General features: G+C 42.3%; 2 long non-coding RNA genes across 5 annotated transcripts; one reads left to right on the top strand and one right to left on the bottom strand.

The window, feature by feature from the left end:
* Positions 1-48,085: 48,085 nt before the first annotated feature.
* On the bottom strand, positions 48,086-50,564 carry LOC310679418. The gene is made up of 2 exons (XR_014512235.1): positions 50,489-50,564; positions 48,086-48,777 (listed from the first exon to the last, which is right to left on the bottom strand). It is a non-coding gene; the product is annotated as an uncharacterized lncRNA (long non-coding RNA).
* Positions 49,472-71,070, top strand: LOC310679423. Of its 4 annotated transcripts, XR_014512244.1 has the most exons (5): positions 49,472-50,570; positions 51,028-51,218; positions 52,317-52,474; positions 64,702-64,754; positions 65,188-65,242. It is a non-coding gene; the product is annotated as an uncharacterized lncRNA (long non-coding RNA). The 4 variants fall into 4 exon arrangements; XR_014512243.1 differs by lacking the exon at positions 51,028-51,218; XR_014512241.1 differs by lacking the exons at positions 51,028-51,218; positions 64,702-64,754; positions 65,188-65,242 and adding an exon at positions 71,044-71,070.
* The last annotated feature ends 1,019 nt before the right edge of the window (positions 71,071-72,089 follow it).

The raw sequence follows: 72,089 nt of genomic DNA, 5'->3' as shown, positions 1-72,089 counted from the left end.
ATGTCTTTCCTTTTGAAGTCACATGAACACTTTCTCCAGACTTGCACCAGAGTTACGTAGAGAATTAATCCTCAGATCCAAAACTCCATGGGCTGGCCTGCACATGAAGATTAATCTTAGCAGTACAGTAGTAATGGCACTTAACCATTTCTTGAGTTAAATCATATTATAATTTCAAAATCCTTTCTGGTGCAGTATTTAGTTGTAGCCTTATATAAATAAAAATACTTATTACATTCCAAGATGGAGACGATTTCCATACTTGACCCTGTAAATCCTGAAAATCACTCCCCCCACGAAGAGCCCTGTTATCTCAATGACCCTCTGCAGGGGCGAGATTTTGTTGCTGATCCCTCAGTTTTCCTGCAGGACACTTTTTCAAAGCTTCAAATGAACATCATGGTTGCTCTGCTAGCGAACTGCTTTTCTGAGCTGCAGATTGGCTTGGAAAATGAAGCAAGTTATTTGTGATTATTTTCCAAAAAAAAGCCAATTTCTGAGTCTGTGCAAGCTGAGCAGTAGCAAGCTTGCCTATCTCTTGCATTAGCTGCAGTATTAGACGCAATAATGTGTAGTTTTACAACATCAAAAGCAATGCAGGATATAAACATCAGTAGGATTTTTCTTTGCTTTTGGAGAAGATATAATGAAATAGGATAGAGCATTCAAGAAACATTAGTCTGCAGTTTTGTATGCACTACAGCAAAACAAAATCCTGCAATGCAGTCTGTTTATATCAGGGGTAGGCAACCTAAGGCCCGTGGGCTGGATGCGGCCCAATCGCCTTCTCAGTCCAGCCCACGGACTGTCCAGGAATCAGCGTGTTTTTACATGAGTAGAATATGTGCTTTTATTTAAAATGCATCTCTGGATTATTTTATGGAGCATAGGAATTCGTTCATTCCCCCCCCCCCACCACCAAAATGTAGTCTGGCCCACCACATGGTTTGAGGGACGGTGGACTGGCCCACAGCTGAAAAAGGTTGCTGACCCCTGGTTTATAGGCATGTGTGTGAGTGTGTTTCTGTGGCTTGATGGAATTTGGAGATGAAAAAGGTTTACTTTTTCAGATCTTGCATCACAATGGGAAATCTACATACATATATACACAAACACACATATCCTTTTCCGAACACACACAAACCAAAGAGTATTTACCTCCAACAAATATACCTATGGCTCAATATCATCAAATATCATGGACAATCTTACAAAAGTTAATAGGACTGTTGTAGATTCCAGTAAATTCTCCCCAAAGTCCCTGGTGAATTCTAGCAAAGGAAAAGAAACACAAGCCTTAGACATACTTTCCCTCTAGGCAAAATTCACTGACCCTTTAATTCACACACCCATCCCCGAGAATAACTGCATGTTCTTAGAGTTTGCTTTACTGCAGCATGTGAAGGGGTGGAGAAGTCACAAAGGCCACCCAGTGACAGCAGCACTGCATTTGCCAGCATGGGGGTGAGATGGGATGATACGGCAGCAAGATTGGGGTAGCTCTGGGTTGGCCATAGTGGTCTTGCAGGTGCCCATGCCACTGCCAACCCAGAACTCCCCCAACCTTGCCGCCACCTCAACCCATTCCATCCTCATGCTCCTGAGTGCAGCAGCATCATCACCAGGCAAGCGCTGCTGCCACTCTGCCTCTTCCTATGCCGCTGCTATTTTACAGTGCACCCTGGCAGAAGTGTCTTAGGTTAGAGCCCAATGTTGCTCTGATTTTTGGTTGCTATTTATTTGCTAATGCACTGTTTGCTTTTAATGGGGACAGTCATTTGTGCAGCCAGAATTTTAAATATGGTCTGGGTTTTTATGCAACTCAGAGCACAATGAGTGGACAAGGAATGTCACCACAGCTCTGTGCACGGGAGAGGATGGATCACGAGTGTTGCCTCGCAAATTTGCGCATTTCAAAATATATTTTCTTAGAAACCAATATGAGTTTTTTCAGTCCAATTGTGCGGCTATTTTTGAACCAGAGTTTAATTATATGCTCCCCCCAAAAGCTTACAAATTGATCAAAATACTAAGCTCAATATGTTCTGTTTGTATTATTAGTTATTTATTTATTATTATTATTAATATTATGGGAGATTCAAATGCACCTGTGTCTTTCTTTGCAAAAATAAAATAAAATTATAGAATTTAAACTGGATATCAAACAAGCCAGAACAAACAAAAAAAAGTGTGGGGATGAATTGTTTTTCCTCAGTTCTCTTAGTGCAAGTGCCAAGCTAACAAGGAAGCTAGAAAAATGAGGACAAGCATAGGATGAGAACCGGTTTCTTGTAATGTAATGAGACAGCAAAACAAAATGAGGGTTTCACAGTTCCTGATCATTCGATTCACATTTTTGACGCCTCATTTGTCAGGCTGAGTATCAGAGAGAGTCAAGACTTAATAACTTACCAAGTAAAGAATTTTATCAAATAAGAGGGAAATAAGAACGGGATCTGCCATTAGAATTATTTGTTCATACTTCCCACTGAAAGAAGAACAGATCCCCGCTGAGTGATACATTTTTATATTTAAAAAACTGAAGATAGCTTGGCTATCAATCTAACTCAGAATAAGGATTTAATTTGCTTTGTTAGCATCTTTATATTCTTCCCTTCCTCCCATAATGTGACTGGAAAGAGGGACAGCTTTTTCCACTTGATGTGGATCACCAGCCAAGTTAGGCATTTTCAAGGAAATAATTGGATAGTTCTCATCTCAAAGGCAGGGTCTGCTTGAAATTGTAAACTTGTGTCTAGAGAGGAATCATTTTGTCGTCAGATACTTTTCCTTATGGCTATTAGAAAAAATAGGAACCAGGTAATGTGCCTGGATAGCCAAACTGAATGTCTTTTTCATGTGGAGGTATCAATTTTTAGAATATTTGTTTTGATACAGACTTAAATAATTGTTATACATGCAGAGGTGGCTATCCTGGCAATGTACATAGGATGATTTGCCTGCATGTGTGCCTTGAGTATGTATTTTGAAATAGAGAACTGAGCTTTCATTGTACATAATTTTGGAACTGGCAGAGCAGCGGACTCCATCCTGTTTCAATCTTGCTGGTATGAAATCACAGGTTCATTCCATCCTACTACATCTAGTTCTGTCCTACTGTGTACCTGTCAGTCCTGTTAGACACATTATGTATGCATTTTGTGCCTGCTTTATTATAAGGTATGTACTTTCATACAGAATACACATTTTTCATTTGTTTTCAATGCATTCACCAGTAAAATGCACAGTTTGTACAGATGTTACATGTCTTTTTTTGTACTGAAAATGCACTGCAAAACCCATAGAAGTGCATAATCTGACAAGGAGTTGCATTCTGATCCCAAAGCAAGTTCAAGAGTGGTGGGTTAATTCATTCCATTGCAAAAAGTGGACCCCAAAAATTCCCACCTTAGGCTCTAATGGGATTCATATGTGTAGGAAATCCACACATAGGAAGGAGTACTACATTGCCTTGGAGAATTATGGACCTCAATCCTTTTTTAAAAAGGAAGAAAGAACATTGGACATCTACTTGTCAGAGTTACTTTGGGACTAGGATATATGTCTTTAAGAAAGAGGTAAGCTAGATGATTCATGTGACTTCCTTGGTGTTATGAGAGTCTGTGAATAGTAAAATATGAATATCAATATAGTCTCTAACCCCAAACCAATCTCATGGGGTGGGCTGACAACTAGGAAAATTTATTGCTAGTTTTAATGCCGCCACCTTGAAGTTGCACTATGTTGCAACTTCATCAAAGCTACTGTTCATAAAATGCACCATGCTCAGAAGGTGCCCTGCACTGTTTCACCTCTTTAATGACAGCTCATCATACACTCGAGGATTCATTTTTGTACTAGGCTACTATTTGTGTGTACAAGCTCAAGGGCAGCTCAATCAATCAGAGAAAGGTAAAGATTTGCCATCCAGTGAAACCTGTGTTAGAATATTCCGTTGCTCTACCAGCATTGACATATGGAGCTTCCAGCTGCAGTATCTGATACACATCTCCTAAAATACACATTGTGTTCATGTTGTGCATCAGACTTTATAGATTTCGCTGCCAAGGAAGCTTCCTTACGTTTGGAATCACCAAGATTTGGTTTGACAATATCCTACTTTTGCACCACCACAAAACAGCACAGCCCTACAGACTGCAATGTCATTAAGCAATCAATTTCAATGAATCTATAAGACCTTTCAAAATTTGCCACAAGCAGAGATGTGACATACAATGCTTATTTTGGTTTGGGTTTCTTTCATGTTTCCGTAAAGTCTGAGAACAGGCTTGCCAGCGTGGAGTTATATTTTCATTTCATTTCTGCTAGTTTTGTGACTGCAACCATGAAATGGAAGCCCGACATTTCCCCCTACAATTACAGCACTTGAAACAGGGTTGAACCACAAGCTGTACGAAATAGTCTGATCCAAAATGACATTCGTTATTTAACAGGTTACAGTAAAAATCTATATAAATCATAGTATGTAGTACAGTAAAATCTATATAAATCATAGTATGTAATATATATATATATATATATATTTGCTTTCGTAGATTTTCACGGGTACAGGAATGCAGGTTTTGGTGTCCTCGGGTGTCTTCCCGTGTAAAAGTTGGGGTGTCTAGGCGACGTTTCGACGAGGTCTCACTCGTCATCTTCAGGCTGGTGCTTTCGGCTTCTTGTTACTGGAACAGAGCAGGATCTCAGTGTTTGAGTTCCTATAAATACTGTTGAGGAGGTGTGGTGTATAGCCTCCAATGTTCTGGGCAGAGAGGAGGTTCCCAGGCTAGTGTGCCTTTTCTTCTTTTGTTCCTTAATTACTTGAGGGATATCTTGAGTGATTTCTTGAGTGATTTCCTGAATCCCACTTAGGTGGGTCATTAGGTGTGGATTAGTTGCTAAAGCCTTCGTGTCTTGAACTCTTGAACTTTGTGAAGAGTTTTTCTGAGAAGATGGCTGTACTGCATTTGGTTGTGCTCTGGCTTGGCTTCGTGTATAGGGGCGAGCTGTGGTTTTGTGGCCTGTGCCAGCCAGATCTGTGTAGGGATTGCAGGGGGGTGCAGCATCCGGAGGTGCCACCTTGGTTTGGCTACTGGATGGTGTCTGTAATTTATCTGTGGAGAGGGTCTGGGTTTGGGTCTGGTGTGGTTGATTGGTGATGGCGTTCTGTGTGCCTCTGGATCTGGTGTCAGATTTTGTGGGGAGGGCTAATTTCCAGATGTCTGGCAAGCGGGATGTGTCGTCACGCTTGTTCATGTTGTGAGGGTGTTTCTCTATCTCGATGGCTTCCATGATTATTCTCTTGTGGTGATGTTCCATGTTAAAGAGCAATTTGGAATCTGCAAAATTAATTTCGTGTCCTGTTTCTTTCATGTGTTGGAAAAGAGAGGAAGTTTTTTCTTCTTTTTTGACGGCATTCTTGTGTTCTGCGATCCGTGCATTTATTCGTCTGTTTGTTTGTCCAATGTACGTGGCTGGGCAGACTTTGCAGGGTATTTCATAGACCCCTTGGTTTTCCAACTGAATTTTATCCTTGGGGTTTCTGAGGATATTGGCTATTTTTTGGTTGGTGCAAAAGGCTGTTTTGATATTGTGTTTATGGAGGATTTTGCTAATTTTATCTGTAGTGCCCTTGATATAAAACAGCCTTTTGCACCAACCAAAAAATAGCCAATATCCTCAGAAACCCCAAGGATAAAATTCAGTTGGAAAACCAAGGGGTCTATGAAATACCCTGCAAAGTCTGCCCAGCCACGTACATTGGACAAACAAACAGACGAATAAATGCACGGATCGCAGAACACAAGAATGCCGTCAAAAAAGAAGAAAAAACTTCCTCTCTTTTCCAACACATGAAAGAAACAGGACACGAAATTAATTTTGCAGATTCCAAATTGCTCTTTAACATGGAACATCACCACAAGAGAATAATCATGGAAGCCATCGAGATAGAGAAACACCCTCACAACATGAACAAGCGTGACGACACATCCCGCTTGCCAGACATCTGGAAATTAGCCCTCCCCACAAAATCTGACACCAGATCCAGAGGCACACAGAACGCCATCACCAATCAACCACACCAGACCCAAACCCAGACCCTCTCCACAGATAAATTACAGACACCATCCAGTAGCCAAACCAAGGTGGCACCTCCGGATGCTGCACCCCCCTGCAATCCCTACACAGATCTGGCTGGCACAGGCCACAAAACCACAGCTCGCCCCTATACACGAAGCCAAGCCAGAGCACAACCAAATGCAGTACAGCCATCTTCTCAGAAAAACTCTTCACAAAGTTCAAGAGTTCAAGACACGAAGGCTTTAGCAACTAATCCACACCTAATGACCCACCTAAGTGGGATTCAGGAAATCACTCAAGAAATCACTCAAGATATCCCTCAAGTAATTAAGGAACAAAAGAAGAAAAGGCACACTAGCCTGGGAACCTCCTCTCTGCCCAGAACATTGGAGGCTATACACCACACCTCCTCAACAGTATTTATAGGAACTCAAACACTGAGATCCTGCTCTGTTCCAGTAACAAGAAGCCGAAAGCACCAGCCTGAAGATGACGAGTGAGACCTCGTCGAAACGTCGCCTAGACACCCCAACTTTTACACGGGAAGACACCCGAGGACACCAAAACCTGCATATATATAGAGAAACACCCTCACAACATGAACAAGCGTGACGACACATCCCGCTTGCCAGACATCTGGAAATTAGCCCTCCCCACAAAATCTGACACCAGATCCAGAGGCACACAGAACGCCATCACCAATCAACCACACCAGACCCAAACCCAGACCCTCTCCACAGATAAATTACAGACACCATCCAGTAGCCAAACCAGGGTGGCACCTCCGGATGCTGCACCCCCCTGCAATCCCTACACAGATCTGGCTGGCACAGGCCACAAAACCACAGCTCGCCCCTATACACGAAGCCAAGCCAGAGCACAACCAAGTGCAGTACAGCCATCTTCTCAGAAAAACTCTTCACAAAGTTCAAGAGTTCAAGACACGAAGGCTTTAACAACTAATCCACACCTAATGACCCACCTAAGTAGGATTCAGGAAATCACTCAAGAAATCACTCAAGATATCCCTCAAGTAATTAAGGAACAAAAGAAGAAAAGGCACACTAGCCTGGGAACCTCCTCTCTGCCCAGAACATTGGAGGCTATACACCACACCTCCTCAACAGTATTTATAGGAACTCAAACACTGAGATCCTGCTCTGTTCCAGTAACAAGAAGCCGAAAGCACCAGCCTGAAGATGACGAGTGAGACCTCGTCGAAACGTCGCCTAGACACCCCAACTTTTACACGGGAAGACACCCGAGGACACCAAAACCTGCATATATATATATATATATACATATGTTTCATTCAATCCACGTGACTCAAGTTCATAAAAAGATTCCTCAGGCAGTAGTCTCCATAATGTATTAAAAGAAGCAGCAGCATTTGTTGTTGTTTTACTGCTTGAGACAGCAGAGTTCATATTATATGTCAATAGGGATTTATTCTAACCTTTTTTGATAATTAAAAAAATGACCATTTATATGGCTTATATCCCAAACATAAACCCATTGATTTGGAAGCATGCCTCATTGATTGCAATAAAACTTGGTTCCATCTATTAAAATCAGGATGCAATCAGGACAATCACACAGACAGTTCAACACTTCATCAGACTAGGATATCTTGTACAAGGAGCTGAATACAATAAGGTTATTTCAAGGATAGCCAACATAGCAACCTCCAGATGTTATTGGAATCCAACTCCTTTCAGCCCCAGCCAGCCTATCAAATGTCAAGGAGGAGGGTGTTGTAATCCAACAACAACTGGGGACTGCAACACTGGCTACCCCTGCACTATTTAATGTCTGAAAATGTCTGTCATGATAGTATCATTATATAATTTCATTCACTGGATGTCACTGAATTTAATTATATTTTAGTGGAGTCAAATGTTTCCCATTCCTGCTTGTTTGTTTATTATCCCAGGGTGGGTTACAATAATTAAAAATACACCGTTTAAAATTACAATAAAATTGTAACACAAGTGACAATTTATGTTCTTCAAGGAAAATAATAACATTTTCATCTAATTTCTTCCTCCATGGTAAGAAATTCCTGATATCCAACTCGTGGCAGAAATTATTCTCACATTTTACATATTTATATATTCTAAAATTCTCGCATTACCAGGCCAGTGCCATCTTCTCATGGCAGCAGAAACATTATTTACTCAAAATATGCATGCCCTCACCTATTCTCTCTCAACATTTCAGGTGTACTGCAACCATTAAATCCATTACAATAAAAGCCAACTCACTTCCTAAAAGTCGGTATAAAAAAATCCTATATTAAAAGGACCGTGGTTAAGAAAAAACCATTGCTAGAAACCAAATGTTAGAGACATGCAACTGTGGGCAGTTACTTCCATCTTGCTCTGCGTATGAATTTCCCAGGGGGATCTGCTGGAACAATTTGAGGGAGAATGCCAGGTTTGATCAATATTTGTCCTGATCCAGCACATTTTTTTTAATCTTCAGAGTCTTATAAATGGTAAAATGTAAAAGTTTCATATCAAATGCAAAGGAAATGCTTCAGCAAAAGCACAAATTAGATTTCAACTCTCTTCTACCTAGATCAGGGGTAGGCAACCTAAGGCCCGGGGTCCGGATGAGGCCCAATCGCCTTCTAAATCCGGCCTGCAGACAATCCGGGAATCAGCGTGGTTTTACATGAATAGAATGTGTCCTTTTATTTAAAATGAATCTCTGGGTTATTTGTGGGGCCTGCCTGGTGTTTTTACATGAGTAGAATGTGTGCTTTTATTTAAAATGCATCTCTGGGTTATTTGTGGGGCATAGGAATTTGTTCATTTTTATTTTTCAAAATATAGTCCAGCCCACCACATGGTCTGAGGGAAAAGGTTTGCTGACCCCTGACCTAGATCATAATACACTGGTACCTCAGGTTACACATGCTTCAGGTTATAGATGCTTCAGGTTACAGACTCCGCTAACCCAGAAATAGTACCTCAGGTTAACAACTTTGTTTCAGGATGAGAACAGAAATCGTGCTCTGGCGACATGGTGGCAGTGGGAGGTCCCATTAGCTAAAGTGGTGCTTCAGGTTAAGAACAGTTTCAGGTTAAGAACAGACCTCCGGAATGAATTAAGTACTTAACCCGAGGTACCACTGTACTATCAGGGTGGATGGATATTGTACTGGTACAAGGGCATGGGGGTTAATGGGGATGCATGCATAAGCATCCTGTTGCTTTCTCTGCAATGGGTCAAACCTTTGCGAGCGTTCCAGTCAAATGCTCACAATGACTTGAGCTTTTAGGGATCATTCAATGCAAACACTCACAAAAGATCTTGATGGAAGCATGCAAACAGCCTTCCACTGCTATCTCCCCCTTTCCCTGCCTTGGAATTTACCTTGAGGCATGAAAAGGGGAAAGTGATGGCAGGCGCTACCCCACAGACTCTAGCAGAGATCTTTCTGTACCAGCAGCACCCAGAGAGTCTGATACATCTGGGCTAGAAAAGAAAGTTCCAGTACTTGCCCTGTGCACCATTTCTCTTCTGGCTGAAGCAGCATCATTGCAACACATGGCACTCAACGCTTAAACTCCCACTGTAAGAGGTAATCTGCAGAAACTGATCAGCATTCTCACACATGAAGGAAAAGACAACAGAAGATGGGAAGGGAATGTGAAATAGATGCCACAACTAATTGCTTCTCTACTGCCTTTTACTGATCACATTAAATTACTATTTTGTCAAATTCCATTAAGCTCTTAGATAAAAGAAGTTGATGCTGAGATTACATGGAAAATACTGAAATAATACAAAAAGGTAATTATCTTCACAATTGGGTGGTGCTTATTTAATTGGATAAGGAATATGCACTAGTTCAGTGGGAAGGTCTAGGCTGTGGCAGATGCAGGTGCCAAAGGTGGTGGTTGTTGTTTAATCATGTAGACTATTAGACCGTTACTAATAAAGCATGGCAAGCGGAGGATCTTTGTTGTCGAGTTTCAACAACTGCTTTGAGCAAGGAGGAGAATGAACTATATTAAAATTAAACATTCAACAAGAGCCGCTGTTAAGGCAGACAAAACAAATGGAACAGGATGATTGCCATAGAAAATACCAATCTAATCCCAGAGTTCATAAAAGTTGGTCTGAGAAATGGTGATATGCTCAATTTCTCAGTGAAAGAGAATGGCTTGACAAGGTGTAATGTATTATGATGTAGAAATAGACAGTGTGGTGGGGCTGCACTTTATACCTGACCTCCCTTTGGCTGACTTGCAACTGCATACCAGGATGGAGAGAAGGAGGAGCGTTGTGGTGGCAAAGTCACTGTGGTGCAAATGACACTGGATTGGCTCCACCAGCATGTCTGAGCCATGCTGACATTGCATCAGCTTTCTCTTCTCTAATCTGGAATCAGGCGGATTTAGGACAGCACGACTGGTTACTCCACACAGGGCTCAGGGGCCAAGGGAGCACCTTCATGCATCCTTCCCAATGTCTAGTAAATGTTAGACTTTGGGAAGGAAGTGTGAGGTTGTGACAGTGCCCAAGACTCCTTCCTTCTCAAAGACTAGTTAGCGCTTGCACAGGGATAGGGGTCATCCAAAGCATTTGGTGCTACTTCGAACTTCTCCCATGCATGTTCAGTCATATCCTTAGAAAAGGAGTGTTGTAAAGCACAGACAAACACCTATGATCCCTCAGTGCAGGGCACTATATATTTTCAGACTGAGGATCTCTTTGGTATCAGAGTTGACTTTCCACCAGCTAATAAAGAGGCAAATCCCAGCTGTGTGCTGTGTCTTCAAGGTGGGAGAGGGTGGCCCCCAGTGCATTGGGCTACCAGACCCTGCTATTTACCGAAAGGTACAACAAAGCAGGTTGAACTTCCCAGAGTTCATAATTTACAAGCTGCAGCAGAAAATTGCAATTCCTATAGCAGTTTTCTAAAAAACACTTTCCACCTGTGATTCTGTTGGTACAAGTAGGAATTTACGATTTGTATGGGCTCATCCCTGGCAGAAGATGAAATGTTCTGCTAATGCATGACTTCCTGATGTCAGGATGCAAATTATATGAGCTGTATTTCCTGAAATCAGCATAAAAAAGTTTATAAAAAAGCGTATTAGGTATGGGAGTAAAGTTGGCTGTCAGGATAATATTTCTACTCCTGTGTCTACCCAATTGGAAAGAAACGACTCTTCCCCACCTATAATAAAAATAAGCATGCAGGTTGCCAGCTCCCCATTCTGAAAGCTTTTGACACTTGCATATATTTACATGTTGCATATGGTTTATTATCAGTCAAAGATAAAAGCTTTTCTTTTTTTTTCTAAATCAAATTTAGAGTCAGTTTTAGTACTCATGAAAATGAAGGATGCTAACACTGATGTGACTCACACAGAGCTAAGGAATAGCCTGCTAAACAACAGCTCTGTAAATGCACCATTCTTGGGCTGATACTTGCATTATGAGATGTATTGGTGCTAGGCCAACTTTTTGTGGAGCTATTTAGCCTGATAAGAAGGGTGGGGTGTTTTCATGAGGGGCGGGTACAAAGATGAAATATATAATTTGGGGAGGAATGTGGAGCTTGCCATTATTAGAACAGATGGCAGATGGTTGCCCAGTTTCTTTCACTACTTTAACCACTTGAAAGAGTGGCAGAACTACACTCAGGAATAGGCTGATGGGAATTGTGCCATTTCATGATCTTGGGGCATTGCTGGAGGAAAAGATGGCTACATCACTGGCTAGCTGTCTTGGTAGCCAATCAGAGAGAGACTTGCTCTTAAGGATCCCCAGGCAGAGGCAGTTTTAGGGTAGCACGAACAGTTCGGCCACACTGGGTACGACGCTGCAGGGGGCATCACAACAATGCTATGGAATAGAGCGCAAGAGGCAGGGGGTGCTGAATTTTAGCATCGCACAGGGCGCCGCTGGCTTACTTGTTAAGTGCTTTGTCATCGCTAACAAGGGGCCCAAGCTTTGATCTCACACTGAGGAAGGCCTGGGGCAGTGGAGGACTTTGGGCTCTCTGGTGGAATTTCTGAGGGAATGCATCACCAGACTGTGGTCTGGCTCTGCTGTCCGTCACAACCCCCAGACAAAAAACACTGGGTGTGTGGCATAAGATTGTAGTGTGTGCATGAAAGAGCAAGGAGAGAGGGAGGGGGAGAGAGAAGTGAGGTGTGTATAGAAATGAATTTAAAAGTAATAGTCCAGAGAGAGAAATACAGAATATATGCATATCTGTGTGAGAGAAAAAGAGAGAGATGAAAGGTATCTAGTCAAATTGTATGGGCTTCCTCTTATAATTCTATGAATATTATAAGCTGTCCGGCATTCACAAGCCGGGATAAATTTGTGGCTGAAGCAAAGTTCATTAGTGATGAATTGGAGGGCATTGAGTTTAACATCTCCTGTAGCTTGATCAGGTTTTAAAGTATTTAATGTTTTTCTCTCTTTTTTGAAACTGGAGGTAGAACTCTTCCACAGGGCATAATATCATTTAGCCTTAATAAGGATCCAAGGGAATATATACTCTTTGATCGAGCCTTTTATGATGTGAGGGATGCTACAAATGCTAAGTAACCTTCTCAGAGCAGGAAATGCTGTTCACCTATAATGCTGCAAAACAGAACTAAACAAAGCAAAACATGCTTCTATGTCAATGTTCTTTTCTTGTGATTGCAGATTAAGGATGATGTGAAGTATCTCAAGCTAGCACCAGAGGGCTAGTTTCTCAGCTGTTTGGGCTGCTCATTACCTTTATGACTGGGTGGCAGTGATTTTCTTGGGGGGGGGGACTTAGTCCATTCATTGCCCTGACAGGGTGCTCTTTTCCCTGCAGAATGGTTCTCATGATATCCTATCATTTGCTCCTCAGCTTCCACTCCCAGTTCCTTTTTGATAATATTCTCAGCAGCAACCCTGGCTACTCAGGCACTTGTGACTTGGGCTGTGACTCCCCCTGGTTCCCCCAGTTCAGAAAGCTTTACTAGCTTCATTGATATGGGCTTTTTTGTGGCAGACTTGCACAACTTGTGATCCACCAAGCCAATGTAGTCTATGCCACCGGGTAGGCGCTTAAGAAGTACCCTGGTTTGTCATTACCAAGGATGGCAAGGCTACAAATGGCTTATTTTTAATATTGTGTTTTAATTGTTGTTCCCCACCCTGAGACCTCGGGGTGAAAACCAGGTAATAAATGTGTCACAATCCTAATCCTAATCCTAATGGATATATACTACCTCCATAATGTTTTCTGTGGAGCACGCCCTAATCCCCCCACATTATTGTTTTAGAAAAAAACATTTTCTTTTATTTCATAAATTTATTTATTTCATAAAATTCATATTCTGCTTGACGTAAAAATAAACCTCCAAGTGGTTTGTTCTTTTGCTAGGGATGGGGGAGAAATGCGATTCAGTTCCCATTTCAAACTGAATCTATCAAGCTCACAGTTTCTGAAACACAACCATCCTTCAAAATTCATGCTTATCTGAATTTTGCAATGCAGTTCTCCAACCAATCAAGGCATACAGAAATGCATATATTAGGGGACAGTGTGCGTAAAAATGAACACAGTGGTACTGACATACAATCAGGAGAAATTGCTTGCAAAAATGTGTACATTAGTCAAAACTGCATACAATCATATTGCTAACATGCTGAAGAATTCTCACGATTTCTTTTTTAAATCACAAGTTGCTGCGGAAATGTGGAGACCTGAATCTAAGATTTAACTAATGAGAAATTGAGAAAACTGAAACTGACACATCCTTCCATCCCTAGTTCCTTCTGTTTTCCTAACAGTTCCTCTGAACCTTCTCTGTAGTAGTACTTCCTGTGGGATCATGACCCCTCCAAGCCGTTGTAATTGCTTCACATAATGGTAAGTGATTTCCTTGGCTCTGTCCTGCTCATCATGCATTTTCAGCCAGACACACCATCACAGTGAGAACAGGCTGTCCAGTGCTTGCTGCCTTTACTCTGAAGTCCTATTTCCGAGATTGCATTGGAGCCACTCTACAGTGATGACAGTTTTACTTACAAACGGACTTCATCATGTGGACAAAGCAGGCTGTCATTATCAAGATGTTAAATGGCTTTCCCATGTCAGACCTGCTCCAAACCTAGGAGTAAACAGTGTGATGAATGGCTTCTCATTTATTTGTTCCTTTGCCAAACAGCGCCCATCATTTCCATGCAGGAATGGCTGCGTCATACTGCAAAGAAATTTAATTTCATGAGTCAGACTGCCAGACTGAGCCAGATGGGCCCAACTGTGCTAGCATAGAAGGCTGGCAAATTATTTAGATCCATCTAACTTATATATTTATCATAACCTCACCATTGAGTTGAACATAGTAAAGTAGCACTGCTGGTCATCTTCAGAGCAGATAGAGATAGGCTCCATGCCATGAAGGTGGCATGCGGAGTCATTCTTAACATCTACTGTAGGTATTTGCTTATGCCTCCATGTTCAGGCCACCTTGCCCAGTTCTGTATTGAAAGAGAGGATGCGAGCCAGTAAATGAAAACAAACTGATATGTTGTTGGTCAGAGTTCAGTTGCAATTGAATCACGTGCTGAAGTGCCTCAGTCTGAACAACGCACTCTCTGTTTCAACAAAGCCATCATTTCAACATAATTAGCTCATGTAAAATCATAGCTCTCACTATGCTTCTTATCTTGCCACTTCCAGAGGGCCAGCTCTATCATGAGGAAAAAAATATTTTTTATTCACTTTACATCCCGACCTGAACTGAAATGGCACATCAGTAGCATTAGCCAAGGGAGAGGGTGCATTTGAACATCACAGGGCACAAATTCTTGGTCACTGGCCCACAAAGCCATCCATCCATTTCTTCACTCACATGGCTTCTGCATAGTTTGATGAGAAGACCCCAATTTAGACCCCAAATTGTACTTTGACTGGGCTGATATGAGCCCTTTGAGGGCAGCAAGATGGGCACTAGCCATGAGAGCTAAGTTAGTTATTCCCCCAGTTAATTTTGTGCTTCTATTTGGTAGCATTAATTAAGTGTGGTTGTATGGTTTCACTGCACTACTGAATTATATGTTGCCTTTGTCCTATTTGCATTTCTTTGATAGTTTAACTGTGTTTCCCATATATAATGCTGTGTTCTGTAAAAGAAACAAATTCTTCCTTCCTTTTAAATATATCACCCAAATTAAAACCAACTAGAGGGATTGAAGTTTTTTCATTGTGTCCACTAGAGATGATGAAAGATAAACCTTTAGAGTTAACTGGTGTGTTTTAAAAGTAACCATTCATCAGATCTATATTGTTAATATTGGGTTCTTCAATAATCTGTATTCGTATTGGGACTGGTGCTGTTTAACTTATTTAGAAATGATGCGGAGACAGAGAACAGTGAGGTATGAAAATCTGTGATTGATATAAAACTATTTTGGATGGTAAAAATCTTAGCAGCATCACAGAGGACACATTTACACAGAATACAGATGAAATTCTGTCACACACTTGAGTGCCACCATTTTCAGACGCCAAGGTGAAATTCAGTGCCAAGTTTAAACTCTAGAAGAGAAGATTGCACCTCTCCCTTCTCAGAAGATACCGAAACAGGCGTCTGTTGGTGTATAGCAGGGGTGAGAAATATTTTGTGCCCCAAAGGCCATGTTCCTTTCTGGGCAACCTTGCAAGGGACACATGCCAGTGGTGGACACGGCCAGAGGCACAAATAATAATAATAATAATAATAATAATTTATTTATTTATTTATTTATTTATTTATTTATTTATATCCCACCCTCCCCAGCCAAAGCCGGGCTCAGAGCGGCTAACAACAGTAAAATAATACAGCATTCCAAAATCAATTCATTATAAAACCAGTTCAAATCAAATTAATGGCAACCATTGGGCTAGAGTTCTGTGAAGAATTACCAAAGGAGGGGGTCAGGCTGTGCCTTGGCCAAAGGCCTGGTGGAACAGCTCTATCATGCAGGCTCTGCGGAAGGATGTCAAGTCCTGCAGGGCCCTAGTTTCTTGTGATAGAGCATTCCACCAGATCAGAGCCACAGCTGAAAAAGCCCTGGCTCTGGCTGAGGCCAGCCTAACCTCTCTGTGGCCCAGGACCTCCAAGGTGTTTTTGTTTGAAGACTGTAAGGTCCTCCATGGGACCAAGAGAGGCAGTCCTATAGGTAGGCGGGTCCTAGGCCGTATAGGGCTTTAAAGGTTAAAACCAGCACCTTAAACCTGATCCTGTACTCCACTGGGAGCCAGTGCAGCTGGTATAGCACTGGGTGAATGTGATCCCGCAGTGAGGACCCCGTAAGGATTCTTGCCGCGGCATTCTGCACCCTCTGGCGTTTCTGGGTCAGTCTCAAGGGCAGCCCCACGTAGAGCGAGTTACAATAAGCCAGTCTGGAGGTGACCGTTGCGTGGGTCACAGTGGTTAGGTCAAGGCGAGAGAGGTAAGGAGCCAAATCCTTAGCTTGGTGGAGATGAAAAAATGCCGCCTTTGTTACAAATGTAAATTTTACAGCAAGCCTCTTTTTATCCTTTCTCCTGACTAGCAAGACTGATTATTAGAGTTCTTGGAAACATTCTGAGTCATTACTAGACCTCATAGGCACATCTAGCTTGACAAAAACATGAAGTAGGGTCAGTGAGGAATGTGGGCTAAGGAGAGTTCTGAGGGCCAGGTAGAGAGCCACATTGTGCCCTTAGGCATGGGGTCCCCTGGTTATGGTTTGAAGTAGTCCTACTCTCTGGCATCCATTGCTGCCTGTTATGCTGTTGCCATACACAGTCCTAGTTGCATATCAGGTTTTTTCCGGCAACCTCCAGTGTCTTCTCTCCCTGCCCCACTTTACCACCATTCAGTTGCTCCAGATCTTTTTGCTATCTCCTTGGGAAACAGATGCCACGCAAAGAAGCTTGTGACCACCAAATAAAAGAAGGGGCCGTTAGAGCTGCTCAAACTCAGGACTGTGGATAGTACTGAGTGGTGGTGGTGGCAGTAGGACTTCAAGTGCTGAAATGAGTTAAGAGTAACTAGAAAACTCTGTCAGGTTTAGCACTTCTCCCACACAAGACACAGCACGCTGGCAGTTCGACTAGTTGAGGTTTATTCATCAACAACAGGCTTTTGGCAATCCGAGCTTCCCACAACTCATACCTCAGTGTCGGAGTCAGTTGACTCGACTGGCTTCTGGCGCCTTTCAAGGCCAGATATACGCCAAGCCCGCCCCCATTTCCTGCTGGTCTTCCTTTGTTCTAATTGCTTGCTCCACCTCCTACTTTTTGGAGACTCAGGTACAGCCAATTCCTTCTCCTCTGGAGTTGAATCCAACCCTCTACTACCACCTGCATCCTGCTCCTTCATCTCTGTGCTGCTGCAAAAACTTACAGGCAGCAATCCAGAGCGAGAAGGGCTTATCTCACTTTCATGGTGTGAATGAACCAAGTTCCTGTTTTCCTCTGCCTCTTCCTCCCCCTCTGCAGAGTCCTCTCTGCCGGCCATGTCTCTGACATACTCTGGGCCAATACTTCTCCATTTCAGTCTCTGAAGGAATCTTTTCCACTCTTGTAGCCTTATAATGATTAACAGTGCACTAGATGGAGAAGAAATGTGACAGCAACCCCAGTTTCCTCTTTCTTTTCCTGAAGAGAATGACAGTGTTTTCTTTCTTCTTTCCTTGCATTTCTAAAAAAGTTGCATAGGGTTTTGGTTGTTGTTTTTAAACTGGAGTTTAGTTTCGCTAAGGAGCAACTGTGTTTCCCTGATAATTTCAGAAGCATACATTTACGCGAGGCTTCATTAGGCTTTTCAAGGTATGTTATGATTACAGAGTGCTACATAAATATAGGCTGCATCTAATCATATTTGCACTGATAAATATTAACTATTATGTTTTAAACAGCATAAAGAACATTTGTGTCTGCCACAACCACTTTATTTTCCACATAGCTGGGATCTATTGTGCTATGCAAGCTCCAGGGAAAATCCAAGGAAGCTTTGCAGAGGATATGTGCGTGGTTCTGTCAAAGAGGATTCAGATTCTGCCACAGATATACAGCCAAATGTAAAATAATTATAAGGAAGTGATCTTAAAAGTGTGAGGTGTTTAGCTTTTACTTTCTTTGAGTACCCCATAGTGTTTTTAAAAAACTGCTTACAGAGAGGTTCTAACATGTGAATAGTGTTTTGAGACAAGAACCTGTACTCTTTGACAGGGCAGAAAATATTTTTCAATTATATTGCTAACCTAGCTAACAGCACCCTCTAGTGCACAGTCCAATATGTTTATTCTTCCAAAGCCATCTGGGCCTTCTGCACTAATGAACTTCCTGTACTTAAACTGTCAAGACAAATAAATTTATTTGACTATCTGCCGTTGTGATGATTTCTGTTCAGCAATGTTATTGTTTATGACTATTGTCAGTAAAGGAGGACAAAAAAGAGCGGGAGGGCTTTGAGAGGATAAAACTTATGCTGGGGTTTTGTTTTCATGTTTGTGCCTGTATCCTTCTGGGGCTGTGATTCATGTGCCCAGGACCTATTGCAGATGGAACACTTCAGAAAATTAGTTAAACATATTCACTGTGCATTAAAACCAAATAAGCAGAGACTGCAGAAAAAAAACTAAATTTCCCCTCAAGTAAGCTGTTTTCTAGACTTAATTTTCAGAAATCGTTCTCTACTATGCCAATTCCATTTACTCTAGCAAGTGGGAACCTGGTTTAATTGGGCCATCACTTCACACGATTCCTTTGTTTTTCTGTGCTGACAGTACTGCGCAGGTATGGGTATAGGGGTTTAAACTATTTAAACCTGTGTTTCACTGACAGTTGTACAGGGTTAACAATTGACTGAGAATTTCAGGCACAGTGAAAATAAATCCCCATTAAAACAAAGTCAGGAATGAAATCGGTAATATCCAGGGCTTTTCCCCCCCTCCCCCAGCTGGAGCTCACTGAGTTCAGCTCTGGCACCTCTTAGGTGGGCACTATTGTCATTGTAAGAGAATGGGAGAGAAGTTCATTGTGAGCTCCAGCACCTCTTTTTCTAGAAAATAGCACTAATTAGAACTACTAATCTATGAAACTCATTCCCACCTAGCAATCCCCTCAACCTTCCACCCTCTTCTCTCTGACAAAATTCCCATAATCACCCCATCTATTATTCAAGTCTCCTCTGACTTGCTTTTACATTTCATATTTCAAGCAATCGCCTCCCACTAAACACAAACCTCAAATATGGTTCAGCACAAAAGATAACAGAAGCAAAGTATATTGAGGAAGTAATGATAAACAGGGAGACATTTATTTATTCTTACTGTGAAGCAATGGGAGCAGCTTCCCTCTTACCGCTACCAAGGCATTAACTCAGTTTTTGTAACATCAGATTTATATTGTACAAATATAGGAGAGTTACATCTTGCTCTGCCCCCCCCCCATCTGCAGCATCTCTCCTTTGATCTTTACAGGTCAAGGTATAGTGGGTCGAAACTGAGGAGATCAGGCAGCTTATCATATAATCAGTTTAATTACAAAGAGAATCCCATACAATTCTGCCTTGATTACAGGACTGGGTGAGTGCTCACTCTGATATGTCACCCTTTCATGTGAAAAGAAACATAACAAAACAAACACCCCATCTTCCACAATAACTTCCAAATGGTTCAGGGCAGAGTGTGTCCAAACTCTAGCTGGGCAGCGGCAGGGCATGGCAGAGCAGAATAGCCGCCATCACATTCACAGCTCCATTGCTCTAACCAACTGGGTGGAAGGTATAGGCACAGTCAAAAACCTAAAGCTACTGTAGTGATCATGCATGGATAGGGCCCAATACTGTCAGGTGATGGCAGTGACCGCAGAACATCCCGAGCTGGCTCAGTCCCCAGAATGCCCTGATTTGGTGCTTTCCGTTGACATCTTGACGTCCCCACTCAGATTCCTCTCAAGTGAATGAGCTTTCGAAAAGGTCTGGGGCAATACTCCCTCTGCCTTTTCAGATGCTCTAGGGTGGGCATCAATTCACATGCCCTTCCCCTACCCATACTATGATTTTGATACTGGTTTTGTTAGGTTTGAATTCTGTTGTTTTAATGGTATGATCTGGAATACATACTGGTTTTAAGGTACTGTTTTAAATTGTACTGTAATTTGTTTAAATCTGTTACTTGCTCAAAATGGTTTTTTAAAAAGCTGTAGCTGTATATGTCTCATGCTAAAGGTTTCGCCATACCTTTAACATGCCAGACTGGCAGAATCCATAGAGGACCATGGGTTCCCACAGGATCTCATACTTCACTAGGGATCTCATACTTCACTAGGGCAAGCCAATGATGAATGATCATCACTTGGCCCAGATATGGGCTTTTCTACATCTTCCTCTTCCTTGACTTCTTCCTCTGGCATTGATTTCTGATCCCTTCAAAGATCTGCTCCTAATGACTGTGTATTCACCCCTGCCTATGAGGGAATTGTCATTGTAGCATGTAAACACTGAGTCCAAAACCCCATGGGAAAGGTCTCCGTGCTAATATGGCCTAGCCCTGCTGCCATGGCAACACCTGTGAGATATACCATGGCAGACTTGTTCACACCCACCCACCCACACAAACACAAAACCATAAGGGAGACCAAATTTCCCCAACCTTTGCCAAGCATAGTACACTGTCCCTAGTAAGAACACAAGGATCTTGTTCATGTCCTCAGTTCAGTCAGGCTTTGCAGTTGAGCTTACAGCTGTTTCTTCAGCAGTGAAGCAGTGCAGCCTGAGAGTTTAAATGAAAGTGGAAAGCTCTACCTCTTCTTGGCTGTCAGCTATATGCATGTGTTCCACACTCCTGAGTAGCACCAGGTACTTTGCTGGCACTTTGCTGGCAGCCATGATGTTCCTGCCTGGCTTTCCATCTCATCTGTTTCTGAGGTCCGGGGGATGACAGAAGGCTGGGTTGAAGTACCAGACAGGAAACTGTTGTGGAGATGTCCGGACCTGGGGCAGGAGTGCCAGGATTGCACAGCTCCTCTTGGCTGTGTAGATATCTTCTGTGGGATCCTGCTCCCACTCCTCCAAGGAGACTTGAGGTTCCAGATTGAAGGATTGAACTGCTTTGCTGGGTCAGACCAAAGGCCTGGCCCATTTACTACAGTGTCCAATCAAATGCCTATCAGAAACCCCAAACCAGCATATGGGGGCTTTGCAGTAGCAAAGAAAAGGAAACAAAACACCCTAAAAATAAAGGAACTGACCTACTGCTACTGCTAATGGTGAGCCCCAGCCCAGGGAAACAGTAGGAGAATTTTTCCTTCCCATGGATAAATTCTGTGAAGTGGTCCACACAAAATGTATCTGCCCACAATTATGGTACGTAATTACCATATTTATACAAGAGCCTATTTAATGCAAAGCCCAACCATATGCAGGAGATCCATGTACTCATCTATGCAAGAAGCCATTGAAATGGAGATAAGTGCTTTAAAGAGAACGCATGCAAACAGAAAAAGCATCGTGCATGCTGAAAACACCCTTGTAAATGCACAAAATCCCAAGAAGTCAAGTTAAATTACCCCCCACCCCCAAGAAAAAAAGGCCAAACTTGTATGAAAATCCCTAGCTCAAACAATATGTAAATATCATTTAAAGAAAAAGAAGCAAGCAAGCTTATATAGTTCTTGCAAATCCTGGTGCTTCTATTTTCCTCATCGTGCTCTATGTGGACAGTGTGTGTGTGTGTGTATTTTTGCATGTGTATTGCTAGTTTGGTTTGATTGGAATGGATAGACTTGGTGAGTATGGGCAGATGAATGCATAAATAGATATGACTTTTATCAAGCAAAGAAGTATTTTAGAAGCTGAAAGTTTCAATGTGATTAGATCATGAATTATTCTAAGGAAATGGAGCAGAAAAAAATAAAATGAAAAACAAAACGTACTATTTCTCATTTTTATTTTAATGAAAAATATGTTGAATCAATACCATTACTAAACTCCTGAGCCTTCCCCTTCCTTGTTTTATAGATTTTATGTGGCACATACAGAGATAAAGGAACCCACTTCCCCGTTCTAAGTCACTGTTCATTTGTTCCCTGCTATGAAGGCTATAATAGTGATAATTTAAAATCCAGCCTTATCGACACTTCTACATATGCTTAATTTAGATTCATATAAGTGGCTAAGCTGAGGTCAGTGAAACTGCTCGTGGGGTGAAAGACAAACATATGTGGTGTATTAAATGAAAAAGTTTAGAAATCATGAGTTATGCATGCTAATCATACAATTTTATCACTCCCTCCCCCCTCCTTAATGCTCATATTGGTTTCTTAGATGCTTGGATGTACTACAGCCACATCCTGAATTGTGACATTTGCTTCTTGTTCAACAAAGCTAAATATTTGTTCCTTCCTCATGACTAAAAGTCTATGATATATACCTGCTTCTTCTCTATATCAATTTCCACAGGCAAAACCAGTGCTCTTCATCTGAAAAGCCATTGTGCGTAAAATGCCACTATGTACCCTTCATAAGGACCCCACCTGGAAGCTAAGCTCATGTAAGAGATGTTTGCCATGGGATCAGAGTGTTTTCCTCATGGATTGCAGTGGTACAGGGGAAAGTATCCTGTTTTGTATTGCAAATTGCTGTATATGAACAAATTTGTGGGAATAGGTGCCAAAAGAAGCCATGAAAATGCCCTCAATGCAGCAACAATTTCATGCACGTTGGTCCTTATTTTGACTAGTTGCACGCTCTTGGATAGTTCTTTTATATTAGTTTTAATTTGTTGAAAACCATTTGCTAGCTGCTTTTGCAATACTTAAAAGTTACAAAGTGGTCCTATGTTATGTTGCTGCCAGGAGCTGTGCGCAGCTTCTTCATGTGCCAAAACAACAAACTACATAGGCTGGACAAAAGGTCATATAAAGAGCTTCCTGGATATGATGTGTTTGTGCATTCTTGCTTATTCTTTGCCAGTCTTTTCCTTCAATTCTGATTTCCTCTTTGGTCCTGACTTCGGGTGTCTCCCATGGCCCCAGGCTTCTCCTGGTTCAGTTCAGACTGCTACCCACAGCCAAGCCCTGACAATTGCAGTCCTGTGCATTTAGTAGCTCTGTGTAGTGGACTACTTGTACATACATTATAAATTATGAGAGTCAAGTGTCTTCTTCCATGAAAGGAGATACACAAAAATTAGAAATAATTCACTGTGCTTGGCCCTTGGCCTCTTTATCCATTGTTAAAAATAAAGGTACCCCTGCCCGTACGGGCCAGTCGTGTCCGACTCTAGGGTTGTGCGCCCATCTCACTTAAGAGGCCGGGGTCCAGCGCTGTCCAGAGACACTTCCGGGTCACATGGCCAGCGTGACAAAGCTGCGTTTGGCGAGCCAGCGCAGCACACGGAAACACCGTTTACCTTCCCGCCAGTAAGCGGTACCTATTTATCTACTTGCACCCGGGGGTGCTTTCGAACTGCTAGGGTGGCAGGCGCTGGGACCGAACGACGGGAGCGCACCCCGCCGCAGGGATTGGAACCGCCAGCCTTTCGATCAGCAAGTCCTAGGCACTGAGGCTTTTACCCACAGCGCCACCCGCGTCCCCTATCCATTGTTCGGTCCTCATAAAATGTACATAAATATGAGGTGGTCAGAGGAGAAAGCCTTAAGGATGCTGATTGATAGACTGAGAAACAGTTCCTGGTCTGGGAGAACAAGGTGGTCATTAGATGCTGACCAGATGCACAAAAAGTAATGTATTAGCTACTGATCGTAGATTGTAAAAACAAACAAAGAAATCTCTAGTACATTTCTGGAGTCACTAATGCTCCAATGGTATACTTCCTTACATGGGAGTAAGTCCCATTGAATTCAGTGAGGTTTAGTTCCGAGCAGGCATGTATAGGTTGCACTATCAATCTTTCCCAATAAGCATCATTAGTATAGACTTGTGGAGCTTTCTCATTCCTTAGACTTTGATGCATCATATTATCTTGAGTTCCTCATAGAGGTAAATCCCCTTCCCGTTTGCAGAATACCTGCATTGTGTTGTGCCACCTGGAAACAATGACCAGATTAATATGTATGCATAAATATTTGATTAATATACATGCTTTCAAAGCTGTTGTAAGAGGAGGCACCATAAGGAAACCAGAGATGTGAATAAGACTCTGCCATCCCACTCCCACCCCAGCCATGGTCAAATGGCAGACAAATGCAGAGAAGTACCGCATATTACTTTGTCCCCACAACACATCCCAGACCTCTGTTATGAAGAGACACTTGAGTGAGTCGTTGGATGCTAGGCAAGCTATAGGGGTTAGTTTGTGCAGCTCTGTTAGCAGGAATTTCACCTATTACTTGTCAAGTTAACATCCACAGGCAAGATGGATTTCTCCTGTGAGTGAGACCTGCCCGCAAGGAGAGTAATGCACAGCCATTTACATGAGTGTGGTAATTTGTGTGCCACACACCCTAGTAAACCTTGTAGAATGTCAATTTCCTTCAGCAGTGCCAGCACATATAACCACATATAAGTCTGGAGTATTTGAATGATACATCCCCCTCTAACATTTTCTTGTAAGTAATATTTTTCTTCTTCCTTCCTGTTTGAAGAAAGCAAGAAAACCGCTGTTTGGATGGATGATGAAAATGATACAATACGGTGATAAATATTGCTAGTTGTATCATTACTGTCATATTAATGTTACATGTAAGAAGGATTAAGCCAATAAAAGCAATTACTAGTACAACTTCAAACTTCATTTTACATGTTTTGTGTTTTTGGAGAGTGTTGCATGCATATCATTGATTCCTATCAGCTTTCTACCAAGCCGTGGTAGCTGATGCGATCTAGTGATGCATGGATTTCCCCTGTGTCGGGAACTGCTGACCACTGCCCCATGTGGTTAGCTGCATCATTGCAGCTTCTCAATGAAATGTCAGCAGCGGCTGTCAGCTGTAGGGGGGGGGGGATACACCACAGGTTAATTGCATTCTGAACTCTATAGGGTGGAAGAGTGGGATATCAAATCCAAATAAATAATGGTAATAATAGAAATTTTTCTTTCAAGTGTGGTTGCGAAAAAAACCCCACATTTCTTCACAATGCTACATAGGAAGAGAGGAGGGAGGGACTAAGAGGACCTGAGAACTTCTCTCCCCCTGCTGATGTCAACGCAGCAATCATTGCAGTAGCATGCATGTTCCACTTGAAACCAATTTTTCAGTGGGATGTCCCCTTCAAATCTTCATGCTCAAAGGAACTGGTGTACAGTGGTACCTCGGGTTACATACACTTCAGGTTACAGACGCTTCAGGTTACAGACTCCGCTAACCCAGAAATAGTGCTTCAGGTTAAGAAGTTTGCTTCAGGATGAGAACAGAAATTGTGCTCCAGTGACGCGGTGGCAGCAGGAGGCCCTATTAGCTAAAGTGCTGCTTCAGGTTAAGAACAGTTTCAGGTTAAGAACGGATCTCCGGAATGAATTAAGTACTTAACCCGAGCTACCACTGTACTAGGGGACAATGCAGGTGTGATTTGTGTGTGTCCCTGCCTCTTTACAGAGGGCTTCAGATACTGCCATTACCAGTCTGTTCATTCCAGCATATTCTCTATCATCCTATAAGAAGTCTTCTTTTTCCAACCTGGTGCGTGGCAATTGTTGAATTTTAAAACACAATGATCACACTAGCCTGGCGCATAGCTGTTGTGTTTTCATTCATGGTTTCTTCTTTGCAGCTTTTGCACTTGTTGTGGCTTCCTTCTTCAGCGTGTCCGGAGCTACCCAGGAGCATCCATTGCATTAAACACAAGGCAGAAATGATCCAGACATTTGCGTGACCAGGCGGCGACAGCCCCAGCCCCCAGGGATCACAAGGAAGGAATAAGGACTCCGACAACGTTATATGGAATTAAAATTAGGCCACAACTTTATTAAACTTCCAAATGTAGGAAGACCTTGGCTTAGGCCTTGGGTGTGTATCCCTCCCAGCCGGGGAGAACTGGGGCTCATCAGGGTAAATGGGATATGGGGGTGCTCTGCAGCCCAGCCCATATACCCGCACACAGGGTAGTTCACTGACGACCTTTCAGTGCATGGCCAGTGACACCCATATATATAACCCCTTTAAGAGGGGGACCCTGGAATTGCTGCCACAGGGGGGTGAGTCACCACTTCACGCCCCCCCTCCCCATATAGGGAAGAAAAAACTAAAGGATTCCACCCATAGCTGTTGTGTTTTCATTCATAGTTTCTTCTTTGCAGCTTTTGCACTTGTTGTGGCTTCCTTCTTCAGTGTGTCCGAAGCTATCCAGGAGCATCCATTGCATTAAACACGAGGGAGAAACAATCCAGCCATTTATAATAAGTTTTCTTCTCCTTCAGTGCCAGGCCTCCTGGGTACCACTTTGCCACGCTTGCAGGGAAGGATTCATTGTGAGGGGTGGGAACCAACCTTTTCTTCTGAGTTCTTCCAGAAAGCACAAAAAGACAGAGGCTTGTAACGAATGCATTCCTAGGTAAGCTTCATATCAGTGCAAAGGTTCCCACTTGCCCAATGGGACTTCTTCCCTCCTGCCTTCACCCTCCACAAATCTGCTCCAGAGGGTTGGGGAAACCCCCAGAACAGATTTGGGGGAGGGAGAAGCAGGACGTCCTATTGAACAAGTGAGCACTGATGAGATGCTTACTGAGCATTACACTGGATACAAATAAGGCCCAATTACAAAGCCAGCCACGGGTAGTTCACTCATCACTAAGCTTCTACCACCATATAATCTTAAAGAAGCTACCATCTACTTTTGCATGTGCTCCGTTTTGCACTGGAATAAATGGACAGTGAAGCAAACCTTTGAAGCCAAAAAGGGTCACAAATATATTTCCAATCCATCTGAGCTCCTAATAGCAGGCTAGGCTGGTTATCTCCTCCAAGGTCTGTAACTGGTATATTCACTTACACTGCTGTCAGACGAAGGCCTTACATGCATTCTGTCTGTGTTATGGGAGCCATGCCTCTCACATCCAAGGCTAATGTCGGCTCTGACAACAGCTATGGATTTGTAATTGGCAGGGCACATCATCAACAACAGCTTCCTGGGTGACCATCTGCAGCAGACAAGTGGAGCAGGAAAACTAAATTGGCTATCAGACTCCATTGGGTACAGCTAAGCAGAACACCTGTGAGACTACCCCCTCCCCCCGCCCGCTTACTGTTTCACCAACTCACACACAGTCTCCTGTTGTTCTAAGAGCCATCAGAGCATATAATAAGAGTTTCAACCAGTTGGAACCTCCTGCCTGCAGCTGGCAAACTGTTTCCCTCCTGATATTCTTTTATAGAGTCTCTAGCCTTGAGATATAGAGGGGGACTTAGAAATGGAATCTCTGTGGATTTGCATACAAAGCATATCTTGATATTTTATGAACATCTAAGAATAAGCAACATTTTTTGAAATAGCACACAAGTGGCATGTGTAATTACGTGCACATTTTGATGGTGTGTCCATCACAATAATGGCCAAGGGCACATGCTTGTTCATGGACGATTTATAGAAACTGCACGGTGCTACCACAACAGAGATTCTGGGTCCAAAGGATAGGCAATAACTTTTGGCAAGTTGCCAATCCCCCTTTGGGGAGGAAGTGGGGGGTGGAGACGGTGGTGGGACAACTGCAAGTGTTCTTGGATGGCACTGATTATCTGGATCCACTTCAATCTGGGTTTAAGCCTGGTTTCAGAACTGAATAAGCCTTTATCATCCAGATGGATGACCTGTAGTGGGAGAGGAACAGGAGTGTAATCCTGCTACTCTTACTTGTTTTCTCTGCAGCTTTTGATATGATTGACCATGCCTCCTACTCATATTCATATATCCTGTCCAGGCATAACACGTAAATGCTACGATGGACAAAGACTGAGATCAGAATTCTTAGTACTCTCTGGGATACTAAACATACCCATATTCTTTGCCTCCTTTCTTCGCAAGTATTACATCTATCGCCACCACTAAATGTTTGCTTTGGTATTGCTCCAGTGAGGCCAGAGAGGCATAACAAACATCTCCTCTGATTTTTACACTCTCCAGATCTCTGTGAATTAGGTTAGACTGTGAGGTAGTCTGCTTGACCAAGACTCCCAGAGTGGGCTCCCTAGCTGAGATGGGATCTGGACCAAGGTCTCCACTGCTCATGTCCAGCCCTCTGCTACTCACAATAACACAGTGGCTCTTCTCCTTTTCTAGAAAACATACATTGGAATTTTCGCTAATCTCTTCCTTCCCTCCCCTTTTGTTTTCCATGCCCCCTCTCTGTTAAGGAGATTGACAGTTGCTTTCTGAGCATTTTAAATTTGAGGAATTCACAACCGGAGCCTCAATATTTAATGAATTGCTTTGACCTTTCAGTGCCAGCAAAATGTCTCCAGATGTTCCTGCGTTCATTACCATCGCTGCTTTCTTGGGATATAAGCACGGAAGTCAGCAATATGTGACATATTAAATACATAATCTGTTGTGACGTGCATCTAGATAGGTTCGGTGGATGGGAGGATCTTAGGAGCATTGTGCACTTTATTCTTTATTTAATTATTGAAATGCATTTTATCTATTTATCTATCTATCCATCTATCTATCTATCTACTGGTGGAAAGTGCCAAGTATTTGTCGCACAAGAAAGAGGTCCCCCTGGTTAACCATAGGACTGCTTCAATGGCATTTTGCCATCCTTTCCCAGCAATCGTTTGTAACAAGACTTGGCATGTCTTCTTCTTCCATCTGCTGCTCCTTGTAGTTCATCAGAGGCTGCTCCAGAATGATCTCTGATTTGAGTTGGAGGGAGAGGACTCAGGAAGGCCACAGTGAACTATAGCTCAGAAGTTAGGGCACATAAGGAGAAGAAATGCATATGGAATTGGATTCTAGAATGCTATAGCTCATGTGAAATTTTGGGAAAGGATCCACTGAATCTATCTCTTTTACCCACACAGCTCTATCATAGCATGGCAAGCAGCCTTTGCTATAAGAGGTTAGGCGAAACATTTCATACCATAATTTTCCACTCTCTATTTGTGTGATGATGTAGAAAATCCAAGCTGTACTCTGAAGTCTTGTTAGTGAAAGCTCATTATTTTTACTCAACACCATGATTGTATACAAAGAAGCATATATTCTGTAAACTGCAAACAACCATTATTGGGGGTTTCTGGTGTGCTGGATTGCTCAGAAGCTGCATGTATAATTCTCTCTCTCTCTCTTTCTCTCTCCCTCTCCAGTGTAGCATTCTCATTTGACAAAATGTGTGCATCTTCATTACACAAGTACAGGCCTGTGTGGTTGATAATAGGAAATGGCTGCATGGTGGCCGCTGTCAGAGGCATGTCGGCGGGTTAGATGAAGCATCGTGTCTGTTCATTGTTCTTTGTTCCTGTGCATAAGTAAACTGCAGCCTCCAGAGCTGTCAATCCGGTAAATTTCATCAGCAAAATATGACACTTTCCCCCCTCCTTTAAGAATAAAGAAACCAATTATTTCTCGCCGTGTGGATCCCCTTTGCTGGAGCCAAATGAATGCTGTGTGAGCCTGTGCTTGATTACAGAATTGCTTTTGTATTCCATTTAAGATTGCTTCATCTCTTATCAGGGAGGTAGGAAGGCTCTGAATTGTGTCACCTTCTCATCTTTGCCAATAATGTCATAATTTGATATGGAAACTATGCATAACATTATATCCTTATTTGATTTTTAAAACATGCTTCAACAGTCAGCTGAACTCCCACTAATGCATTTATCTGATTTCCTTCACTCCCTTTTTTTTCTCTTCTGAAAGGAGAATATTTTGGAAAGAATATGCAGTCTTTGCACACACATGCACACACAGAGAAAGAGAGTTATGAGATATTCTATTTTCTCCATTTTAAAAGAGACTAAAGTTGTTGAATATTTTTGAAGATCTGGGGGAAAAAAACACAAAATAGGCTGTTAATATAACCTGGAATAGCACAAAGACAACATTACACTTCTTTTCCTTTATTTATTTCTATTCTAGAGCATGAAATATTCTACAGTGGTGCTCTGCATCTCATATCTCCTCCTAAGCTGTTTCTCCCTGTTCCCATCAATGTGCTTCTGTACTCTTTCACATTTGTTCTCTCAAACCATTTGTTTATTATATTTATATCCTGCTTTTTCTCTAAGGAGTTCAAGGGGGTGCACATGGTTTCACCCTCCATTAGTTAATCTCCACAATAGCCTTGTGAGGTAGATTAGGCTGAGATACTGTGACTGGGCAAGGTCACCCAGTGAGCCTCACGGCTGAGTGGGGATTTTAACCCTGGTCTCCCAGGTCCTAGCCCATCCCTCTGACCACTATACCACACAGGCTCTTCTTTGCTGTTGTAACTTCAGGCATGCTCACAGGGCCTGAGCTGAGGGACAAGATGGCGTCCTCCCCTTACACCACAAACTGAAGCCGACTTCAACATTGGTGAATGCGAGCCATTCCCCACTGCACAGGTTTAGAAGACTCAGGGGTATCCCTTGGGCAAAATAGAGAAATGGCTGCAACATGGAATCAGATGCTTTGTGCTGTAGGGGCACCTAGTTGTAGAGGGTGTGATCCACCTCCTGCTGCATCTCTGCTGCATACTGGGATGGACTGAGGAGGTGGCAGTGAGGCTGGGGTGGTTTAAAAGTGATGCCAAGTGTGCTGGATTGGCTCTGCTGACATGTTTGCATCATACCACCCTTATCACCCCTCCTAGTCTCCATCCTAATATGCAGCTGGAGGGAGAGCAGGGGCAGCCCCATCATGCTCTCTGCTAATGTATGTACCAAAGCTCAGCTTTCTAGTCATTTGTTCATTGTGACAAGCAATTAAGCTAAAGAGAGAGAGAGTGAGAGTTGTGTGTAGTAGTTAGAGAGTGTTGGACTTGGGAGACCAGGAATTGAATCCTCACTCAACCAGGAACCTCCTGGGTGACCTTGAGCCAGGCACTGTCTCTCAGTCTAACCTACCCCAGGGTGATCAAGAGGATGAAATAGTCCATCCCATGTCCAGCACCTTGAACTCCTTGGAGGAAAGGTGAGATATAAGTGTAACAGGTACGGTAATATACTAGAATGTATCCGTAAAGAAATCAATGCATAAAGTGTGAAAATACAGTATTAAAATGTATTTAAACACCCTCAAACTTCCAAGCATCATAGGGCAAGTCAGGTCAACGTGGTCAGCTGCTCCATATATAGAACGCAGCCAGCACAATAAGCTTTGGGTTATGACAAAGTGAAATAAATGCAGGAGGGTAGTTCAGACAAGATCAATACTCATCAGAAGAAATGAAGTAAACCCTGAAGGAGGGACCAAGTGGCTGCTGGGATAAGATCCTCTTGAAAGCCGAAGTGACACAAAATGACAAGAGAGGTGAAGCAAGCCGGTGACATAACGAAGATTACAGAATAAGCAAATGGCAATCGAACAGAGGGAGAGAGGAAAGAAAGCTGCTTTGGGGAGAAAAAGTCAGCAAGGAGAGCAGTGAATGAATGCATTAAAATCAATGTTAAAAATCAAAGTTATGAAGGTTAACTCTCAAACTACATATTCCGTTTCCTCTCCGAATGCCTGGCATAAATACCTCCAACTTAAAAGATTTTAGTCAATTCTAATTGTTCCCCTGTGTATTTTCCTTGCCTAGGTCCAGCTTTGCATTTATAATACACTGAAAGGAAAAAATTTCTCCCTCCTCCAAATAAATCCACAAGCACCCCTGAGGACTCTTTGAAAGACTTGGAAGAGGAGCTGCAGAAGTCAGAGAAAAGAATCTTGGGCTGTATTAGGAATGTGGCTTTTTAAGTCTTCCTTCCTTTGGACATTTGGATTTGTTCTGAAATCTCAGTGCATTCGTCCTTGCATGTTGTAGAAGTTTCCGAGCTATGTTTGGGGGACGGTGCTCAGTTCACAGCGAGAGCTGGTCACAGGTCATTTGGTCCTCACCACAGCATCTGCCAGACATCTGAGGGCTCCTGGGCTCATCTAATGAATATATATAGCAAGGAGGTGGCATTCTGGCAACAGATTCTCTCCCCTACCAAACACACCCTTTCACTGCATGTCTGAAAAACACAGTGCTGTGCTGAAAATGTCCCCTGTGTTTTCCCCAAACCTTCCAGCAATTAAGGAGAAAAGAAACTAGACTGTAAAATTATGAGAAATGCAGAAAAAAGAAAATTTCAATGAAATTCTCATGGGTGGGGTGTGAGGCTTTTGTTGTGCTTCTCTTAGGCTTATTTTAGGCTTAAAACGCAGCTACTTTGCTCTATTCTCTCAGTTCAGATTGAAACTGATTTGAGGGGAAACACATCAAAACACAGTGGCTCCTTAAGAGATGACAGTATAGCTGTGGTATAGATGTGGATTGTGGCAAGCGTTGTGAACACACTGCTTTCGAAATCAGCAGTTGGAGTATACAGAATGCAAAGTAAACAGGAGTGGGTACACAGGGTTACTGTCACGGGGGCCAAGGGGGTGTCTATTCTTTCATGCCACAAAAAATATGTGAAGTGATCTGTATTTTGCAGCTTTCCTGGGTGCCTTCATTTCCTGAAAGCCTCATAACTTCCATGCCTGGGCTTGTAGTTGATCACCTTCACTATATTGGATCCTCTGTTGTATCTGCTACTTTCCCACATAACAATCCTGTTGTGATCAGCCTAACACATCTATTTGTTAGACACTCCTCCCCGCCCCGGCAAACCCTGACGTTAATTGCTAAGCTCCACCAGAGGTGAACAGTGTAGGGTAGATGGTTACAACAGCAGAATGGACTGTACTATTATGAATGCAATTATTGGATTCCACTAGCTGCAAACCACGCTGCAAATTCAGTTTTCAATCAGGTTGCCATATTATCTTTTAAATGCCATAATTGCCCTTTGTGTACTGAGAAAATAAACTGCCAGGTTTTATTACTCCACCGCTGCCTAAGCAGAAAGTTCAGGGATGAAGTTTGTTGGCTGCAGAGTCCGCAGCAGGCAAAGCTGATGACATCATCGCAAATCAGAGTGTCTAGATGCGAAGAACAGGAAGTTTTGATAAAAACGGAGCAAAAACAAAACAACAGGAGGGAGGATGGCTACAATCCTAAACACATTTACCTGGGAGTAAGCCCCACTGAACATGTTGCTGTTGTTGTTGTTGTTGTTGTTATTTCTGAGCAAGTGCATAAGATTCAGCTCTATGGAGAGCAGTGGGGGCATAGCGAACTATATTCCATAAGCCCTGGTTGCTCATCTTGGCCAGAGTGGAAGGTGAGGAGCAACCATTTTGTGTTTCCTTATTGTTTCTTCTCTCCCGCCGCCCCATAGGAAGGCATGAAGTACATGTAACAGTGAACACTGTACATGTAACAGTGAACACATATCAGAATTGGCATATCAGTCTGGCGCTGTCTCTAGTGCCTTTTTGGCACCGATTGAAAACCTTCCCTTTTTTAACAAGACTTTTAAGTGGAGATTTGGCTTTTATCCCAGTCTGGATTTAGATTGGATTTGAAATTGGTTTCAGCTATGAAATGGTTTTATTTATTTATTTTATATGAAGTTGTTTTAGTTTTGCTATATGACATTGTTTTACATGTGTCTTCATTGTTAAATTGGTTTGAGGGTTGTTGTTTTTTTTAATGGGAAGAGATTCACAAATAGAAGGAAATATATGAATGACACAAAGCTCTTGAGTTGGCTGCATTTCAGACTCCCAGACCACACCTTTTCCAGCCCCACCACTGACAATGGACTGCTGGTGGAAAGGAAAATCTGTGGAAAGCTCTGATGACATCCAGGAAGAGCCTCTAGCAGAGACCTCCCTCTCTGTGGGCTAACCTCCTTCTCCACCAGCTGACTATGGTGTCCCCAGTGTCTTATGGTCTCTGGTCTCTGGTCTGCCTTCCCAGGGACCATAGGATTGCACCCTTGTTTCATTTCATTTCATAATGATTAGTAACCATTATAGAGGAGAGCATAAATCTATAGACTTAGAGTAAGAAAGGGAAAAAAGGACTAATTTTCTTAATCCTATTTTGTGCTGCAAAATCAATTATTGATTAGCTGTAACATATTTTTTAAATAATGTTTTAAAACATATTTGCCCTATATTTAGCCATAGATGATAGGAGCAAGGAAGGCCACTCAAGAAACAGATGCGTAATTACATTCCATGAATACAGGAAAATGGTAAGGAGCGCTTTGAGATTTAATTGACATTTAACAAGATAACTACAGCAAGTTAATTAGAAATTATCAGCTAAAAATAAGAATTAACTCCAAATAATCTTCTCTCTTGCTGCAATATTACTGTAGTGTCTTGTTATATGCCAGTGAAATGCCTAAATGATTTTTTCCATATCCTTTTTTTAAAAAGAATTCATTTCCTTCAAACTAATTCCAGCATTATCAGTTCCTTATTTTGTTATAAAGTCACTGAGCTGATCTGCTTAGCAACAGATTAAGCCTTGTCTTCTTTGGTAAAATAAGATTTTCTTGCTTGTCCGTTGACATGCGAAGAATAAGAATCCTTGTAGAGCACATGTTGCATTCAGCATGGGGAGTCCTTCACCCTGTTTCCCGAACTGCAGTCGGTGGCGAGGTCAGGAGGGGATTTGAGGGCATAAGCCCAGGGCCCCACTCAGCAGAATAAGCAGAAAGCTTTCTGAATATTGACTTTTAAAGCAATGGTTCAGAATCTTTTCTGGCCAGTGGGCCAGATCTTTATCAGGTGCCCATGTGTCAATCACCTGATGTCATAACAATGTCAAATGACAACGCACTTTAAAGCCCTTTAAACCTCTGTCTTCTGGAGATTTAAAGAACAACAAAGGCCTGTTTTCAGATCACCCATGCTGCTCTTTGAACCTCTGGTTTTCAGCTCTGGTTTTCAGTTGGTGAGAGAGGAATTGGCATGCACAGCGAACACAGAATCAACCCCCAGTTGATGTCACACACATACCTCTCTGGAGTGATGTCAGCTGATTGGCAGGTGGGTGTAGTTTTTACACAAAAATGGCATTGTGGGCCAGGGGGGGCCAGGACCCCCTGGACTGTCCACCATCATTGTCACACTCAGTTTGCACAGACAGCCATCAAACAGATTAAGGGAGGTGTGGAATGGTTCTCAGGGTCCATGCCCCACCGATTCTAAATTAAGAGGGTGAGGGAAGCTCAAGGGCTCCTCAAATCCTAGAATACTGCCTAGTTCTCCTGTGCAACTTTGTTCCTGTTGCCAATTCTGTGACATTCTCAGCAAGCTATATGCCTTCGCAGAGCTATAACCTGTGCCACTTTGTAAGTCTCGCAAATGACTTCTTGTAAAAGACAGCTCTCCCACTGCTCCGGAGTTCAATCCCACAGCCTGGATCGAAGCTTTGGGATGCTTTGATCATATTTCCTGTGGAAACCCTTTAAAAAGAAAATCAAGAAGGCATTTATTCAGGTTCCCATTTTTGCTTTTCGCTTTTTCTTGGTCAGTGGATTAGTCAAGATTGATTTTTTACATGACTGAGGGAGGCGTAAGGTTAAAAGATAAAGGGATGGATTCCTTTTAAAATGTAATTTAGCATTTTCTGGTATTAGCCCTAATATCAACACAAAATCACTTCAATTTTCCCAAAGCACCTGGGACCCAGTTTGCAGCTGCTGAGATGTGGGAAACACTTTCCTCTGGAAAATCAAACAGATCTGTGGGTTGTGTGTTAATGTCTGTATGGAATAGGCACATTTCTGTCCTGTGGATTTTCAGCCTCTTAACTGGCTGAAGCAACAAATAAAAACGTTTCTTCTTCATTGGCTTAAAAACCAATGGGGCCTTAGAATTCCTTCTTTGGAAATATGGAAAAACATCGTTGGGGCGGTGGTGTCACATGAAACATCCAGTCCCCACCCTGCCACTGCCCACCCCCACCCCCCAGTGCATATCAGAAGAAACTTTGCATGCTTATCAATGTACATGCATATTATACAGTGCCTCCATGCAAGGGGGCATGCTGGACCATTGGGTTCTGACATCATGTGGAGATGCTCTAAGCATTTATGTTGGAACACACAGCACCTTCTGATGAGCAACAAATGTGCAGATAGTGACATGACCATCAGACAGATGCCTGGGAAGGACCCCCACATGGCCCCACACCCTTATTCATGTATTCTCTGAATAAATGGGAAAGGAATCATGTGAATCCCCAATGAGTGGTCCTATTTGTGCTTTCTACCCAAGCTGAATCTGCTTTGATCGGATCATTTCTGAAAAAGCTAGGGATGCGGGTGGCGCAGTGGTCTAAACCACTGAGCCTCTTGGGCTTGTCGATTAGAAGGTCGGCGGTTCGAATCCCCATGACGAGGTGAGCTCCCGTTGCTTGGTCCCTGCTCCTGCCAACCTAGCAGTTTGAAAGCACATCAAAGTGCAAGTAGATAAATAGGTACCGCTCTGGTGGGAAGGTAAACGGCGTTTCCGTGCGCTGCTCTGGTTCACCAGAAGCGGCTTAGTCATGCTGGCCACATGACCCGGAAGCTGTACGCCGGCTCCCTCGGCCAATAAAGCGAGAGGAGCACCGCAAACCCCAGAGTCATCCGCGACTGGACTTAACAGTCAGGGGTCCTTTACCTTTATCTTTACCCAAGCTGAATCTGCTTTGATCAGATCAGTTCTGAAAAAGCAGTCAAAAGTGTCAAATGGGAAGAAAATAGAGTTTGATTTGGCTCTCAGGAGCAATATTTCACATGACTGCTGGAAAGAGTAGCTTCATGAGCATGCATCTGGCCTCTACTTCTCATACAGACTGCAGAAAGTTAGACATTAGGATTGTTAACAACAGGAATTGTGAGGCATTGCCTAAAAGAATGCCCAGCCATACCACTGGCTGCTGTGACAGGACAACATCTTTGCTGAATTCATTAAGATTTTTTAGATATGAAGTGATTTCTGTTGAATGACTTGCTCTATGTATTTACAGCAATACCATGTGCAAGGCAAGTTGCACCAGCCCATCTGGCTGTACTGCTTGCCAATTGCAATCCTAAAAGATGTGCCATAAGGCTGACTCATAGGCATGGATGGGCTGTTTTAAATATGGTGTATGCCACCAAGAATTCAAAGGCTTATATACTATAAGAACAGAAGAACACAAGACAAGCATTCTGGATCAAGCCAATGGCTCATCGAGTCCAGCATCCAGGTCAACCAGATTTCTGAGAAAAGTCTGCAAACTGGGCATGAGGACAACAGCACTCTGCCCACCTGCAATTCCCAACAGCTGGTATTAATGTCTTTAAACAGTAGAAGGAGAACGGCTAGCTGTCTAGAGCCAACCGTGAGATTCTCAGTTTATTTTCAGCCTAATCAGCGTGGAATTTCTGGCAGGCCATTTAGGTTTGCAGTCCTCCAGTCCGAACTACACTCAAGTGACCTCTAGTCAGGCAAACGTTGAAGCTTATCTTCTTGGGGGTATGGCAGCAAGTTCCACGCCGTGTCAGGTATCCCTCATTTCTCTCCAAGAGCACCAGTCAGTAGAACCCCTCTACCCTTTCCTACATAATACATTCAAATAAAGTCAGCACAGTCAAGCTCGTTTGCATCTTGGCCCAAAGAGAATAGAAGCTTGTTAGAACTAAATGAAGGCTGTTCTCGTGCCAGTTTGTAGGAATAATGGAAGAGACCCACTGGGGACTTTGCTACTGTTCTGCCATCCTCCTAACGAAGAGGCTTTTTTTTTGTCAGGTGGCACAGAAAAGTCATCGTCTTTAGAGCCAGCCATTTTGACTTAAACAGAGCAGATTAATGGTCTTGTCCATATTCCGGCACATGAAAGGCAGAGAGAGAGCACAAATTATTGGAGTGTCATGATCTTGGCATTAATATCAATCCTAGAGTCTGGTGCCAATGTTTTAGTTATAACAGAAACCCCTAGCTGCATGCCTCATCATATTGCTGGTAAGAATAACAGGTAATTTTATGCAAACAGAACAAATCTGACACTATGTAATTGTATGAGGGGGGACAATGGAACAATAACATTAAGACAACTAATTGACTCAATATTACGCCGGTTTATCCTCACAATGAGGCTTTTCTTCTCCCCAGCATAATTGTGTAATGACATTTATGTGTAATAGACTTGTGACATTATAAATGACACTTATGTCAGGATTGTCAGGCTGTGACAGCTCTGCAGACAGCTCTGGCAAGAAATTAATCACTTCTGAAGCTTGAAAGTTGCTCATTTGTTGCTGCCAAATAAGATCTCACTAGTAAAATGGAAATGTCCCTGCTGCTCCTACCATTCTCCTCTCCCTCAGGAAAATGATTGGCCATTCCCCTCGGGCAACGGGAGGTCCAGCCGCTGATGGGATTTCTTCATAATGGATGGCAGCATTCGGCATGGTCAGTGAGTCCGAAAGCCAAGGCTGCCCTCACTTGAGGTCCCCCCGCCTGAATGGAGTTGCCATTTCAATAGCTCATTTGCTTCCCCAGGAATGGAGTTAGAAAGTACAGTACACTGAGGTCCCTCATTGTCATAGCAGTTAGCAAAGGGAAAGACTCGCTTTATGTTTCTACAAGAGCAAAAAATGGAGAGTGGTTTGCAAGCAACCTTTACCTTGGCCAATGAAATCAAGAAAAGAACAGGGTGATTCTGAGGCTTTGAGGAGTAATTTGGAGAATTAAGAGATGTTTTTAAAGCTTTGATTCTTCAGTTTCTGAAAGTACTATAGCAAACAATTCCCCATATCTCTCTGCCTCCCAAGAAATATTCTACGCATAAATAATGTAAATGATACAGTCAAACATTTAATTGATGTTTGTGCAGATGTAAAATGTTACAAATTTAAGCCAGTTAACTTAAAATGGAGACTGATGAGTAACAACCCAACACCACGCACTGTAACGGCAGAGCCAGAACTAACAATGTGCAGCTAACAAGTTTGGAAGGAGGCAAATAAACATGCAAAGTAACAATTCAGAAAGTCCTGACCTCACAAAACTGCCCGTAAGCAGATGGAAGAAATGCTCTGAATATCTTGTACCAATGCAGAAATATCTATGGAAAGATGATTTTGCATATCCCTAGTTAGCGGTGAAAGTCAAAGCAATATGCTAAGGTGGCCAATATGGCTTGAATTTGCTAACTTCGACATCAGGTGTGCATAAAGACATCACATAAACATAGGAAAGGGCACAATTGAGGCTGTGGATGACTTACCTATGTAGTATTTATCTAAAAGGCACAACAGCTGCCCAGGAGGTAGAAAGCAACTGCACCGGCAAACCTATGAGCAGTATCATAGGTTTACACAATAAAGAAGTATATTAAATAAAACTTTCTGAGTTTTGTATTCTGAAACAAGGAATTACAAACGTTGGCATTGTCAATGAATGTCTTTGTGTTAGGAAATGAAAGCCTGCCTTAAAAACATCCTCTCCCTAGTATCCTGCAGTATCATTTACAAAAATTCTTCCCTGCATCACTTATTTATTAATGTAAGCATATATCCCACTCTATTCAAGAGGGTTAAGGTGGATAATATGTTTTTTAAACAACCTCTTTACTTGCTTATCCAATACCATTAAGCATCTGCCCACACTAAAAATTCTTATGCCACTTCTGATTTATGTTCTCAGATGAAGCCTCTGCCAAACCTTCAGTAAAGAGGATTCCAGGAATGTAGAGCAGAAGATTCCAAGAAAGATTTTCATAAGTGTCCTTGAAGTTCAAATTGTGGGAAATTACAGTCAAATATAACTATGCATGGGTGCTAGTTTTTTTAGTGCTTGAAGGGGTTAAGACCAGAAATGTCTGTTCCTAGACTCAGCTAAGTCACTCACCCCCTGAAGCTGCTTCTCTTCCTGTTCCTTGCTCTCTTTTGCAGCCATGCAACTGACCAGGATGAACCTGTCTGAACTTGCTTCAAGTTCAAACCAAATGTTTGAAACGAGGGTTGCCATATTTCAAACAGTGAAAATCCAGACAGAAAAGTTGTTGAGCTTTTTCAGATATATGCAGGGAATTCCAGATGTATGGCAACCCTATTATTCCTGGAGAAATTTTTAAAAAGAGGAGTTCCTAGAGTTCCTAGAGAGTTCCCTCTCAGAAAATTATGCAGGCTCCAAGTGAAAAGTTAAGCCATTATTGAAATCCAAATGTGCATGGAGGCAGCCTCAAAAATGAGCCACAGAAATGCTGTTTGCCTTCCCACCGCAGCGGTACCTATTTATCTACGTGCACTGGCATTCTTTCAAACAGCTAGGTTGGCAGAAGCAATGGGAGATCACCCTGTTGTGGGGATTTGAACTGCTGACCTTCTGATTAGCAAGCCCAAGAGGCTCAGTGCTTTAGACCACAGCACCACCCACTCCCTAAATAAACCATATACAGTGATAAGGTAAAGGTAAAGGTACCCCTGCCCATACGGGCCAGTCTTGACAGACTCTAGGGTTGTGCGCCCATCTCACTCAAGAGGCCGGGGGCCAGCGCTGTCCAGAGACACTTCCGGGTCATGTGGCCAGTGTGACATCGCTGCTCTGGCGAGCCAGAGCCGCACACGGAAACGCCGTTCACCTTACCGCAAGTAAGCGGTCCCTATTTATCTACTTGCACCTGGGGGTGCTTTCGAACTGCTAGGTTGGCAGGCTCTGGGACCAAACAACGGGAGCGCACCCCGCCGTGGGGATTCAAACCGCCGACCTTTCGATCGGCAAGCCCTAGGCGCTGAGGCTTTTACCCACAGTGCCACCCGCGTCCTATATACAGTGGTACCTTGGGTTAAAAACTTAATTCGTTCTGGAGGTCTGCTCTTAACCTGAAACTGTTCTTAACCTGAAGCACCACTTTAGCTAATGGGGCCTCCTGCTGCCGCAAAGTTCTTAACCCAAGGTACTATTTCTGGGTTAGCAGAGTCTGTAACCTGAAGCGTATGTAACCCGAGATACCACTGTACCCTAAAGACACCAGAGTCTCCGCTGTACCTCATTTCCAAAAGGAAACACGGACCCTGGAACCCTGTGCATTGGGAACCCACTCAGAGATGTGTAACAATATTGATGGGTTGATGCCACTTAATACTGTATTGGATGGTAGTTAACGTGTTCATTGTAGGAGTACAAAGCTGGAAAAGGCAAAGAGATTTTTCATGAAAACCTGTTGCTGAGGGATAGGAAAGGGGGATTGGAAATGCAATCCCACCTGCATCTATTTCCATCAGTGCCCCAAGAGCTGCTATAATGCACTCTTGGTGGACAAAATCCCCTGCTATTTTCAGGCTATAGGTTTCAGGAAGGCATTTACTCCTTATAGGAGTAAATAATAGGGGAGAAATAAGCAAGCTCTTGTTCCAGAATTTAGGTACATTCCCATAACCAAGGCATAAAACTCTAACTTGGTGTGTAATCCTGTCAAAGAAAAAGAAGGTGATTTCTATGCTTGTAGGTAGCCTGCTCTCCATGTCAACTTGTCATACCAGCTGCCTCTAGGCTTCTGCAGGACTCTGTGATACTGATGACAGCTGAGGAGACCCTGTCTCACACATTAGCATCATCTGTATCTCTTTTAAGTCACACTATGTCAATCCAGAGTGTCCTGCCACATTTCTCTGCACATGGAAGGAAGATCACGAATGAGAGAAAAGAACTCCGCATATTCCAGGAAGAAGAAGCTTCCAGTAAAAGAAATGAGAATTCCTTGCATTGAATCTATCTGTTTTATTGTGTTGCGATTTATGCAGCACCTTTTCTGGAAAACAGGATTTCCCAATATGCTCCCTGTGAGATGAGACAAATAGCCCAGGGGAAGGGATATACAGATCAGTCTTTTTCCATTACAATTTCACATGTGTTCATTCACAAGTCCATTGCACCCTCATTCTGCATTAATCTGGTTTTAATTTTTTTTGTAAATGAACAAAATTCATGTTTAAATATCCATCTTATCACAAAATATGCATTGATATACTCTTTTATGTCTGTTTGTGCGTTTTAATGTGTTTTGTGCATTTTTAATTTACTATATCCTGAAAAAAAACATTTTAATGAAGTTTTGTTTTGCAGTGTTTGTTTTGAGCTGAGAACTGTATCACTAAATTTGGAGAAGTGAGAAATCCAGAGGATAATTAGTATGTTCCAATCCATGCATTATTAATCCAAGAGGTGCAAATACACTCAACTTAAAAATATGCACCAAATGAAATCCTCCCCCATTTCCAGCCTGGGGTTTGCAGAAGCTGGCCATGTACTGTTGGTACTGATGTGTGGCCTATCTGACATCTGATGTATCAGGATACTGGCACAGCCAGGAACATTTTATCTGCTCTGTTGCTCTCCTGTTTTTATATTGATATCTTTACTGTGTGGCGCAATTCTGGAGTTCACAAAGTGATGCCCTGTAGGCAGGCAGCATGGCATCCTCTCTCACACACAAACCCATTAGAGTCCAACAAAGCTTCGTGGCCCTGACCATTTAAAAAAAAAAAAGTTGGGGAGCAGCTTTTCCTTTTTTTGTTATTTGTATGCAAGGTAGGTGTTGCCTGCTCTTTGCCTGTGATTTGTTTCTGTGTGTAGATGTTTTGTCAGGGTTTTTTTGGGGGGAGGGTGGGGGTTTGCATACAATCCATACAGTCTGACTAGTGGCAACCCCCCCCCCCCAAATTTCTTTTTGTGTGTATGTGGTGTTCATGACAGTCTCTTTGTTCTCCATATGTGCTCCTGTGTCCAAGAAGATTGGGCCCCCCTGGTGTAATTAATGGTTTTGATTTTTGGAAGTCTCGCCAGCTGCGAAGTGGCTCTTGGAATCATGTTGAACAAAGAAATTAAATTGTTTAAATGTAGAGAAGGCAAGGAGAGCTGGATATTTCACTGTCTAACCAGCCTAAACCTGGCCTACTGAGACACCAAGGAAAATGACAAGAAAACAGAAGGAAAGGTCATGGGCAACCATTGAGTTCAGTGGGGCTTGCTCCCAGGTAAGTGGGTATAGGACCGCAGTGTAGCCTTAAAGAGTAACAGGTACACAGTTTATAAATAGGCTAACATTTTGGGAGGACCAACAGCCTTACTGCTAGCCCATGAACTCTTAGCCTCCTTGCAGTGAATGGATTTCTAATTCTTTTTTATTCTGCATCTCCTGAAGCTGGTTCACTTTTAAAACATTTCTTTTTCTTAGAGTGAAGGTCAAGCAATGGAACATAGCATAAAGGAGCCAATGAGGGACTTGCACCATGCTGCCATCTTCAATATTTGAAGTGATTGGGAGGCCTAACAAGATTCACCCTTCCAGAACTGCAACCTGTTGCAAATCATTGCAGTGAGAAAGGTGTGCACCATATGTTCATTCATATTCGGCATGTTTTAATTGCTTCTGCCACCTGGTGGATTAAAGCTGGCACTACAGTGTACAAAATTACACTAGGAAGAATACATACACACACACTAAAGGGGAACGGTGTCTTAAAAGCCCCCTTTTTTATTTAGTTCAGAATAATAATGATGATGATGATAGGTTGCCTTTCAGGTTTGTCCCTCTCAAATCAGCTTCTAACAAGTTGAAACACAATCTATAACAACATTACAAACAATAAAATAGCAAAAATAAAATCTAAAACATAAAGCAACTAAAAATAACATTACAGTAGGAGATTAAAAACAATATCAGCAGTCTAAAGTGTAGACGCAGACAGCAAAAATGACAATAGAAAGCTAGCAGAAGAAAAGCATAATATACTGTAAATGACAAGCTTTTGGGAATTTTTAAAACAAGTATTTGAGGCATGTTTAAAAGTCATCTCTGTAAAGGCTGACATGCACTAGACATGGACAATCCTGGCAAGGTTGCACCTATTTGATGTATGTCATAGGACCCCCTTGCTTCAGATTTGACCCCATGATAAAACATCCAGCAAGCAGATTGGTTGATACAGGATATACCCAGTGCCTAGGCCAAAGTCCCTTACATCTGTAATCAAAAAAGTTGTGGCCTAATTTGAATCAAAGAACGTTGTCTTGTGTGATCTTTCAGTCTCATGTCAGAGTGGTGAATTCACAGCACCTGGGCAATGCAAATGATAAGCTGCTTCAAAATTTTAAAAAACAAGTATTTGAGGCATGTTTAAAAATAATGTCTATAAAGGTCGTACAGTTTCATAGTCAGAGGGCTGTCTTGCGAAGTAGGCATGGACAATTAACCTCTTCAGGTCAACTTCTTCAACCTTGTCTTCTTGGCGGACCTCTGATTCTCCCCTGTGCCACACCTTTGACTTAGCATCTCTCCCTCCCCTTTCCTTTGGGTAGAATCAATTGTAGAGAACCTTTGGCCCTCCAGATATAGCTGAACTACAACTCCCATCATCCCCAGCAAGCATGACCAGTGACCAGCTCCTACATCTGAACAGTACAAACCTAGGTTTGCCAGATCATCAGTGAGCAGTGCAGAAGTGGGTTCCTCCTGCCTTTTGCACATGCCCCAAATCTTCTCTCAAAGCTGTATTTTTGGAAATTGCATTTTCCCAGAAATTTGCGGACAGTTCAGTTGCTATTGTTTTGGAGATTAGGCTGCTCACAGTCTACCTACCCTTCTTTGAAGGGAGCCTAAATTGCGGAACCCAATAGCAAGTTATTAATACATTTTGTTGTGTTTTTTTCGTTCTATCACCCAGACTTGAATCCTGCTTCGCTTACTTGTTTGGCTGGTTCCCATTCCCTCTGGGGAAGGGATGGTTGTTTTACAGGGCTGTAACAAGAACACGCATGGCAGAATAAATTTCCTAGCTCATCAGTGTCTATTTTATAGTGGCCTAAATGTGCAGTGGCTGCCATTGTGGAAGCTGCAGCACCAAGCTGAGCTGGAAAGTCTATGAAGTTTCCCTCCTGTCCTGACTCTACTTCCAGGCTTGGCCATATATCCACTTTAGCTCATTATGTCCTAAGTGTCTCTGATATAGTGCACCCAGGATGGTTGTTAGGGCTATATCTACTGCATAGATCAAGTGAGCACGTTGAACAAACAGATGGCGGTTGGATAAATCAAGGTGTTTTCTTTTTATACTTGATAGGTGAGCTGACAGTGCCATGATAGAAGGCCCGAAAATAGCAACCACTGTTTGTTCTCAAAACTGCTCAGTGTAATTTCTCTTCTGCCACACTGATAAAAGGCAAAACCCTTTCTTCATTCACTTGAGGTAAATCTATTAAAGTAGTTTTCCCATTTGCTATCAGTATCAGTCAGTCAAAGGCACCTCTTGTATTGCTCAGAATAAAGCTTTGGGTTCTTTTACAATCAAGACTCAGATTACCTCAGATTTGTCAAAAGCCAGATACTTTGATCCGAGGCATATTCAAACCAAGTTTCTATTTTGGGGGGTGAATATTTGACGAAGTGCTGCCTTTTCATTTTAAAAAATGCCGTATTGGGGGTGTATGCAAATTCTCTTTTTTTAGCACTTCTTTGGAAACTCTTTATGGATGACTTTGTGCCACATGATGAAGTGGCTGAGGTAATGGAGAGCTGAAAAGGAAATGTCATGAATTCGCCTGTGCAAATTTCACAAAGGTTACATGGATTCCATGAAGAGCACTATAGCTAAAAAGCCCTCACTGTGTTGTTGTTTTTGGGCCCCATGGGAATAAAAATCCTATTCTTGATCAGACTCAGTTCATGACTGAAAGGGAGAAGGATGGGTGAGGAAAGTCCCTGCAAGGGCATTCTGAAGTAAAAGAGTGATAATTCAAAAGCCTGGAGGGGGTGATTATGCACCATTGACTGAAAGCAGAGCTTTGGACTGCAATACCCGATCAGACTATGCATATAAAAATGGACAGAATTTTGTTTCTAAAGCACAGATACGACCTGGCTCTGTCCTTAAAGGCTGATTTTCACACTCATCCAAATAAGGATACATTCCATGTGGTGGAGGGATGTCACCCCACGGCACATACATTGTAATAGGATGATAGGAAACTGCCTTACCCTGAGTCAGACCATTGGTCCATCTAACTTAGGACTGTTAGTGGTGTCCAAACTTTTTCCAAAGAGGGCCAGATTTGATGAAGTGAAGGGCCGTGAGGGCCGACCAAAGTTGTTAACCTTTTTTTAGGATTGAAGTTATTGAGGTTTTTAAGGATTTTACCTCAGGAAATAAACTGCCACAGGGGCCGGATTAAAAACCGACCAGCGGCCTGGATTAGGCCCCTGAAACAGACTTTGGACATGCCTGGAACAGTTCTCCAGGGATTCAGACAGGAGTCTCCCCCAAGTCTACCCAGAGACTCCAAGAATTGGACCTGTGACCTTCTGCAAGCAAAGCAGATGTTCTACTACTGAGACATGGGCTTTCCCTTCTGCAGTGTTTGGCATAGGGAAGTGTAATTAGTGGCACAGATACCCATGCACAGTCCATTGGTATGAAGATGGCTTATCCACTTTTCTTGTACCATTCTGGTTGTAGGGGCAGCTGCCTTGCCCTTCTCAGTCAGGTGAGTGTGTGAACTGACCCCGATGCACACATATTTCTAGAATTATGGTGCTGGAGGAGACTCTTGAAAGTCCCATGGACTGCAAGAAGATCAAACGTATCCATTCTTAAGGAAATCAGCCCTGAGTGCTCATTGGAAGGACAGATCGTGAAGCTGAGGCTCCAATACTTTGGCCACCTCATGAGAAGAGAAGACTCCCTGGAAAAGACCCTGATGTTGGGAAAGATGGAGGGCACAAGGAGAAGGGGATGACAGAGGACGAGATGGTTGGATGGTGTTCTTGAAGCTACCAGCATGAGTTTGATCAAACTGCGGGAGGCAGTGGAAGACAGAAGTGCCTGGCGTGCTCTGGTCCATGGGGTCACGAAGAGTCGGACACGACTAAACGACAACAACAAGCCATGACTAACAAGCATCTTTTTGAGTTGCCACTGTGGACAGTCCATGGTACAATCTCAATTTTCAGCAATGTAAGCTCAGATAGGAAAGGAACTGGTACAGTATTAAATCCTTTGCTTTATTGTATAATTTTGCTGCAAGCAACTACTGCTAACTTTTATGTAAGGGTCAGATGGAAAGCAGACAGATGCCATCTGCTTGGGAAAATTTGTGTTTCTTCCATCTGCAAAACAAAGAAGTAAGCTTTCCCCTAGAATGTATACCCTATATAAAATGGAATTCTTCCTATATGAGATAATATAGATTGCAAGCTTAAATTTAAACACTTTCCCTTTCAACATAATAAACAAAAAGCAAAGAACAGGAAGAAGTAGGCATGTAACTTTATAGCCTGCAAAATTGATTTCCTCCTAAAGGTTTTTCTTTAGGTGGACAATATGACATTTTGTCATCCTCCAGGAAAAAGAGCAATAAAACTATTCATAACAGGTTATATTTGGCTATGTGATGAAAAGGGTTCAAACGTCATTAAATCAGGCAATCCTCTATTTGCGAAATTTGGTTTCTTAATAGAGCTCCACATCAGGAAGGAAGCTACTAGATATGAATGTCACACCTGGGACTCAGCAAAGAAAAAGCACTTTATATGTGTTGTATATGCATTATAACACTGTGACACCAGGTGGCGCTGTGGAGTTCCGTCTTTGTCAACCCGATTTCTCAAAGAAAGTTTACAATGTGTTTAACTGAAACACTTCTTTGATGTGTCTAGATCCAGCCCTGGATTTAGAAATGCAAATATAATTATCTCATCTATAATGCTTTAAGGCAACCCTTGATTTAGAAAGATGATGGGGCAGCAACACCTTCAGTTTTGGGGAGGGAGGCTTCGACAACCTCTTCCAAGTGTCTTTAAAGTTTTATGACTGCAGCGGAAGAGGTGGCAACATTAGTAGAAGACTGATTTCCCCCCCGAACAGAAAGCTTGTGAATGCCAGCCAGAGACTGAAAGAGAAGGCACAGTCATTGATCAGCACTTTGACAGTATTAATAATGCTGACAGGCTAGCATGTATACATTTGCTTAACTGAAAGCCTACTTTATCAAGGATAGAAATCCGAGTGTTGCTATTTATATTAAAGAAAGCATGTAAGTTTATTCCAGAATCCAGAAGACCAGAAATCTTTAAAAAGCAACAAATAAATTGCCATGCCAGGAAACTGGGCAACCATTCCAGTCAAAGACATTAAGCAGAAACTTAAGGATGAAGGTGAAATAAAAGGCAACGCTAAGCCCCAGTTTCAGAATTATGGAAAGAACTTCAAAGCCGAGCAATTAAAAAGAGCAGAATACAGTGAAAATTAAAACTCAAGCTTGGATTTCAGGAGATGTGGCTTTGGATTCCGCCTCAGCTGCCACTGAAGTGTCATTAAGCAAGGACAAATATGCCTGCTATTGTCTGGGCAGGCTTCCTCTGATCAAGGTCAGGAGTCATAGCACTTGGTTGGCCAACAAAAATGAAAGTTAACTGCTGCCATGGCAACCATAGCCTTTTCCCATTGAAACCTGGCACCACCTATGTAGTTCTGGTGTTTTGATCTGAAGTAGGAGGAGACTGAGAGAACCTTAATGTAGCTCCATTGTCTTGGACAGATCACTTCTGCAGGGATGAAAGATCCACCCGCAGAGACTGAGGAATCTAGATGGATGGCTTCTCTACTTGGTGTTCCTGTTGAAGTTCGGACCAATCCTTTGGAATGGGAAGATAGCATGTATTCTCCTACTTAGAAGAGCTCAGGAAGCTTCATGGTTAACCAAGGAACTGGGAACAAATGAAGAAAGATGGCTAGAGCAATAGCAGCAGAAGACACACCATGAATTCAACTGAATGGGGTTAACTTTTAGGATCTGCCTGAATGCTTGACAAATTTGGTCTTTGTGAATTCCAGAACAACCAAACTGATCCACACCAGGAAGACCAGTTACCATTTGGATTTTGCAGTGTGGTTATCAACTCAAAAAAATATGAAAATGTGTGCAATAAAAAATGCACATTTTAGGATAAAATAAGTTTAGAAATCCATATTGCACTAGAAGATATTTCCAAAAATGCATGTGCAAATATGAACGTTCATGTAGATTTTTTTAAAATCAAAAAATCAAATTAATGCAGAAACAGGACAGGGCAAATTTATGAATGTGCATATGCAAAACAGCCGCAAGCCATGGCAGTGGGTGGTACTCAGTTTGTTAATAAATTCCTTTCAGCACATATTGTACATTTTCCTTTGATCTTAAATAACTGGGCAAAAAAGGGGTGGGGTTGAAGAAGCAGGGAAAGAGACGAACAACAATTTTAAAAAATCACAATTATAAAAAAAAATCCAGGATCAGATAACAGTGCTGTAAATGCAGAATGATTTAAAATAAAACAGTTAATCATTAGAAATAGCAAATGCACATAAATGATGTGCTAATTGCATTGATGAAAGACAATAATTGTACAAAATGGTTGTAAAGTCACATTATTAATAGTATCATTAGAGCATAATGAGTATTATATGGTGGTTGATTAATAGCCAGCAAAAAGAAGAAAAAAGCATCTATTTTAATTTAAATCTTTATCCTATCAGTTATTTCGTAGTTCTTATTTGTATTGGTGAATTGCAAAGTACCATTCAGAATTAAATAGATGCTATTTAATTTGGGAATTTTTGTTATCACTATGAATTTTAAATTGCTATTGCCTCTTTTTTCTTTTGGCTTGGCTCTAACACTAATTTAAGACTAGTCTAGTCATGGAACCATTGGGAATCCTTCCACTGCCTTCATCCTAGGACTGATGGGAACTTGTCAGAAACAGGGCAGAAATATAAACATGGTTCCCTTTTTTTGGTGTGTGAGTTTGCAGTCTGTGGTCCATACAGCAGCATTTTTAATGGCAATGCACCTCAACTATAGAGGTGTTTCCCCATCCATACTAGTGGGCAGTGCTTGGTGGGACTCCGATGTCACTAGTCTGTCTGATCAGCTCCACCCATTGAAATCAGTCCCATTTGTTCCCAGCCAAGAAGGAACTAGGCAGAGGTGGAGATGGAAACACCACAGCGGCAAAAGAGGGGAACTCCTCAATGTGTGGTGGGAACACACAGGAAGGGAAGAACAGGTTGCACAAAATAATTGGGAGCTGGGGGAGGAATCCAGAGACCCTTAGGATAAGAAGAAAAACCCTCACTCTCCTGTCTCCACTCACCTTCCGAATGGGATAATGTTCTTAAAGCCTCCGGTGTTTCTCACTGAGGTGACATAGCTGCAAATTTGAGAAGCAGCAAGGAAAAAGATGTATACCCAGATACATACATAAGCCTCATTTGGTTAACATTTACTGGAAAGCAGGGTGTGTGATGCTCACACCAGCCAGACCTGTTCACATGCTTCTCTCTCCAGACCAACCTCAGCCTCACTTCCTGTTGCCCCCACCCCATGCAGCTCATCAAAGAAGAGAACCCACCAGGGGCAAAGTTACAGCTTACCAAGAGGGTGAGAGAAGAGGCAGGACTGCTGCTCAGTCAAATACATCAGCCTGGTTAAAACAAAGCAGAGCCAGCCTGCAAGGTAATTCTTTTTATTACAGCTATTTTGAATTAGTTCAGATCAGTAGCAGGGGGGTGGTGGTTAAAATAAAAGAGGCAAACCTACATCCTTCTTCTGGTCAGAAAAAAAGCAGGCATAGGGTGTGGTACTATCACACAAATGTTACCAGAACCCCCTACACACACACACACACACACACACACACACACACGGTGCTCAAGCAGTTTCACAGCCAAGAAACATGAGGTTTTGTCTGGATATACTTCTCCTATCTGGACTTCCTCAGATTAGGAAAATCGTATTTTACTGCTCAAAAACCGTGGGCTTCCCCTTGGATAGGGATGTGTGTGTGTCATATGAACCATGGCAATAAAAGGGGAATACAAACAAGTACAGATTAAACTCCAGTGGGGACAAGCCCAGAGGAAGAACAGGGATCTCTGTGCACTTATTATGCTTATTATTATCTGAATCACAGCAGCACGTCTGATCTCGCCATTGGGGAGGAAACATAGCAAAAAGACAACTCTGCCCAAACAAGTTTGCAATCCAAATATAAAGCAGGAGACAATTGGTGATAGGAATCCACAGTGATAGGAATGGGCAGGAAGAGGCAAGGAATTGGCACAACACCGTCAGCTCCAGCTCCTTACTTGTTGCTTAGCAGAGGTAAGCTGGCACCAAGAGCCTCATCATGCAATGCTTTTCATAAGGCAACAGAAAATTACTGCCTGCCCTGAAGGAGCATGGAGATGAAAAGGAATTGTGACTAACAGTGTGAGTCTCACCTAAAGGCCCATGGAATTATTCCTCAGGGAAAGAAGTTCCAATGTGCTGACTACAATGTGCTTTCAATTAAAAGGAGTGAGGGTTGGGTTGGGTTGGGTTGGGTTGGGTTGGAAGTGTCCTTCCAGATCTGAAAAGAACTAGGATCCTCAGTTTTTCTGTCCTATAACAATATTATGAAGACTGAGCCTGCCCAAAGAATCAATTATTAGGCAGAAATCAGGAAGGCGCATAAGCTTGTGTTCTCCTTAGAACTATAGTAAGCAGCTACAGAACTACGGTCTAAAACCCATCCACCTTTTGTCTCTTCAATCTGTGGATGGGATGAAAGAAACAAGAAAGGGCATCTCTCCTAGTCACAGAAAGGAAACCAACCGTAGGAGCTACAACAAAGGTTACTACCAACTACTGCAGATGATCAGAAATAAGTAGCACTAAAATGGTAATCCTTGTTTCCACACTTACTTCCATAAAATATGGTGGTTATCTCAATTTCAGGTATCAACATTTCCTTTAGTTGTGAATTTTCATCTGGCAAGCCTATCGGTACCAGATGCTGCAGAGAGCAGTTCTCCAGAGTTGGGTCTCTAATGCAGCAGGGTAGGAGAACCTTCTCATACTGTTGCAAGAATTACTGAAGAAGCATATGTCCGGGGTCAGCTACTGGCTGACCTTTCACTAAATCTCAGCCCCCGGGTATCTCAAATGCAAAAAGAGAAGTGAGCAACTTGTGTGGCAAAGTATCAGGAGCTATCAGGGCTAGAACTGATATCCTTCTGTTTTCTGCATTGCTGCTCAGTGTGGTATATTTTACTGGAAATCTTATCGGAAATTAAGTATTCTCTCCTCTGAACAGACCCCACCCATCCAAGTTAGCCATTGAGCCCTCCTGGACATAAAGTGTATGAAAAACTCCCTATTCAGAGTGAGGCCTTATTTTAACAACAAATACCTCCTGGCTCTTATGTATTCTTGCCTCAGGTTCCTAGCTTTGTCCTCCAACCAGATTTCCTGGCTCAATTCCTGATTCTTCCTGGCTCCTGGCTCACCTCTGACAGGTAACATCTGCCTTCAGCTCATCTCTCACCAGTGGGACTTGGCAGCTGATTACTGGAGTTTCAACCTGTTGTCCCAACCTTGTGAGTGTCCTGCTAGTGGTTGGTTGGTCATTAATATCCTGCCCTTATTTTGATGAAAACAGTTATCATAATTCAACAGCAAACTGAAGGATGCCCTTTCCTTCTAATTGTTGACATTCTTCAGTGACTGCACCAGGAGATGCCAGATGGAAGGGTTCTGTTGGTCCCTCCCTCTGATGCTTCAACTGCAAGCACTAGTGATGACATATGGCCATCTGCCCTGGACTCCTCGCTCTGCAAAAGGCACTTGATATTTTGCAGTGGCCATAGCTGGGACAGGATGATAAATGGAGGATGGCCCTGGTTTTCCCCCCTGCTGCTTCCAGTTGATAGATGGGGCAGGTGTTGATGACATAGAGATGAAGTGACTAAATATCCCCGGGGTGCTTAGTGACCATCCTAAACTAGCTCATAGGATTCAATATGCCCTAATAGTATATGAAGCTTAAGAGATGGAAGGGCAGGTTGTTAGGAAATATTTGAAAGTCCTGATGTTGAAGGAATATGCACAAGAGCAGTTCAGTATGAATGTGGAACTCTCTGAGCCTTTACAGGCGACCCTGGGTAATAACCACTAAAGGGTAACTAAACAAGAGATGTGCTCGGGTGTTGTTCTTTCCCTTTTACAATTTCATGCTATAAAAAGGGAAGTTATAATTGTGCTCATCTGGCAGATGTATAAACTAAGATAGAATTCAAAAAATTATCTTGCAGTTTGAAGCCTGCTTGTGCTCTATTCATTTCCCCAGCAGTTAAATATTTACTGCTACTGGACAATGCAAAATGTTTTCAAAAATAAGGAATATTTTGAGACTTGAAATATCAGTGTCAGTGCTGTGTGTGTGTGTGTGCATGCAAGAGAGAAGGGGGGGGGAGAGAGGACTTAGACTTAAATGTACTGGCAATTCAACAACAAAATCCTTTGCATTTCCCTGAAAAGCCCGACTATTATCATCATCTTTTTTATTTCATTACTCTGCCCCTTGTTACTTGTGATCAATTCAAATAACTTTAAGTCTGGAGAAATGAGTGTGAAACCAAAAGAGGGGATGAGCTGTCCTGTTTTGTCTTTTGGCAGTGCGAGATAAAAGATAACCAGCTGTCCTATCACTGGGGAGTTGTTACTAATTTATCATTGGATGTGGTTGAAATGCTTAGAAATATTTGGCTATGTTTTTAATCAGCTTGCATTTTAGACCTTTAAAGTACAAATATGGATTTCAAACATGTCAAGGGAACAAATTAACTCCGAAAAATGGCCATTCTTTCCAAGGTTGCACCTGCCATGAAACTGCTCCAAGTTTGCATTTCCCCCTCCGGTCTCCAGCGTGTCATTATGGCAGATTGATCTCCGTCCTCTCCCTAGCAGCTCCCCATTAGATGGTTTTTATATGGAAATTAATAGAAGGCTGAAAACATTGCTTTTTCAGCTGCAATAGCAGAAGTCACTTTTGATTAAGCATTTCAAATCCAGCAGGCTGGAGTGATCTCTTAGCTTTATTTTGCTATTGTATTATCACTAGTGTCAAGTTTTGTTTCTGGAGCCATTTCTTTGGCATGGCTGCTCTATCTGTCCCTAATGGGAATTTCACTGTGTTTATTTTTCTATAGGACTTGCTCTCATTTTGACAGAGGCCAGCCACCTGGTTTTCTGTAGAAAATTCAAGAGAAAATTGATGTATTCAGTGCTTCCTAATGGCGATTTTGACCTATGCTTTATTTTGTGAAGTGCTGCTGGTTATTCCATGTTTTCCTTAGTTTACATGAAGGTACAAAATAGGACTATAAAAAGGTGATTCTGTTAAAGGCATCGGGTCTCAGACCTAAACACCAGTACACACACACACAGACACACACCCCACTAACATACCATATTGGCCTGAATATAAGCCTCACTTTTTTCCCCAAATTCTGACCGTGAAAAGTTAAAGTGCAGCTTATATTCCTGACATTATGGTATGCAGTCAGGAGTGTGGCAAAGCAGTGCCCGCCCCACACATAGTGCCCCGTCCTCTCCCCCAAGGCTGGGAAGGGAGAGAGCGAGGAAGGGGAAAGGCCGCTGGCAACATAGCGCGGCTCCCCCCCAGTATGCAGCCAGGAGCAGCGAGGAAGGGAGCAGCTTATATTCAGGTATTTTCCTTTCCTCCCCCCCCCCTCCAATTTTAAAGGTGCGGTTTATATTCAGGTGCGGCTTATATTGAATTAATGGTATTTCCTTCAGAATCTGGGAGAGTGCAATGGTATATATAAAGATAGGGCTGAGCACCTTACTGTCAACCTCTAAATCTTGGTTGTAGCATTGGCAGTATGTACCAGTACTATATATTAAATATGCATGTGGTCTGGATCATACACATATGCAGATCTGCCCAATTGCATTTCCAGTCACAATCATCTTTGGATTCACATGTGCCCATGGTCATCTAAAAATGCTCCCAAGTGAAGTAAAAGCACATACTTATACATCTACATGGGATTGTTGCTGTTGTTATAATCTCAGTAGATTTCAGCCCCCAGCGTACTCCCAACAATTTCATAGGAGCATCTTCTTTCAGAAGTCTTTGCCCTTGAGATGACAATCTGTGCCATTCCCACACTTTATAATACTTACTAGAGATTGTGTTTGTGTGTGTGTGGAGAATGTCTCATTCAGGCTTAGTGGTATAGGCAGCCTTCAACATTTCTCTCTCTGTGTAGTGTGTCCAAGACATCTGGAAATCATGAGATGAACAATGAAGCATTGGTGATTGCCTTTACAGTGAAACATATTTGAGCTCCCCATAGTTGTGCCTGTTGGAATATTCCGTTCCACCTTAAGAACAGACGTGTGGAATTGTTGTATGTCACATGTCTGTTTACACTCCAGCACAGTTTGCTGGGAACTTCCGTTTGTGTATAGCTTTTGCTTATGCTGTCTTGCTTTGGACATGAAGGAGATCAGACATGTTTCCTTTTGTCCTGATGTGTGCCGAATAAACTGCTTGTCAATATGCTCACACGACTTCTCCTGCCACCTCTGTTGTGTAGTGTTTACTCTGCTGAGTAGCGTGCCCCAGCTTCTGAAGCTCGGGTCACAGATGCTGCACCAAGGACTGGAGATCGCCTGGCACACCGGCCGGTGGGCTGGAGCCAGCTGGGGGCCTGCCAATTGCCCCCGTTTCCTTGGTTGCATGCCAACAGTGTCCACGTTGTGTCCCATTCCCCTATAGTTTGTATATTATAAAGTAATTCTTCACATTTGGAAGGGCTGTGGCTCAGTGGTAGGGCCTTAAGAACATCATAATATAAGAAGAGCCTTCTGGATCAGGGAAATGGCCCATTTAGTCCAGCATCCTGTTCTCACAGTAGCCAACCGGTTGCTTGAAGGAACTTCACAAGTAGGATTCAAACACAAGAGCACTCCCCCCCTTCTGAGGTTTCCAACACAGTTGGAAGCATTGCTGCTTCCAACTGTGGAGGCAGATAGCCTTCTCCTTCAACCATTTTTCTAATCATATTTTTAAGCCACCTTTGGTGGCCATCACTGCCTCCGAGGAGAGCACGTTCCATAGTTTAACTATGCACCTTGCCTGCAAAGCTCCCACATTCAGTTCCCACTGAAATGGGGTGGAAATGTCCCTAGTCAAAAACCCTGGGGAGCCAATCAGTCTAGGACTGATCAATAGTCTGACTCAGTAAAAAGGAAATTGCTATGTACTTAGCATACCTGATTGTGCTTCATGATCCCAGGATCACCTTGGATTGAAGTTCCCCCAAACATGCTGGGGGACATGTTTAGTTTTAGTCTTAGTTACTTCGTATTCTCTCTTTCTCTGTGCAGAGACAAACTGCACTCCACAAGTCAACTGCGCATGGTGCTCCCACTGCCAACAAAAGAGTGGAAATGCCCACCGGGAATTATATCTTGCCGCAGTAGGCAATAGTAGAGAACCATACATTTTCAAATTAAACAAGAAGATTATTTTAAAATATTGAGCTTTTAAATATAATAATGTATTCTAATACAAAGATAAATCACAACCATTCAGTTTCCCCATTAGCATTAATATTTGATGTCACATCGAATACTTATCCTCTCTCTCACTGCAATCATCTTGCTTCCTACCTGCCTAATTTCATTGAATTTTTGCATGTCAGCTGAAAAGCAGCAGAAGTACAAAGTAGCTTTTCTGCATGGAGTCCATATTAAAGAAGAGACTCAATATTAATCAAAGCTGTGATAGAACTGAGAGGGTAAGATAACTATAAAATGCATGGCCAGTCACAGGACTGAAGGATTATATTCTGGCTACTTTATCAATGAGCTAGTTTTTCTTAGAAATGATGAACAGGGCAGTTTGGAAAACAGGAGAAGTTTCTTTTAAGCTGATTCCACAGTTAATCAAGTTGTAATTGAGAACAATGAACTTTTCTACCATCTTGGCTGGAATGAGGAAGGTGCTGTGGCAAATGTAAATGGCATCATTTAAACTACTTTTTCTGGAGAAAGCAGGACAAAGTTTGGCCGAAGCTAGGATCCATGAAACAAGAATCCCACAGTGCCCCCAGACACCACAAGGAATATGCAATATACAATGGGTGACAGGGTTTATGGGCCACAGTTTGTTTTCACTGGCATTGTGCTTAACTGTTTAACTGCCAGCTTCACTGTCACTTACCATAAATATACTTGCTTCCCCAAGTGATAGCTAGTAGATATCATCTTACACATTTTTATTAGGATGATCCCATCCTGTCTCCAAGCAGCAGATCAAGAACAGAACTTGTCATTGTTCTTCATCGCAACACACCAATTTTCACAATGGACCAAAGCTCTGAATAACTTGGAATTCACCCAGTTTGCCCTAAATCTAATTGGCTATGTAAATTGTAACGTCACCCAAATCACCATGTGATACGTGATTGGCTGAGTGAGGACCAGTGAGATGTAGTGGCTAGAATGTTGGACTATCTCCCAAGATGTCAACATTCAGATCCTTATTCAGCAATGAAGCTCACTGAGTGCTCTTGTGCCCATCACGATTTCTCAGCTTAATCTAACACACAGGATTGTTAAGAAGATGAAATGGGGAGGGGGGAATAGACATCACTTTGAGCTCCTTATAGGAAAGGGGGGGTATAAATGGCAATGGCAATAATGATAATAAGCAGCTGGAAAAATCAATGGCACTGAATATAATCATAAAAGAAGATGGGGTCAAAAAAAAAAATTCTGATCTCTCTCCACCTCTCTCCCTCTTTCTCTTTCTTTCATTCACACAACAACAGTACTATTTTGTGCCTGAAAATGGGATATGTGGAATAGTTGGCACAACCTTAGTGAGAAGATTAGTGACATTTTCTTTTAGTGACAGAATTGGATCAAGAAGGTGTGATATTCTTTCTAGTGCAGTGGTAGCCAACTTGGTCGCCTCCCAATGTGGTGGACTACAACACCTAACATCCATCATGCCTCACCCCAGTGATCAAGGCTAATGGGCTCTTTGGTCTAAAACAGGCTTCCTCAACCTCGGCCCTCCAGATGTTTTGAGACTACAATTCCCAGCATCCCTGACCACTGGTCCTGCTAGCTAGGGGTCATGGGAGTTGTAGGCCAAAACATCTGGAGGGCAAAGGTTGAGGAAGCCTGTCTAAAACATCTGGAGGCCACCACATTGGCTAACCCTGCTGTAGTGACACAAAGCAGTATGAAGACACACCATACTGATATGTGATGTAGAGGGTATATTACGCCAGAAATATTCGGTTTAGTTCAGTGCCAAGATGCTTGCCAGACAGAGCTGAATAATTTGACATGCATTCTGGAAAGTGTAGTAGCAACCACTGTTGAGAAGGCATGCCTGACTGATGTAGTCACACACACGCGCAAGCACACACACGCACACAAATGATGTTAAGCCATTATTTGGAGAAGTCATAAAATTACTATTTGAATATCCATCCATCAACCAGGCAGCTGCAAAAGCCAACCTATACATCATGGAGAGGTTGCAATTATGGTGACTGGATGTGCAGATATCTGAATTTCATAATATCTCTATAGGGATTGGCTTGAGAGGGTGAAAGGGCAATTTGGGAATGGCTTTTTGAACATTTTGGCAAGACATTAGCCTGGCTAAATATCTGGTTGGTGTTTTTCTCTGCCTGACAAAGAGAGGAAAATGTCAACAGTGATGTTTAATGATTTGGGAAGGAACAATACAAGAAACAGACAGGAAAGGAACCTGGCAAATCTGGTCTGAAGGCAGTCAACTGCCACCTGCTATTATGCTGTAAATGAAAACAGGAAGACAATAATAACAAAGCACTGGATGGATGCAGAGAAAATAGAGCATAATTGTCAGGGGAGCACATGGCTGGGAAAATGAACAGACAATGAGAAGAGAAGAGATTCCCAGATTGTCACATAGCTCAAAAGCAGAAGCAAACAGCCTCATGATGGTCACTGATTTTATTACTGTGGTCTTTTTCACAGATCTACAAAAGTAGCATTCTCCATTCACTGGTGTAGCTAAGAATATAATCCCAATACTCTGAAATATGTTGAATTCATTGTAGAATTGTCTGCAGGTGTGATCCTCCCTCCCTACCTCTAAGCAGAAATACTGTGAAAATAATATGGCAGTAATGATTTAAGGGAGAGGAAACATAAGATATATTTTTTTTAAAAAAAACCCACTTACAGCACAATCTGAGGCATGTTTTCTCAGAGGTACAGTAAATCCTACTGCTCAGTGGGACTTACTCCCAGCTATGTGCGTAATAGGGACACGGGTGGCGCTGTGGTCTAAATTACTGAACCTCTTGGGCCTGCCAATCAGAAGGTCGGTGGTTCAAATCCCCACAGCAGGGTGAGCTCCTGTTGCTCAGTCTGAGCTCCTGCCAACGTAGCAGTTCGAAAGCACGCCAAAAAGTGCATGTAGATAAATAGGTACCGCTCTGGCGGGAAGGTAAACAATATTTCTGTGCGTTGCTCTGGTTTCGTTGTTCCATTGCCTCAGAAGCGGCTTAGTCTTGCTGGCCACATGACCTGGAAACACTGTCTGAGGACAAACGCCGGCTCCCTCAGCCTGTAAGCAAGATGAGCGCTGCAACCCTAGAGTCGTCTGCGACTGGACTTAACAGTCAGGAGTCTTTACCTTTACCTTTTTATGTGTGTAATAGCCTTACAACTTCAAAGGCTGAACTCTAAGTATGTGGTAATAGCAAAGCCTCTTTGAGACTGGTATGGACTACCATATCATTAAGATTTGTTGGAATCCTTAAGGAGAAATTCATCATAGTGAACCAGAGAAAGACTGTTTCGGAGACCTAATGACAACAATAACTGAAGAGCTATTTTGAACTTTTTGAGTGGGAAAAAGGAGAATATGAGATGCCTGGGAGGGAAGATTGAGGAAAATACCATCTAGCAGAATAAGAATTTTCTGGACATTAATACAGCTAGAAGTTATTCTGGAGTGCACACTTTGCATATTTTGAACAACTGTTAAATACATAATTGGCAGACAGAAAGTTGGAAGACCCTCTTTTTTATTTTATTTCACCTCTCTTTTTATCTTGTGACTTTTAATTATTGCTAGTTTTCTGTTAATTCTATCTATATGTATGTTTTGTTTTTTTGAAACCTACTATCTTTGATTAATACATGCAGATACCTGCAGGAAGGCGATGGATGGAAGACAAAGGTTCTTGGATGAGAAGCAGGATAGAAAGGCTCCCTCAGGGTGGGAAGCTGGGGGAAGAGGGGGAAGCTCCCAAATGAGATGAAGGGGGTTCACTCGTCTGTGTGTGGAATAAGGGTTAAGATATAATTGTGATAAACAGCTTCATGTGTCTTCTCCTCTTTCTGGTCTCTTTCTTATCTCTCTTTAGATTACTTTGACATTTATTGCATTTTGTGTTGAAAACTTTCAATAAAAATGATTATTAAAAAAGAGACTGGTAAGATTTTTAGCAAAATGATTCAAAAGTGCTGATTCGATGATCAGAAACCAAGTTAAGGTTGGACATATTTGGGGTTAAAAACTGATGAAATTAGCTTATTAAATAGAATCATAGAATTGTAGAGTTGGAAGGGATCCTGAGGGTCATTTAGTCCAACCCTCTGCAATGCAGGAATCCAACTAAAGCATCCATGACAGGTGACCACCCCACTCTGCTTAAAAACCTCCAATGAAGGAGAGTCCACAGCCTCCCGAGGGAGTTGGTTCCACTATCAAATAGCTCTTAATGTAAGAAAGTCCTTCCTGATGTTTAGTCGGAATCTCCTTTCTTGTAACTTTAATCCATTGGTTTGAATCCTACCCTCCGAAGCAGGAGAAAACATTTAAAAGGCTGTCATCTTCCACGTGACAGCCTTTTAAATGTCTGAAGATGGCTATCATATTTCCTCTCAGTCTTCTCTTTCCCAGGCTTAACGTTACCCAGCTCCCTCAACCATTCCTCATAAAACATGGTTTCCAGACCATCTTGGTTGCCCGTCTCTGCACATGTTCCAGCTTGTCAATAGCCTTCTTAAATCATAGTACCCAGAATAGTAGTAGTAGTAGTAGTAGTAGTAGTAGTAGATGATTAATTAAATTTCCAGGACTCACGGCCAAGACATGGCTTCTCCCTTCTCTTTTGGCTAATTCTTTAAACCACGTCTTTAAAGCGCATCTTGCAAATCCACTCTCCATTTGTACATATAAATGGTCCCAGACTAGCACCAAGAAAGTGCTGTAGGTGAAAACATCTATTAACTAATAACGACATTATTCAGCATTCAATACTCAAATCAATGATATTATTTCATTCATATATATATATATAGATAGATAGATAGATAGATAGATAGATATAGTATTGATATGTTCCTGCATTTCCCAACCCCTTTAGTTCATTTGTCGGAACTAAATGGGCATAGAACTGCTATTCATTTAGAGCAGTTCAGTTAAAATTATTTTAAAATGATCTTATACTATAAACATATCTCATAAAATTAATGCTGCCTAGGCACTTTATGACCTTCATCTCTTCACAAGCCATTGATTAGCCAGATGCCAGGAATAGTATATTCTCTTTATTGCATTTTGGGTTTATTGTAGAGGCACCATTATCAATTCAGTTGCAAGCGCCTGGCTATGCCTGTTTCTTCTTCGCTGTTGTTCCTTACGTGTGTCTTGTTAATTCTGCAATTGATCCCCCTATAGATGTTTCATGGGGCCTCATAGTAATAACCTTAAAATATATGCTCATGTTCTCTGGGAATACATTTTTCTTTAGCTAATTTCATTAAGCAGTTTTCATGTTTCCTTTACTATGTACCAAGCAACATTAAACAACAGTACAGGAGCACAGGGATGGAAATTCTATCTGCAAGAAAATCAATAGAAACACTCACATTGGCTTTTGAGAAAGTTGAATTACATCTGGGATATTTCCACAGCGGAAGGTTGTCTGTGGTATAGACTTGTCCCTTGTGCAATCATAACAGCACCACAATAGACAAAAAAACCCCACAAATGTTAACATTGGTAATGATGACCAAATTCTCTGTTAATTGGGTGGATTGGTTCCATAAGAGCATTTTGCTGCACAAATTGAAACCTTCCTAAATGGTCAGGCCTATGTAGCAGGAAAGACACAGAGCACATTCATTCAGACAAAGCAGGACTTAAAATATGAATTTCAGATAGGAAGGAATCACATGGGTGGGTTGAGGTGTGGGCAGAGTAGTGATCAGGCCCTGTTGTATCCCAGATTGGTGGTCTGTTAGTGTCTGAGTTGGTTCTGACACACTCAGTATGGTGTGAATTTCTCTCTCTCTCTCATGCAAAAGAGACATAATTTTCTGTCCCTTTCTTAGGGCACATGAGAATTTCTTTACAATTATAGTTTCCATGGGTGCAAAATTTAGCTTACCTTATAGCTGTGAAGTGGTTGTGTGCGGAGAGTACATTTTTTGCCTTTCCTTTAAACCAGACATGTCCAAAATACGTTTCGGCGGCCTAATCCGGCCCGCTGGTCAGTTTAATCTGGCCCCTGCAGCAGTCTATATCCTGGGGTAAAATCCTAAAAACAACTTTGATCTTTGAAAAAGCTCAACAACTTCAATCCTAACAAAAGGTCAACAACTTTGGTCGGCCCTCATGCATGTTCACTTCATCAAATCCGGCCCTCTTTGAAAAAAGTTTGGGCAGCCCTGCTTTAAACAGTTCTCCAGTGCTCTGCAGCCTCCTTGGCTGCGTATGCATCCATATCTGAAAAAGCCCCATGGGAAGGAGGGTCAGGGTTACCTCCTGACCTCTTCCCCTGAGTTATGAATGAAACACAGGAAGCCAGGGAGGCTGGCTACTAAGCACCTGATATCAGTGCACTTGCTGGTTTGTTTGTTTGTTTGTTTGTTAAAGGCAAGTTGTTTCTTTTAATGCTTTTTTTTAAAAAAACAAAACAACTTTTCACATGGATTTCTTTAAAGTTAAAAAGACTTATTCATTAAAAAGAATGTAAACAGTTGTTAGGCACACAGTAGACAGCTTCCTCACTTTCCTGTACTTGCTGGAAATCCCAACTGAGGACATCATAGGACATCAGGAATCGAGGGCACCCAGGGAGGCTGCAGAATGAAGACAAATGGAGAGATGATTTGTAGAATGAAAGAGGGATACTCACAAACACCCCATGGCCACCTTGAAAGCAAATTAAGTGCAAAAAACCCCACCCATGAGAATGTCACCAATTTTGTTACTTCCATTTGATGTTTTCTAAGTGCATTTCTTGCCATTCTCTTTCACAAAGGGGGGCAGTAATAGCTTAATCCAAGTCAATCCAATATTAACCTAGGAGAGCTCACTCATCACTAGTGTCATACGTTTAAATAACTAAATAACACTATGGATTTTTGTGTGTGTGTGTTCTTTCCTTCTTTCTAACTAACAACGGTATTAGGAAATTAGTGTGGCCCAAGCTCTTTAGGCAAACATCATAACTGGGGAAGTATGCAATTTATCAGAACTTGTTGTACATTGATAAAAGTCGTAACAGGGGCACAAACTCCATTAAAATGTAAGAGAGCTAATTAAAAATATTTATTCAATGCAGCCAATGCTAGTGGAAATGAAGATTATCAGCTATTTCAGACTGTGGGTTTATAAAACAAGTATTAAATTTGAGAAGATAGCCACATTCTATTTTAATTATGGCATTCTTTTGAGAACCAGTCAACTAGTTAGCCTGTTTCCCACCTTTGGTTTTGGACTGGAAAAATAGTGTTAATTGCAAATGACCTGTTGACTGAAGTGAATTATTTATGATGCAACAGCAATAAGATTGTCTGGCTGGGTAGAAATGATACACTCGGCACAGGGTTGTCTCTCTTCAAGGACTACACCTTGCCAACCTTTTTCCAACATAGCCTCTGCTGGTGGAAAGCAAGATTATCAGCCTTTTCTTGTTTCAGCCACCCTTTTGTTCACATGAGCAAGGTAATTAAGGAGAGGTCATGGGTTAGGCATTTTTATTTATAATCTGAATGAACATACCCTCCAATATTATTTGGCAAATCAGCACACGGCCAGTGGAAGGAAATGAAGCCTACAGTCCAGTCAAGCACAACCCAGATATTGTTGCTCCAAAGACCAGCATAAAGGCAAGTGTAGCATGGTGGTAACCCCAAGCTACTGCTGCAGCGGTCCTCCATGGTTTCTGTCCTCAATTCCATTCTGCCCAAATCTATGACAAAATTAAGAACACCTAACAAAACTATATACTGGGGAAAGGTTATCTAGTCTGAGGCATTCATTTAACACATTTGAATATATGTTCTGCAAAGGAGATCAAGTTGGAAATGTCAGGTTACATGACTGGTGTGAGTACCTGAAATTCAAAACCACAATTTTTTTTTTTTTTAACTGATATACGAGTAGTCTTGTACCCAGCATTGCTTGGGAGTTCCAAGAAACTAAAATATGAGTGCACATTCTGAAATCAATGCAGTCTTCAGTCTACTGTCTTGATTCAAAATGTCTAGTCCTTGACCTCAGGAACCATCATGCAAAATTTGGCTATGGCATCATAAGAGGTATGTGCACAGAGAGCAAACTATCAACTTTCCAGAATATGTAGTAGTTTCAATCATTTACTTAGAATTTGCCTTTCACAGCAAGTACTGTATTATAAAACTTGAATTGTTTAGCTGATACCTGAGGGGTAGAGGTGGTTTATAAACATATTTGCTTTCCCAGTTCCTTGTGTATCTGCAACCAGAAAACAAGATACTTCCATAGTGGCAACTCAGGTAGGGAAGCCAAACCCTATGTGGGACTAACATTGGGCTGATGCAGCAACAATTTCCTTTGAGATCTGCCATGGTCCAGAGACTGACAAACACCATAGCAAATGGATCATCTGAGGGGGAAATAACTTTGTCCATCTATACTAATTGTCCTGCCCTAGCTTGACTCAATGCTCCGGGGGAAGGCTGGGTTGAAGCACTGGCACTTATTGGAAGGGCAGGGTCATGCCCAATAGAGCCATGTCTATTTGGCCAATTGAGCCATGTCCTTTCAGGACCCTGGACAGGTCACTGTGCAGGTACTGGGTCACATTCAAGCAAAGGATAGTTGTTGTGTCTGTAGCCTTCTGAAGGCAAGCTAATCTAGACCTGGGGTTAACCCTGTTCCTTTTGAGAAGGTGCCTGTTTCTTAAAAGGCCTGTGTTTGATTCTGCAGCTGCTGGCTCCTGTGGTGTGGAAGTGGTGACAACTGCAATGGTAGGATGCCCTCAGACTTGGCGTGAGGTAAGGCCCCACTCTCTAGAAGTAATTTAACTTTAAAATATTAAAATGCATCAATACCTACATCTCTGGATAAAGGTAAAGGTAAAGGGACCCCTGACCATTAGTTACGGTCGTGGATGACTCTGGGGTTGCAGCGCTCATCTCGCTTTATTGGCCAAGGGAGCTGATGTACAGCTTCCGGATCATGTGGCCAGCATGACTAAGCCACTTCTGGTGAACCAGAGCATGGCATGGAAACACCATTTACCTTCCTGCTGGAGTGGTACCTATTTATCTACTTGCACGTTGATGTGCTTTCGAACTTTAGGTTGGCAGGAGCTGGGACTGAGCAACGGGAGCTCACCCTGTCGCGAGGATTCTAACTGCCGACCTTCTGATCGGCAAGCCCTAGGCTCTGTGGTTTAACCCACAGTGCCACCCACGTCCCAGCGCCACCTGCTGGATAAGCTTGCCTAAACAAAAATGTTTCAAGCAGGCACCAAAAACAGTACAGTAAATGTGCCAACAAACAGGGAGTTTCAAAGTGTAGGTGCTGCCATACCAAAAGATCAAGTATAAAAAACCTCTGCACATGCTTATTGGTTCCCTTTATTTTTATTGCAATGAATGATAGTCCTGACACTATTTTTCTAGAAAAAGAGGTACCAGAATTGACTTATAATATTAATGGCACCCACCTGAGAGATGCTGGAACCGAGTTCCAGCCAGTTCCTGCTGAAGAAAAGCCCTGCTGACCCTGGAAAATGGTATCAAGAAACTTGGCTACTGCTACTTTCTCACTAGATATTCTCACCTGACCAGAAGAATACCTGGTAAAAAATGAACTCAGCAGGAAGAATCACACAGCAGGAGAAAATTGTTTTAAAATCCAATTGTCACACACCACTAGCTGAGGTATTTTTTCCAGCTCTAGGATAATGTCATCCCTTTCTTCAAATGAGCTGAAACTAATTAATGACCTTGATTAAATTATCTTCTGCCTCAGAGCCACTGGAGTTTTTCTGAGATACAAAACACACATTCTAACTGACCCGGGTGAACAGGTAGACCTTTCTGGTCCCAGTTGCTCCTCTCTACATCTCCCACACCCTAGAAATTCTACAACTGAAGCATTTGAAATGATTTATACGACTTATGATGGTAATAGTGTTTATATAACGCTCTGGCAATGTTCAAAGTATTCCATATTCATTGTCTCATTACAACATTCCTGTATGGTAGATCACTATTTCCCCCCCAAATTCAAACAAGGGGCTTAGGCCAGGCTTCCTCAACCTTGACCCTCCAGATGTTTTTGGCCTACAACTCCCATGATCCCTAGCTAGCAGGACCATTGGTCAGGGATGCTGGGAACTGTAGTCTCAAAACATCTGGAGGGCTGAGGTTGAGGAAGCCTGGCTTAGGCAGAGGGTATATTTGCTTACTTGAGATCATCTTATGAATTCAAGGCTGCTGTGGAATTTGCAAATCACATTTCACATTCTTAGCTACTGCATTATAATAGCCTTCAACAAACACAGCAACATTGTTATGGTTATGTGGCGATGAAGTGATGTGGTGATTATGTATTAGCCCATCAGTTAGGATGGATAATTTATGGGCTAAAAGATGATCAAATGGCCAACTTCCTTATACCCTAGATCAGGGTGAAGAACTGAATCCAGTCAGCAGGATTCAGAACTGACCCACCCTCCACAGGACACTCTTTTTTTACAGGTGGGCAAACCTGTTCACCAGTCAATCACCTGACATCATAAAAATATAAATAGAGCTTAAGGCTGAGTCATGACCATCAGCCAAGACTGGTTAATCGGTTGGTCCATCAGTAAGAGCTGGCTTCTACTTATCTCACAGTGGAACAAGATGCTTTAATAAATATGCTTAGAGGGAATCTACAACTAAAATGAGGAAGGAAGGATAAAGTTATACTATATATATATATATATATATATATATATATAACTAACACATAATTTGTTCTGATAGTTGGTTTGAAAATTAGCTTTAGGGGCACCCTTCTTTGCTTCCTTAATGATGTGCAACATAATAGCCTCAACTGTAATAAAGACGAATTACTTTTTCATAAAATAATGAAACTCCAGTAAACATTCAAGGTTTATCGCTTAATTTATCCCCCAGCACTTCCAGTGAGGGATTTTTTTTTTAATTCTCCTTTTTTAATATTCCTAGTCATTAGATTTCAATAACTAACTCGGTAGCTACGTGCGTCTCATTTCCCTGGACAAGCAAAATAGGCTGTAACTTCTTCTCAGTTTGAGTACTAATGCTGTAATTTAGAACTTCTGTCAAGATGAAAGATCTTCCAGGGGATTTACCGAAGACCCATAGCAACACTTGAGCACAGGGCTGGATAATGAAGTTTTCATTATTAAATAAAGATATTTTAGGAATGTCATAACCCATAAATCCATTCTCCTAGAATATATCACTACATTAGTTTGTTTATTTCAAACTCTGAGACGCCTGCCCCCGCCCCTTAATATTTAGCTACTCCTTTGCACTCTCTGAAGTTGCCATGGAGATGATTTCAAGTGTCTCTTTTGGCAGCCCTGATGCTGAAATCTGATTGGATGGAAAACCCTAAATGCCTGTCAAGGAAGGCAGGGCAACCAACTCCTTTGTTGGCAGACATTCTAAGGCCCTGCAATTTAATGTTACCTTAAGGAAATGCTAATGTGAATCATAGAGGTTGGAAAGCTGAAGAATTATGAAGAGAGGTTCCCCCCCCCTCCCCTTCAAAGTGAATTTAGTGCTGCTGAATGGTACCAGATTGGGTGCCCTGGGGCTCAACTCTTCCATTAATTTACAAGGCACGTAGGCTGTCAGAAGCCACAAGAAAAATCCCCCATCTACCACCACGCACTGAAAGCTGCTACCTATGAGGTGTTCCTGTGTTATGATTGTGTCCTTGGATAGCATGATACGGGAGCAGCTGCTTAGAGGCAGACTGGAGCAAACAAATGTTAAAACAGAGCCATTCTGGAACTGAATTTCCTAAATAATCAGTGACTTCATTATTATGGAGTTTGTACAGGGTTCTTTAGCAGCTGGGACCATAAGAAATGGTCTATAGCAGTCTATCCAGGTAGGTAGGCAGGAAGGAGGAAGAAATGAGACTGATCTGTTGCATTCCCAAAAAGAAGAAGAAAAGGCATTGACTGCTGAATTTGGGATACCTGGGTACATCAAGGGTATGTGTACATCCAAATCCCACAGGCACTCCAGATGGCAAAAGTGGACATGGACTTGCATTGCACTAAAATGCTAATTTAGAAATAATGACTATTAGAAATGCAATACATAGTACGAAATCCGGTGACCAGCTGATCACCCTACCAGGCTGAGACCCTACCTGCCCACAGACTGTCTCACCAGAGTGATGCATGCTCTAGTTTTCTCCTGCTTGGACTACTGCAATGTGCTCTATATGGGGCTACCTTTGAAGGTGACCCAGAAACTATAATTAATCCAGAATGCGGCAGCTAGACCAGTGACTGGGAGTGGCCATCAAGACCATATAACACCGGTCCTGAAAAACCTGCATTGGCTCCCAGTATAATTCAAAGTATTGGTGCTGACCTTTAAAGCCCTAGATGGCCTCGGCCCTGTATACCTGAAGAAGCGTCTACACCCCCACCATTCAGCCAGCTCTGAGGGCCTCCTGGTGGTTCCCTCGCTGCAAGTAGTGAGGTTATAGGGAACCAGGCACAGGGCCTTCTCGGTAGTGGCACCCGCACTGTGGAATGCCCTCCCATCAGATGTCAGGGAAATAAACAACTATCTGACTTTTAGGAGACATTTTAAGGCAACCCTGTTTGGACAAGTTTTTATTGTTTTGTGTTTTATCGTGTTTTTAATATTCTGTTGGGAGCTGCCCAGAGTGACTGGGGAAGCCTATTATTATTATTATTATTATTATTATTATTATTATTATTATTATTATTATTTGTTTGCCTGCTCAGTCTGCTATCCAGAGTGTTGATGGACATCCTCAAGAGCCCTGCTCTCCCTTCTGACGGTTCTTTATTGTTCAACTGGACTTAAACAGGACTTCTCTTCAAATAGAAGGCTCATTCAAATAGAAGACCAACAGCCCTTCAAACAGAAGACAGTCCCCTGCATATCAGGGCATGTGACCACCCTACCACTAGCCTTGCTTCTGATGTTTCATGTGCCACTGCCCCCACCCCCACAATGAACATTCAGTGTGACACCTGCAAGGGGGCAGCTGGATTGGTTCTGGCACCACTTCTGTCCTCACTGACTTAAAAATGTTTCTTAATTAATTTTAAAATGGGGACAGCGTTCAGTGGAATGCCTACAAGATGAAACAGGAACCCTGCAGTCCATTACAACTGGTGGTAGTGTTGATCAGAATAAGCTAAGGCTGCTATCGTTCTTTGCATAATTCTAAACCCCATCCCAAAGACTGAAATCCATCATTTGCACAATGATCAGGTATAAATGACCCCCTGGACGATTACATCCAGTCAAAAGCAACTATGGGGTGTGGCACTCATCTAACTTTAGGCTGAGGGAGCCGGCATTTGTCCACAGACAGCCTTCCGAGTCATGTGGCCAGCATGACTAAACCAATTCTGGCTCAACAAGTGCCAGAGCGCATGGAAACAATGCTTACCTTTCCACCACAGCAGCACCTAGGTATACTGGGTGCTAGACTGCACATGCCTATATGAGACTAAATCCCATGGAAGGCAATGGGGCTTGCTTGCATAAGTAGGCACAACTTTCATAGATGGAGTAGTAGATTGAAGCTATGACAACCTTAGGAAAAGCCTTTCTGTGTGTTGATTAATTGAGGAGAAGAGAAGGGCAATGTCAAAGAAATAATTCCAACTCTGGGGTGGGGACCTATTTCAGCCTAAGGGTTGCATTCCCTTGTGAGGAAGTTTCTGGGGGCTGTATTCCAGTGGTAGGTAAGCCCAGAACCAAAAGTGAGCATAGCACCTTTGTACAGCAGGCTACATTCTAGCCCTACAAAAGTCAAAGGGGTGTATGCACACATCTCCCCATCCATCATCCAGCCCAGCAAGAGGCATTATCACAGTGCAAGGATACAGTCTAGCTAGGCAAAAGCACTTGAGGAAGGTAATGTTTGATGTTTTACTATGTTTTTATATATGTTATAAGCTGCCTAGAGTAGCAGGGAAACCCAGCCAGATGGGAGGGGTATAAATAATAAAATTATTCTTATTATTATGGAGCAGAGCCAGTGAGGTGTGTGGCTTGGGGACTATCAGATACAGACATCTGGAGGGGCACATTCAGCCCCAAACCCTGAGACTCCTGTTCTAGATCCTTCATTGTGTCCTGCCTTGCAACTGATTGTTACTGTGAGGGGCTCTGACAAGGGAGGGGAAATGGAGCCAGCAAGTGAGGGCTTCATATATCCCTTTGTCTTCTCCACTCTGCCTGCCAATGCACATAACACATGCAACTTTCTGTTGAATTATCAAATCTCTGGACTGGGTATCATTATTTTTCCATACCTTATACATTATTTAAATAAATTGCTTGTAAGTGTTATTTCCTTTTCTGAGCATTCTGGGATAGGGCAGGTTAAAAAAAGTCAAATAAATGCAAACTGAAATAAAGAAAAGTAGCAGGCTGGAGCTTGTGCTGGAGCTTATGCAACCACTCTTGGCTTCCACCCCCTCTCCAGCCAGGTGCTGTTGCTCCAACACTACACTGTCCTTCTTCCTGTATCTTTCATTCATGTATCTGCCATTCTCCTAATTCTTTTCAGGACTATGAATGGGCTCTGATCTGGCAATTGTGATCTACATGGTCTTTCTTGGGTCTGAACAGATGTGCTATTTACCTCTCAGAAGGTGTGGGCTTTTGAAAACAGAAAGCTTCTGTCATTTATTTGCTTTCACAAGAAGGACAAAAGTGAGTTTTCTACAATAGATATCTCAGTTCTGGAATTAAATTAGATGCAATGAGGCTCAACATAGGATGGTGCTGAAAATGCCAGATCGAGTCTGGGTGGCGACAAATCCCCAGCTAGCCACTTTAAGTTTGCTGTGTGATCTTCAGAGTGCCGTTATCTCTTGACCTAGCCTACCTTATCAGGTTGTTGTGAGGCCAAAGTGGGGACACCATATGCATTGCATTGAGCTCACTGGAGGAAAGTCAGAATATAAATATAACACACAAAAAATCAATGGATAATAGTGATATGCAAGCATCGTCTAATGCTTCTGTTATTGCAGTCATGCACAGCAGGAGGAGCTGGTGATCAATATCAGTTTCATGACCTGGATGCTACTAATGCTAAACTGACTGTGGAGGACTGGGAAAATGGATAAAATGCAAGAACTATGTGTACATTTGTTCCATTTGCAGGCAGAAGGAAGGACGTTCCCTTGAAAGATTACAGAGATTTTTGTGGAATAGAAATACATGGCAAGTGGGAGGGAGAGGGAGAGAGAGAAGAAGAAGGAGAGGGATGTGCAGCTGACATCTGTGAAGTCATCCATTGCCTCCCCCAAAACATCTGGGAAAGAAAATTATGAATTGCGCTTCTAAAAAAAGAGACGAGGATGTTCGCTCATCATTAGTACTGTATATTTATTTTTAGAGTGGAAAACAAACTGCAAACACTATCAGCCCTTCCATTAATTGAAAATAAATTTTCCTCACCCAGCACTAAACAAATGGAAAAGTTTGGCAAGATAGTGTTAATGCTGCCTGTAATAGTTTGCTAAGATTCAACTAATTAAAAAAAATCTCATTTGAAGATAGTTAATGGATTCTGCATTTCTACAAAGCATTAGGAAGACAATATTT

This window comes from Podarcis tiliguerta (genome assembly GCF_965153285.1).
Source record: "Podarcis tiliguerta genome assembly, chromosome: 6".
In the NCBI taxonomy this organism is placed as follows: Eukaryota; Metazoa; Chordata; class Lepidosauria; order Squamata; family Lacertidae; genus Podarcis; species Podarcis tiliguerta.
Note: the sequence above shows the minus strand (reverse complement) of the source record. Positions and strands in the feature narration are given on the sequence as shown.